Genomic DNA, 71,173 nt, shown 5'->3' with positions numbered 1-71,173 from the left:
GTGACATTCAAAAACATGACCCCATGGCACAAGGTTGTTGAGGACAAAATTCTATAATCTAAAAAAAAATGAATTTTAAAAGAAAAAAAAAAGTTGAAAAATCATTACTTGTCATCCTTGAGTTTTAATTTTAAATTTGAGCATTTGATAGTCGTTCATTTTCAATCAATCAAGCTCGAAAAACTTAATTTTTTTTGTTTTTGAATGACTTTATTTGATGAGACCTAGAAGACCGTAATGTTAGATGGCTAATGTGGTAATCCATGTGAGCCTGATAACTAGTTTTAAGATTTAAAATCTTATAATTAAAATTTGTGGAAAAAAACGTGGTGCAGGAGAGAAATTTTCTCTCCTACTGCTTATGTCATTTGCGCCACATGTCAACCGGCTATTGTGGTACAGAAAATCTGCTTAGCTCTGTTGGACTCAACTTAAATGAAAATCTACCTTATATATTGAACTTTGTTGGGTAGAGAGGAGTTGAAGCCAACGCACTAGCTATCCCAAGTAGTTATGGATCCGAGATTGAAGGACGCTGCTCAAACAGGTGATATCGATGCTATTTATACATTACTTAGGGAAAATCCCTTTGTTCTTGATTATAATGATCAGTTCCCATTTGTTGTTACTCCTTTACACATTGCTGTATCACATGGAAAGACCCGATTTGCAATGGCGTTCCTCAGGTTCAAGCCTTCATTTACTAGAAAGCTAAATGAAGATGGATTTAGCCCAATCCACTTAGCTTCAACTAATGGGAATGTAGAAATGGTGAGAAAATTCATATATATCGACCATGATCTCTATTTGTTGAAGGGTAGAGAGGGGAGAACTCCTCTTCACTGTGCAACTATAGCAGGAAAAATTGATGTTATAAAAGAATTACTCTCTACTTGCCCAGAATCTCTTGTTAAAAAAGAATCACTAGTGTTGACAGATGATGATGAGACTGCTCTTGATCTCGCCGTGAAAAACAACCAGTTAGAGGCATTTCAAGTCCTATTAGTCTGGTTGAAAGATGAATGTAAATTAGAGTTACTAAAACGCAAGGATGAGAAAGGCGATACCATCTTGCACTTAGCAACTTCCGCAAATAAGCTGCAGGTAAAGCGTAGGGTGTTGAACATTTCCCCATATATATATATAGGTCCCGTACAGCAACAAATATTTTGGCAAAACATGGGTTAGAGGTTTTGGAATGGGCTGATTTTTGGTGAGGATGATCTCTACGATGAGGAGATCATCCTCACCAAAAATCAGCCCATTCCAAAACTTCTAGCCCCAGTTTACATGTTGAAAAATCGTGGACCGTTCATTTTTTGTAAACCATTTTTTCCCATATATGGGAAATGTTCTGCAACAAACATTTTTCAAGACATGGGTTAGGGAGTTTGGAATGGGCTGATTTGTGGTGAGGATGATCTCTACGATGAGGAGATCATCATCACCAAAAATCGGCCCATTCCAAAACCTCTAACCCATGTTTTGAAAAATGTTTGCCAAAATGTTTGTTGCTGAACAGGACCCATATATATATAGGGGGTGGTTCAGCAATCCAGTTTGCCAAGTTTGGTGCCAAACATTTTTCAAAATATGGGTTATAAGCTTTGGAATGAGCTAATTTTTTGTGAGGGTGATCTCTATGATGAGGAGATCGTCCTCACCAAAAATCAGCCTATTCCAAAACTTCTAACCCCATCAAAAGTGATTTATAAAAATTGGACGGTTCACGATTCTTCAACTTGTAAACTAGGGTTAGAAGTTTCAAAATGAGCTGATTTTTTGTGAGGATGATCTCTTCACCGTAGAGATCATCCTCCCAAAAACTCAGTCTATTCCAAAACTTCTAACCCCATCAAAAGTGATTTACAAAAAATGTTTGGCACCAAACTTAGCAAACTTTAGGGCTACCGAACCGCTCCCATATAGGGGGTGGTTCAACAGCTCTAAAGTTTGCTAAGTTTGGTGCCAACATTTTTCAAAATATGGGTTATAAGCTTTGGAATGACCTAATTTTTTGTGAGGATGATCTCTATGATGAGGAGATCATCCTCACAAAAAAATCATCCTATTCCAAAACTTCTAACCCCATCAAAAGTGATTTATAAAAATTGGACGGTCCACGATTCTTCAACTTGTAAACTAGGGTTAGAACTTTCAAAATGAGCTGATTGTTGGTGAGGATGATCTCTTCACCGTAGAGATCATCCTCACAAAAAATCAACCTATTCCAAAATTTCTAACCCCATCAAAAGTGATTTACAAAAAATGTTTGGCACAATGTTTGACAAACTTAGGGCTGCTGAACTGCTCCCTATATATTTATATCCCCATAGACTGATAAAGCTCCCATTTATCCGTAGACACATAAAGCTACTCATAAAACTACAACATTTTTTTTCTTATATGGGCAAAAAGGTTCGGAATGGACTGATTTTTGTGAGGATGATCTCTATGATTAGAGATCATCCTTGCAAAAAATCTGCCCATTCCAAAACTTCTAACCCCATCAAAAGTGATTTACAAAAAATAGACGATCCAAAATTCTTCAACTTGTAAATATGGGGCTAGAAGTTTCAAAATGGGTTGATTTTTGATAAGGATGATCTCCTCACCATAGAGATCGTCCTCACAAAAAATCAGCCTATTCTGAACCTTTTTGCCCATATAAGACAAAACATGTTGTAGCTTTAGAAGTAGTTTTATGTGTATACAGATCGTGACCTATATATATATATGGGTAGCGTTCAAGGGCAAACTTTTTAGCAAACTTTTTGGCAAAACATTTTTCAAAACATGGGTTAGAGGTTTTGGAATGGGCTGATTTTTGGTGAGGATGATCTCTACGGTGAGTAGATCATCCTCACCAAAAATCAGCCAATTCCAAAACTTCTAACCCCATCAAAAACAGTTTACAAAAAATGGACGGTCCACGATTTTTCAGCTTGTAAACATGGGTTAGAAGTTTTGGAATGGGCTGTTTTTTGGTGAGGATGATCTCCTCACCATAGAGATCATCCTCACCAAAAATCAGCCCATTCCAAAACCTCTAACTCATGTTTTGAAAAATGTTTTGCCAAAAAGTTTGCTAAAAAGTTGGCCATTGAACGCCCCCCTATATATATATATATATATATATATATAACTCATATCTTTACAAATCATAAAGACCACCGGATTAAAGTCAAATCTGCGATTCAGATCGATTGTGAGTTTACAAACGTTTGTAAACAAATAAAGTTTCCAAAATTAGGGTCACCTCCCAGTAATTATATTTATATACAAGGGACATATGTAAAAACCATCATTTTTCAAAATATGGATTCGAAGTTTAGGATTAAGCTGATTTGTTGTGAGGATGATCTCTATGATCAGAAGATCATCCTCACAAAAAATCAGCCCAATTTGAAATTTCTAAATCCATCAAAAATGGTTTATGAGTTATTGGTAAAAAATTGATGGTCCACATTCTAAATAACTTGTGATGGACTTAAACGATTTAGATTATGCTAATTTTTTGTGAAGATTAGTCTTCTCATCATAGAAATCATCCTCACAAAAAAAAAAAAAAATCGGCTCAATCCTAAACTTTTAACCCAAATTTTGAAAAATAATTGTTTTTACGTACGTTTTTTACTTATATCCCTTGAACGCTCCATATATACTTAGGATCCGTCTCATATATCTACAACATGTTTTGTCTTATGCGGGCTAAAAGTTTTGGATTGAGCTGATTTTTAGTAAGGATGATCTATATGATGAGGAGATCATCGTCACCAAAAATCAAATAATTCTAAAAATTTTAAGCCCATATTTATGAGTTGAAGAATTGTGGACCATCCATTTTCGTAAACCACTTTTGAAGACGTTAAAAGTTTCATATTGAACTGATTTTTGGTGAGGGTGATTCAGATAGAGATCATCATCACCAAAAATCAGTTCAATCTGAAACTTTTAGCTCATATAGAACAAAACACGTTGTAGATATATGAGTAGATATATGTGTCCACGGATCCTGATCCATATATATTTATAAATATATAAAGGGGAGCGCTTCACAGACAATCTTAGTGGAACAACAATGGAGACAATTTGTCTGGTATGACTTAAAAATTTCAGATTGGACTGATTTTTTAAGCCCAATCTGAAACTTCTAACCCATCAAAAGTGATTAACAAAGTTGAAAAATTGTGGACCGTCAATTTGTAAATCACTTTTGATGGGGTTAGAAACATCAGATTGGGCTGATTTTTTGTGAGGATGATCTCCTCACCAGTGCAATCCAAAACTTTTAAGTCATACGTGACAAATATTGTCTCCCAACAAACTCCCCCCTAAGATTGTCGGTCAAACGCTACCCATATATAAAATACTGAATTAATTGATCTTTGCAGGTCGTGCAAGCTTTGGTAAACATCAATAATAATTTTTGCCCATTGGACATGCACATGAAGAATGCGAGTGGGTTGACAGCTTTAGCCATATCACAGCAGCAACTTCTATCAACAAGTGAATCTTGCAGCACTTGGCAAATTGAACGGATGCTTCGTAACGAAAGTCGTCATACCTCTCCAATATCAATTTTCAGGTACAAATACCGGAAAACCCTAATCAAGCGTTCGGAGGCAACAAGAAATCTTTCAAATGAAGTTCGCAATGCATTACTGGTGGTTTTCGTACTGATTGCAACATTTACATATCAAGCTGCACTCTACCCACCAGGTGGTGTTTGGCAAGATACTAAACCACCAACAATTATTAACAATAGCACCAACCCCATTAAAGAACAACACCACTTTGCCGGGCAAGTAATTCTCGACTCATACTTATACACTATCTTCATATATTTCAACTCTATCGGGTTTTGTATATCTGTTTATATAATTGCGATCCTCACCGTTGGGTCATCTGTCAAGTACAGTGTACTAGGCTTACTATTTTCTGTGATGTGTACTTATTTAGGGTCTATAATTGTTATCTTGCCAAGAGGAGAAGAAAATGTCCTCAATTTAAAAGTTATTGCTCCCCTTATTCCTCTTATCGCTTGCTATGTTTCGTTCACCATTTACATGCTTTTAACCCCTATCCTAGTAACTGATCCTAAGGTCCTATTGGATTGTCTTAATTCCCAAACAGAGATCATGTATTAATTTGCACCTCTCAACTCAACATTAATGTTATCTTTCTTATTTAAATTATACATGTGTTAGATCTTACATCAATTCAATGAATTAAGGAGTACGGATCGTTTTATTTGGCTGCTTTTCTTTTTCTTTTTTCTTCTCTTCTTTTGTGAGGGATTTACTCTTACACGGGCAGACCGATCTGTTGCAATTTTATTTCAGGTATTCCCTTACTTAATTAAGTTTGTCAATGAACAAACCTTACTTTATGAATTCTAAATTAGAAATCTTACTAAGGGTAGTTAACTTGGGCTTATCCGAACGCAATCCGATTTTATAATATCAAACTCGGGTTGAACTTGGGTTAGTGAGTTTAGGCCTGATGGTCGGTTGAGTTGAGCTCCAATTGAGGGTTCTGCTACTTGAGTTGAGCTTGTGTTTACCCTCCAACACGCCCAAGTTGCAGCCCTGATCGTTTGTACATTTCTAATGTGTGATAGCTATTTTGGTGCATGTGGCCGGTCGCAACTTGGGTTTGTTAGATCAAGTTTTGGTAAATCCAAGTCCAATCCGAACATGGTCTGGGCTTGTTAGAGATGAATCCAATAGGATTCGGATTGGTATAAGCGGATTGTGCACAATATTAAAATTGGATTCATTCTTTTGATTTTCAAAGAATTACAGTCAGCCCCAAGTGCTTATAAGAAAAACAAATCCAATAGATTTAATCCTAATCTACACAAATCCAATAATAATCTAATAAGATACCTTATATTTTAATATTTATCTCTAATCTAATCAGATCCCTTATAATACTTATCCTAAGCTTCACATGAGGAGGATTTGGTGCAACATAATGCACCTTATTACAATATGTCTAAAAGTCACCCTCACTCATATTCATGGCGATTGAAGATCAGAGCCACCTGGGCGAGACCCTTCTCTTCTTTATTATATATATATATTCTTTCCATATGGTATGTTGAATCACTTGTGAAGTCGACTTCACTTGACCGTGTCTGCTTCAACTTCACCCTAGACTCGTGTCGTGTAGTGTAGCAAGACTAACAAGTGGTCGAGTGAATTTATGAACAGTGGGGACACGTTCCATTTTGAGTTGGCTTAGCTCGCTCTTCTTGAAGCTAATCGGTCGAGCCCAATCTGATCTACGAGCACCCTTAGTCCCAATATCAGAGATTGACCCTACGTTTGCGAGCAGCACCACCTTTCGGGGAAACCGGCTTTAGTTAGCGCTCACGGTGCTCAATAGTGTTTGTTCATTCGGTAAGCTAGTCAGGGCTTGACTTGACGTTGCCCCTCTTTCTGTTTCATGCGGGGAAAAGGAGTTAGGTAATCAGCATGTGACTCTGCCAGTATCCGTATCCTTGACCTGAAGTGGGTTCCTAAGGATCATTCCGGCGTTTCATCGAAAGTATCCGTATCTGTATCCTTGACCCGAAGTGGGTTCCCAAGGATCATTCTGATGTTTCATCGAAAGTTGATACATCAGGGTGGCCAGAAGGCACATATGTTGGTCCGAAATGTCGGGTGAATAAAGCAGTTCCAGTAAGCGGAGTGTTGTATCTTAACTAATTGCCCCAGGAAGATGGGGGAGATCAAAAGCAAATCGAGGATCTGAAAGAGATTAAGTTAAGTTATAAGTATAACTTATATATTTTTTTGTCTCATCCATCCTTTATCCGTTCTTGAGAATCGTATTCTAAAGGATATGAAATAGATCGTCGCCCCTTGAATCTTTCTTAATGCCCACACACACGAGTTTGAGAAAATTTGAATCCACTTCCTTCATCTTGTCATATAGGAATTGTCTTTGCCAAATCTATGTTGCCCGAAATCCTTGTTGTTGATGAAGAATCATCGATTCCCAAATGCATGATATAGAAGAAATTATGCGATTTAAATCCATTTTTCCAATTGTATAACAAGTGTCTACACAAGAAAATGAGTATCCAAATGCATAGAAAATGAGGAACAAATATCTCTACTCAAATGGACCTTGATGGTGGTTCATGATCGATTTAAATATACTAAAATATAAAAGATTTTTTTACGAAAATATGATTGGGCTTCTATGGGCCAAGATGAACTAGATCCATCAGGATTTAGAGGTTCAAAATTAAGTGAAGAGTTTGACCATATAGATTTGAAGGCTCTTTGAGATATAAGTAGCTTGATCTCTAAGGATTCAAAAGGTTTTTTTTTTTTTTTTTCGCGGAAAAATGAACTTGGTCACTATGGATTCAGGGACTCTGGTGGATAAGGATTTGGGTGATATATACCCAAGCATATATATATATATAATATATATATATATATATATGGATGGCGTTATTAAGACCCCTATTACGACTCATATTGCGACTCACCGTTTGTCTTATATGGGCAAAAATGTTTGGAATGGGCTGATTTTTTGTGAGGATGATCTCTGTGATGAGGGGATCATCCTGGCAAAAAATCATCCATTCCAAAACTTCTAACCCCATCAAAATTGATTTACAAAAATTGGACGGTCTAAAAATTTTCAACTTGTAAACATGGGGCTAGAAGTTTCATAATGAGCTGGTTTTTGGCAAGGATGATCTTCTCACCATAGAGATCATCCTCACAAAAAATCAGCCCATTCCAAACATTTTTGCCCATATAAGACAAAATGGTGTGTCGCAATGTGAGTCGTAAGGTGAGTCTACGGAACCGACCCATATATATATAACGCCATCTTATAAATGTATATATATCTTTTTAACACAAAGTGGATGATGGGCTTAAGAACATGACAAAATGACTAGAGCTTGGGCTTTAGTAGGAGATTAGGCTGAAAGGATGTTTGGGACTTAATTATGTGTGGGATTACGCCTTGGAAGGATAATGGATTTGGGTTTGGTAGACTAATGGAGATTGAATGGGCTTTGAAAATCATCCCAACTTATGAGACTGATGAATGAGCTAACATATACAGGAGTGTATAAAGCACATATTTTTATGTGTATCTTATTGGAAGTGTCTCGATTTGCTGGTGCGTATCCAATTTAGGGTTTGGAAAAAATATCTGCTTGAGAGCTTGGGCTTGAGTAGGAGATTAGGATGAAATGGATGCGAACCCATGAGGATATTTTGGTATTTTTGGAAAAATTAATGAAATAATTATTTGGTTCCAAGTTGTTATTTCTGGAGTTCACAAGAGTTTTCCTAAGCATAATATGGTTTCTAAGGGTATTTTTGTGTTAGGAGTATATTTATACTCTGGTCAATTTTTGATAATTTCTCGTCAAACTTCTTTTAGTCTTAAAATAACGATTTCTATATTTTAGATCATATTTTTCTAACGTATTTTGGTTTCTAATGTTTTTTTGTGTGGAATATCTCATCTGATCTTTAGAAACATATTTGATGACAAATAAAAATATTTAAAACATTCATCCATTAAAACCACAACAATCGAATTGACAAATTAATTAATTAAACGAATACAAAAATGAGGGTGTCTAGAGTTATGAACCAAATCAAACTCGATTCTTCTCAAGAAGAAAAAGAGTTGGGGTCCTTGGTTGAAATCCTTTTAAAAGTTAAAATCGATGGCTAGGTTTTGAAGTTGATAGCATTAGTTTTCATCAACAAAAGTTGAAACTTGAATATGTGTTAGGGTTCTTAGATCAAGAAGAACAAAATTTAGAAGAGAAATATAGATTAAGAAGAAGAATTTATTGAGATGAGAGGGATACAAAATTTTTATTATTACTTGTTTAATAATGACATCAATCAATCTATATATAGATATATAATTAGTTTTCAACTTTGGCTACAACTCTAAACTAGAAATATCATACTTTAACTCTAAAATCTAATTATACACTTACTAAACTCATAATAAAGTAAATATAGAATCTCTATAAAATAATAATAATTCAAATTATAAAATAGAAATAAATAGTAACTAAATAAAATAAGGATCCTAACAATATGATTGTGGACGTTTATTGAGATTTGATTGGTCGTAGGCCTATGGCAACGGTAATGGAGATCTTGTTTATCGTCGTCATCTTCTTTTAATATTCCCCTCCCCCTTTGTTGGCTGAGGCGCAATGTAGTTTGGGAGGGAAGACATTGCAGCAAACCATCTATTTTATGAAATGCCCTTGACAGAACCATGTGCAACGTACAATTTTTTGTGTAAAGTTGATGCAGCAAACGATGAAGTTATGGTGACTTGGTGGGCGGGGCAGAACCAAGATTCTGCCCACGTAGGGACAACTAAGACTTCGGTTTTTTTTTTTTTTTTTTTGTGGATGATAATTTAAATAACTATTTTAGTCCTTAAGTTCTTATAAAATCTTAAACCCAAAAAATATAAATATACAAGAAGAAGAAAAAAAATGACAGAGCTTCTATTGGAACCCTAACTTCTAGTTATTCTCAACTATTTACTTATTTTCTTGGGATTTTTTTCAAAATGTGCGTAACTTATATCCAAATTCTGCTTTTGATACACTGCTCATTTTAATTCCCAAAACATGCATTTCAAGTGAATTCGTCACTTTTATAATTAATAAATTCTTTGGTATATCTACAAATTTGTAGATATCAAAAGTGACGAACTATATCTCCCTAAGCAATACATCATTACATAATCAGCTACAACTGATTTTCTCTTCACATAATAAGCCCAAGTACGTCGATCAAGCTAGCCCTAAAATAAGAAAAAGTTAATTGAAGTAGCCATTAGCAAAGGAAGTGATGACCCTATCTTTACCATTATGATGAGTGATGGTGGAGTAGAAGTGGTTCCACACCAAAATTTGGATGGCCATAAATGCCCCCATTTTTATATATAAATTTCTTATAATTAAGGCCATTTTGATTGAAAACTTAGAAAATTGTAACCACTACCCCCTTGTCCGCAAGGAGGTTGTTTAGTTTCAAAATTACAAAAGTATCTTATTTTACTATGTGATATCCAAGAATCCTTTAATTAATATTTTAAATTACAAACAAACCCTCTTGATGCGTTTGCACATGCTACCTTAGAATCGCTTCACTCTCCAATTTAACCTTCTATTGTTATGTTACGAGATCCCCTTACTTAAATGATAGTTCAGCCAAGATGGGAATGTGGAAAAGAGTCAGAAACGCTTCTCTCTTTACAAAGGTATAGTGTGGAATTTCTCTTGAGTGTGGGCATGGTGGGGGAATTCAATCACTCAACTTTAGTTCAAATCTAATCTCCCGAAGATGGATATTTACTCGATGAAAAATAATATGTACTTAATTACAAAGGTATGCCATCATAATGATGACTGTCACCAATAAATAATGACGGGCAAAATCATGGACGTACAGCGGATAAGATTCTCTAGACGTAAAGACATATTATGCTTATTTGAAATGTTATCTTTCGATGATCATTGATCATTGAGATTGAGAAGATTAAATAACTCATCTACATTGATATTATTAGAATGATCACGATGAAGTGTGATATTTCTAATTTCTCAAGAACTTTTATATGAGAAGAATGTAGAAATACTCAAATATGTCTTGTGTATCTCATACCCTCAATTGGCATTTGTACTCCCTTACCTCTATAATGATTTTCAAATTTCTTAAATGAGTCGTGATGAATCTTTTGATGCGTGGTTGATGTGGCTGGAGGACATAATCATAAATCTTTTTCTTCAGAATACACAAGAGAAAGATACACAATTTTGTGCCCTTAACACATCAGTCACGTACCAAAAATCATGCATTTGTTATTATTCTTCTTAAATATTCTTACTAGTAGTGATAGTCTTTCTGTGTACATGCAATCAGTGTGGATTCGACATGAACCCTCCAATAAACACAAAAGATCTTTATGCGATAGGATTGGGTAAGGGGCGGTGCATGATTAGGCTGATTTCAACTTAAATATTTTGAATAATTAAAATTATAAATTAAACAAGATACCAAATGAAAGAATAAATGTTCTTAATGAATCCAAACAAACCAACCACTTTGATGAATTTAATTTGGAAGTTTTCTTTGGTGATTTCATTTATAGGAAAAGAGTATTTTTTTAATGGTTAAATCTTAATGATACATATTTAATATTATTATTTTTATGAAAACAAGGGAAAATATTTTGAAAAAGTAACACTAAACAAGCTGATATTTGATATCTGAACCCACTAAGGAGACAACCAAAGGGAACAATTCACCAATCAAGCTGATTTCCATTTTTCAAAGCATTCATAGATCAGTGGGCCCAAAGAGTCCAAAAGACGAAGGAATTACGTAAACGTTAACATCTGACGTACTGAATCCTTATCATCTATACGAGTAAAAAGACATGGTTTGACGTGCATATAGGGCTGTCAACGGATAGCTATCCGATCGGATACTGCTATATCCGAATTCGAATCCGAAAAAAAAAATACTATCCGAATTCGAATTCGAATCCGATCGGATATCCCTAACAAACATTCGAATTCGAATTCGAAAAATATATCGGATATCCGATAATATTCGATCCGATCGGAGTTTGTATAGTCGAAATCCACAGATTTCATCTGAAAACTCCGGCGGGTTCAAATCGTAGAGAGAGAGAGAGAGAGAGAGAGAGAGAGAGAGAGAGAGAATATATACCTGGATGCTCGCCGACCGGAGTAGTCATGTCGGAGTTCGCATATTTGAAGTGAAACCCATCACGCCGATTGATTAGATCGGAGAGAGAGAGAGAGAGAGAGAGAGAGAGAGAGAGAGAGAGAGAATACCTAATGCTCGCCGACCCGAAAAAACCGTAGTCACGGAGTTCGATCGAAACGGAAACCCACCATTAACGTCCTCTGTTGTTTGGGTTGAAGGTGGGTTCGTTTGAGAAGATAAAGATGTGAAAACAGGTTTTGTTATATGACACGAATATATAACACCATATATTTGTAGATATAAAGTTTTGTTATAAAACAGAAATACATAATATATGTATTATTTTCGGAGCGGATATTATCGAATCGGATATCGCAATATCCGAATTCGTATCTGAAACTCATTCGAATGTAAAAATGGCATCCGAATTCGAATCCGATATCCGAAAATTTCGGATAATATCCGATTTTTCGAATTCGGATTCGGATTTCGGCTATCCATTGACACCCCTACGTGCATATCGTGACGTCACCGAAGTGTCGAACGCAGTGTCGGTGAAAGCCACTGTATCATGTTCTAAAAGTCGCTCTATGTGCACACAAAGAGATGGTTAATTGCACCCACCTCAAGCACGTTTTGGAATTTGGAGTGGAATGGAATATTTAGAAGTAAGTGGGTGCAATTAGCCTAAAGGTGTGTGCAAATAGAGCGGCCTAGACTCAGTCGTTGTCTGATACGCATTAAAGATTCGTAGGAAGTCACCATCGTTTTCCAAAAGGAAAAACTCAGTGGTGGTGAAAGATTCTATTTTGATTGGATGGGTTAAAGATTTCCGTACAACTTTGTCTTTTTATCAAAAGCTATAAATTATTGGACACAATTTTTAGAGTGATTTAAACATACCCCTCATGTTTTGACAAATATAAGGGACACCCCTTTATTTTCAAACTGATGATATATGCCTACCTTGATCTCAGTCTTCAGTAATAGATTAATGAAAATGACTAAAATGCTCTTGCTTCAATCTCTAGTAAAAAATCTTTGGCTTTTCTAACCTAAAGCAACCATCGTCAAGCTCTTTAACATTTACGATAAATTATTTTCAATGTATTATGCATTTTCTTCAATCCATCATCTTCAACCTAGCCTCTACTCATCATGGAAAATCCTATATTTTTTCTACATAAAATTTCATTATTTAGTATTTTTCTAAAATGTTTTCTTCCCAAATTAATCATTTTCAAGATCTTCAACTTCAATAGTAAATTATTTTTAATCATTTAACCTTATCTTCAATCCATCATTTTTAACCTTACTTTTCAATCCTTTGTCTAAAACCCAAGGTGTTTTTTAATCCAAATTTTCATCATTTTTTAAGTTCTTTAAAAATCAGATCTTGCCTTCAAGTTTTAAGATTGAAGTAAGTAAAAAATTAAGGTTAAATATAAGAAAAGTAAATAATCAAAAGGTTGAGAAAGGATGATTTTGAGAAGAAAAATCAAGGATTTTTTTGTTAGAGGTTTAATAAAAAGGCATTTAGGTTATTTTCAACTAGCTTAGCTGTTACACAAGATTTTTGTCAGGGTGGGCTGGAACTCATAACTCAGTTGGTTTGACACATTGCAAATCAATTTTGAAGTTGCTACTTTAAGTTTAGCTAATCCATCCAAAAAAGGAAAAATATTAGGGTAAAGGTGGGCATATCGCCAACTTGAAAACACAAGGGTATCTCAAATATTCACCAAAACAAGGAGGGGGTACTTCTAAATCACCCTAAATTTTAAATTATTTGATAGTTGACAAGCCTTAATAAGTTAGTAAGGATTTCACCCTTATTAAGGGTCCTTGGGTTCAACTTGTGGCATCCAAAAACATGATCTATGCTTCAAAGTTGTAGTGAACAAAATTTTATGAACTTGAAGAAAAAAAAATTCCAATATATATATAGGGTCAGGTTCGGCAGCCAACATTATGGAGCCAACACGTTTCTCTTATGTGGCTTAAAAGTTTTGGATTGAGCTGATTTTTGGCGAAAATGATCTCTATGGTGAGGAGATCATCCTCACCAAAAATCAACTGAATCTGAAACTTCTAAGTCCATAAAAATTAATTTAAAATTGTGAACTATCGAATTTTTATCGAAAATTTGTAAATCAGTTTTGATGAACTTAGAAATTTCAGAATAGACTGGTGTTTGGTGAGGATGATCTCCTCACCATAGAGATCATCCTCACAAAAAATCAGTTCAATCTGAAATTTTTTAGCCACACAGGACAAACATGTTGGCTCTCTAATGTTGACTGTCAAACACCACCCATATATATATATATTTCACCGTTGAATTTTAATTTTAAGTTTAGGGATTAGTTGGAAGTTTGATAGCCATCCATTTTCAAAACCTACGATCAAGCTCAAAATATATATTGAATATGGGATTTTCCATGAAATCTAGAGGGTTGCAATGTTGGGTTGCTAATGCAGTAATCCATTTGAGCAAAACAACCCTAGTAAGGCTTAAAATCGCACTAAGTTGTAAGGAAAATGTTTTTCTATTTGATATACCATTGCTTTCAAGCTGGTTATATATCCTTTTAAACACCCAATAATCCTTGATGTTTGTTTTTCCAAAAACCTCTTGGATAGAATTTTACACTCATTTTCAACTTTAAAATGAATTTTGTTGAACTTTCCAATCTTAAGAATAAGTTGATTTTCAAAAATAATAAAATTTTGGATGAAAATATCAAGGGTTTTCTACTATTAAGTTAAGTTGAAAACGATGGAATGAAGGTTAGGTTGGATCATTTAAAAATATTTTACCATAGTGGTTCAAAGGGGATATGATGATATATTTCGAGAGTTGCCATTCGCACTCCAACTTTTACTTATTACACCCCACTTTCTTAAATTATTTATGACACCTCAATTAAAGATTAAAACACACTCTTCAAACATTACAAAGATTTGGCTAAAATTATAATCTTTACATTACAAAGCATTGCAACACTCGTTCAAACAATTCTGATTATTGTTTAAAATTATGATTAGGCTCATATAAAATCCTAAACCTAAAAAATAAAAAACTAACCAAAAAAAAAAAGAGATTTTTTATTGGCACCCCAACATTTACTTGTTATCAATCATTAACTTCTTTGGTTTATTTTTAATTGGGGTGTAATAAGTAAATGTTGGAGGTGCCAATGGCAACTATTTAGATTTTTCAGTCCAAAAATGTGTTTTGGGTAGTGGTAGAAGATGAGGGCATTTAGGTAATTTTCATTAGTCTAAAAAAGAAGACTAGCTAGGGTATAGTGGGCATGTCATAAGTCTGAAAATACAGGGGGTGTCTCAAATATTCATCAAACCATGGTGGGGTATGTAAAATGAACCAAAGGTTTAAAGTTATCCAAAACAACAATACTAAAATAAAAAGTTTCTTTATTCAAAAGTTAGAAACATGGTGGAAACTTACTTCAGCTTTATTGAGAGAAACCTTAATGATGATTCTTTGTAAGTGCTTCTATTGCACACCAACTTTTGATAACGCCACCCTCAATATGTGCAAGTGATTTAACTATGAATTGGGATGGCGTTATCAAAATTTAGTGTGGTAATAGAATCTCTTCTTCTTTATTTATTTATCGGTTGGATTGGAAGAAACCATTGGTGGATGTAAAAGAAAATCAACCACGCAAACTCATCATAATTAATTAGTTATGGAGAAGAGGCTGATAGAAGCAGCTGAAGCAGGAGATATAGATGCTTTGTATTTGTTAATTAAGAAAGATCCATTTATTCTTGAAAAGGTTGATAAAATTCCATTCGTCCATACTCCTCTACACATAGCTGTATTGTTCGGAAACACCCGATTTGCCATGGAGATTTTAAGGTTGATGCCTTCATTTAGTAGAAAACTAAACCAAGATGGGTTTAGTCCAATTCACTTGGCTTCAACTAAAGGGAATGTTATAATGGTAAGAAAACTCATAGATTTTGATAGAGAACTTTGTTTTCTTAAAGGTAGAGAGTCGAGAAATCCTCTTCATTGTGCTGCTATTGCAGGAAAAGTTCATGTTATTGATGAATTATTTTCATCAAATCGTGAAAACTTAGGTCTACTTGGAGAATTAACAGTTGGTGATGAAACAGCTCTTCATCTGGCTGTGAAAAACAAACAGTTGGAAGCCTTTAATGTTATATTGGGATGGATAGAAGAGTTCAATAAGATGGCCTTATTGAAGTTGAAGGACGAAGAAGGAAATACTATCTTGCACCTGGCCACATCCACAAATCAAGATCAGGCAAGTTTTTATTTTTAATTTTGCACCATAATTATATAAGAGAATGGGTTCAACCAGACCTTATAGGCTTGGGCTTTAAAGTTTAAAATCATAATTCATAATAACTGCTAGAGATTTTTTATTTATTTTTTATTTATTTATGAAGAAGTCAATACGGAATTTTATATAATCGATCAATTTCACAACACCTAAGGTGGGTATATTCGGAAATTGGAGATCACCTTTATATGAGCGATAATTATTTCCTAACCACCATGCGTCTACCAAATATATAAGTTCTCATCTACCTTAGAAATTCTCAATTGTGGACTTATTTCTCTTTATATCGCACTTACAAGATTCACAATTACGTATTTGGTTGGTTACAGTTTTCATGGAAGTGCTTGGGGTCTTGAAGTTGTATGGTGTTTAGAGAAAAATTACTTTCCGAGAATTTTAGTTATTTGCTTAAAATATTTTGAATATTTAGTCCTAACATGTAATACACGGCATCTTCTTTGGGATTAAAAGTGGAAAAAAATAAAGTTAAGAGGTATTATTAAAAAAATTTGAGGTTAAAGATGAAATATGAAAAACAATAAAGTGAGTTGAGGAATAAAAAGAAAACATAATAAAATTAAAGGAGTGAAAAAATAAGATAATAAAGTGAGTTTCACAAAAATTATAGTGTGATGGACTATTTATCCTACTTGGATAGAAGTTTGTTCTCCCACAAAAATTGTATTTTGTTATATAGATGGGCATTTTAATAAAAAAAAATCTAATTTTATTTCTTGGAATTCTCACAAAAGCCAAAGATCTAAAAATGGGTTTAATTAGCTTCCACTTTGGGGATGTTTTTGGATCATGACTTTTGTGAGAATTCAAAAGTCCAGTGCACGCTAAAACTTTATTTTAAAGTCAAAACAGTTTTCTTGGGATAGGAAGCTAAACCCTAAACAAAGTAGAGAGAGGAGCTGGTTTAAATTCTAGTATTATTGTTTGGGCTTGGGCTTGGGCTTGGTCTTCAAGAGACAAAATCTAAAGGGACTTTCTCGATTGGGTCCATACAGGGTTTGTGGGCAGCGGCCAGGATAATTTTATCTAGGTATATATATTCTTTAATTTTGGGTAAAGTCAATCAATGTTTTTTGTTTTTTTTGTTTTTTTTTTTTTTTTTTTTGGGAGGGGGGGGAAGGAAGAAACGTTGTTTCTGTTCTAGTTTGCTAGAGATCTCTTGAACTATAACTTTGAAGAATATAATGATTAGATTTCGATTTGGTCTGTGGATGTAGGTACATTTCTGAATCAAGTAAATCCTTGTGTTCGTGTGTGATTATCTTTTTTTACTATTTTTTTTTTCACACGAGGGAGATAAATATGTACTTTTAATAATCAATTTAAATTGTTGGCCCTTGAATGTACCCACATACTCAAGCCATTAATGGTGGTATGTATGGTTTTGTATGCTGAAATCTTTGCAGGTTGTGGAAACGTTAGTTAAGATCAATAACAGTTCTTTCCCATTGGACATAAATGCGAAGAATGCAAGTGGGCTGACTGCTCTAGACATATTACAACAACTTCCAAGGGAATTGGACACTTGGGAAATTCGAAAGATGCTTCGCAGAGCCAACCTTTCCTAGGCAGCTTTATGGTTTATTATCTCTAGGTATCGTTATTAGTATAGTTTATGATGTACATATAATATGATACATAAGATACATTGAATCATACTCAGTGTATTTCATTAATAATGGCAAGTTATAATGTATTGAAGCTTGAGGTAGAGGTTTGGAAATATGTTTTGAAGGTTAGTTTGTGAAGTTGTAATGATATCTAATCATCAATAAAATATATTTCTTCAACATATATCATTTCAATCATCAAAATGGGATTACTTAGATATACCAACACTGTTGTATTTGTCTCACCATGATTTTTGAGATTTATAACCCTGGCCCATGATCTATTTTCCGATCGCTTGGACATTAAATACCATACTATTTAACCAATTTTTATTCTAGTAAATAACAAATTTCAAACTAAGTAGTGACTGTTATTTTGCAAGTAATAGGTACTATTTGCTTACCATTATTTATGTTTGAAATTCAAATTTTCAAATTAAATTTACCCTTAAGTTTGAAATATATTTTTACAAATGTATTTTTAATATTATTATTGATTTTCTTTCATAGAAATCATCCTCACAAAAAATCAACTCAATCCTAAACTTTTAACCCATGTTTTAAAAAATAATTGTTTTTACATATGTTTTTACTTATATCCTTTGAACGCTCTAAAAATATATATATAAAGGGGAGCGTTCCGCAGACAATCATAGGGGAACAACGTTGGAGACAATTTGTCCTGTATGACTTAAAAATTTCAAATTAGGCTGATTTTTTGGGAGGATGATTTCCTCTCCAATTCAATCCGGAATTCTTAAGTCATACAGGACAAATTTTTTCTCCCAACTTTCTCCCCCTAAGATTGTTTGCCGAACGCTACCCATATATAAAATTCTGAATTAATTGCAGGTCGTGGCAGATTTGGTAAACATCAATAATAATTTTTTCCCATTGAGCATGCACAGGGAGAATGCGAGTGGGTTAACAGCTTTAACCATATCACAGCAGCAACTTGTATCACAAGTGAATTGGACAACACTAGGCAAATTGAACAGATGCTTCATAAGCAATGCCGTCATACCTCTCCAATATCAATTGCTATGTACAAATACCAGAAAATCCTAACCGAGAGTTCAGTGGCAGTAAGAAAACTTCCAATCGATGTTCGCAATGCATTACTGGTGGTTTTCGTACTGATTGCAACAGTGACATATCAAGCTGCACTCTACCTCCAGGTGGTGTTTGGCAAGATACTAAACCACCAACAATTATTAACAATAGCACCAACCCCATTAAAGAACGACACCACTTTGCCGGGCAAGTAATTCTCGACTCATACTTATACACTACCTTCATATATTTAAACTCTATGGGGTTTTTTTTATATCTGTTTATATAATTGCAGTCCTCACCCTTGGGTTACCTTTCCAGTTCTATGTACCATGCTTACTATTTTCAATGATGTCTACTTATTTAGGGTCTATAATTGTTATCTTGCCCAGAGGAGAAGACAATGTCCTCCATTTAAAAGTTATTGCTCCCATTATTCCTGTTATCACTTGCTATGTTTCGTTCACCTTTTAGTTGTTTGTAACCCCTTTCCTACTAACTCATCCTAAGGTCCTAGTGTATAATTCCCAAGTAGAGATCATCTATTAATTTGCACCTCTCAACTCAACATTAATGTTATCTGTCTTATTTTAAATTTTATGTGTTAGACCTTACATCAATTCAAAGAATTAAGGAGTAAGTTAATGTTTCTTTTTCTTTCGTGAGATATTTACTTTTATCGGGGCTGACCTATCTGTTGCAATTTTATTTCAGAAATTCCCTTACTTTATTGTGTTAATGACTTTATGAATTCTAACTTAGAAATCTTACTAAGGGTAGTTATCTTGGGCTTATCCGAACTCAATCTGATTTTATAATATCAAACTCGGATTGAGCTTGTGTTAGTGAGCTTAGGCCCGATGGTCGGTTTAGTTGAGCTCCTATCTGCTACTTGAGCCTGTGTTTGTCCTCCAACCCGCCCAAGTTGCAGCCCTAATCGTTTGTTCATTTCGAATGTATGATAGCTATTTTGGTGCATGTGGCTGGTCGCAACTTGGATTTGCTAGATAAAGTTTTGGCAAATCCAAGTCCAATCCAAACATGATCTGGGGTTGTTAATTAGAGATCAATCCATTAGGATTCGGATTGGTATAAGCGGGTTGGGCACATGGACTGTGCACAATATTGAAATCGGATTTATTCTTTTGATTTTCAAAGAATTACAGTTAACCCCAGGGGCCAATATAGAAAAAAATATCCAATAGATTTGGTGTAACATTATGCACCTTATTATAATATGTCTAATAGTCACCCTCCATCATATTCCTGGCGATTGAGGATCGATACAACTCATCTACATTAATGCTATTAGGACAATCACAATGAAATTTGATATCTCTGATTTCTCAAAAACTTTTAGATGAGAAGAATGTAAAAATACTCAAATATGTCTTGTGTATCTCATACCCTCAATTGGTAGTTGTACTCCCTTACCTCTATAATGATTTTCTTATTTTTTAAATGAATCATGATGAATCTTTTGGTACGTGGTTGATATGGCAGGGACATATAATCATAGACCTTTTTCTTCAGAGTACACAGGTGAAAGATACACGATTTTGTGCCCTTATCATGTCAGTCATGTATAAAAAACCATGTATTTGTCGTTATTCTTCTTAATATTCTTACTAGCAATGATAGTCTTTCTGTATACGTGCAATCAGTGTGGATTCGACATGAACACTCCAATAAACACAAAAGATCCTTATGTGATAGGATTGGGTAAGAAGTGAGGCGTGATTAGGCTTATTTTAATTTAAATATTTGAATAATTAAAATTTTAAATTTAACCAAGATACCAAAATGAAAGAATAAATGTTGTTAATGGATCCAAACAAACCAACAACTTTGATTAATATAATTTGAAAGTTTTCTTTCATGATTTTGTTTTTTTAGGATTTCATTTATTATAGGACAAGAGTATTTTTAATGGTTAAATCTTAATGATACATATTTAATATTATTATTTTTTGAAAATAAGGGAAAATATTTTGAAAAAGTAACATTAAACAAGCTGATATTTGATTTATAAATCCACCAAGGAGACAACCCAAATGAAAAGGGACAAATTCACCAATCAAGCTGATTTCTATTTGTCAAAGCATTCATAGATCAGTGGACCCAAAATTAGGTAAGCGTTAACATCTGACGTACTGAATCCTTATCATGTATACGTAAAAAGACATGGGTTGACGTGCATATCATGACGTCACCAAGGTGTCGAACACAGTGTCGGTGCAAGTCACTTTATCATGTTCTAAAGGGTCGCTTTATGTCCACACAAAGAGATATGGCTAATTGCACCCACCTCTATCACATTTTGGAATTTAGAGTGAAATGGAATGCATAGAAGTAAGTAGGTGCAATTAGCCAAAAGTGTGTGCAAATAGAATGGCCCTAGACTCAGTCGTGGTTTGTTACGCATTAAAGATTCCTAGAAAGTCACCATCGTTTACCAAAGGAATAACTCAGTAGTGGTTCGATTCGCGTGAAAGATTCTATTTTGATTGGATGAGTTAAAGATTTCCGTACAACTTTGTCTTTTCATCAAAAGCTATAAATTATTGGGCAAAAATTTTATGGTGATTTAAGTATACCCCCACCCCCACCCCCATGTTTTGACAAATATTAGGGACACCCCTTTGTTTTCAAACCGATGATACGCCTACCTTGATCTCAGTTTTCAGTAATATACTAATGAAAATGACTAATATGCTCTTACTTCAATCTCTATTGAAAAATCTTTGGCTTTTCTAACCAACAGCAACTATCGTCAAGCTCTTTAACATTTACGGTAAATTATTTTCAATGTATTATGCATTTTCTTCAATCCATCATCTTCAACCTAGCCTTTGCTCATCATGGAAAATCTTTTTTTTTTCTACATAAAATTTCATTATTTAGTGTTTTCCTAAAATGTTTTCTTTCCAAATTAGTCATTTTCAAGATCTTCAACCTCAATCATTCAACCTTATCTTTAATCTATCATTTTCAACTTTACTTTTTAATCCTTTGTCTAAAGCCCAAGATTTTTTTTTTTTTTTTCAAATTTTCATCATTTTTTTAGTTCTCTAAAGATCGGATCTTATCTTTAGGTTTTAAGATTGAAGTAAGTTGAAAATCAAGGTTACTAAGAAAAGTAAATAATCCAAAAGTTAAGGATGGATAATTTTGAGAAGAAAAACCAAGGGTTTTTTTATTAGAGGTTTAAGACAAAGGCATTTAGGTTATTTTCAACTAGCTTAGCTATTACATGAGATTTGGGTCATGGTGAGATCGAACCCATACACCTCAGTTGATTTGACACATTGCAAAGCAATTTTGAGGTTGTTATCTTAAGTTTAGCTAACCCATCCAAAAAAGGAAAAATATTGGGATCAAGGTGGGCATATCGCCAGTTTGAAAACACAAGGGTGTCTCAAATATTCGCCAAAACAAGGAGGGGGTACTTCTAAATCACCCTAAATTATAGATTATTTGATAGTCAACAAGCCTTACTAAGTTAGTAAGGATTTCACCCTTATTAAAAATCCTTGGACTCAACTTGTGGCATCCAAAAACATGATCTGATGCTTCAGAGTTGTAGTGGACAAAATTCTATGAACTTTGAAACAAAAAATTCCAATATATATATATAGGGTCAGGTTCGATAGTCAACATTATGGAGCCAATACATTTGTCTTATGTGGCCTAAAAGTTTCGAATTGAGTTGATTTTTAATATATTCTCTATGGTGAGGAGATCATCATCACAAAAAATCAATTGAATCATAAACTTCTTAGTCCATTAAAACAGATTTAGAATTGTGAACTGTCGAATTTATACCAAAAATTTGTAAACCACTTTTGGTGGACTTAGAAATTTCAAATTAGATTGATTTTTGGTGAGGATGATATCCTCCTTATAGAGATCATTCTCACAAAAAATCAGTTCAATCCGAAATTTTTAAGCCACAGAGGACAAACGTGTTGGCTCCCTAACGTTAGTTACTGAACGCCACCCATATACATTTACCGTTGAATTTTAACTTTAAGTTTAGGAATTAGTTGGAAGTTTGGTAGCCATCCATTTTCAAAACCTACAATCAAGCTCAAAATGTATATATATGGGTGGTGTTTAGAGGCCCTAAAGAGAGCTAAACATTATGTCAAACATTTTTTCAATGTATGGTAGAGGTTTCGAAATTGGCTGATTTTTTTTTTTTTTTAGGATTATCTCTATGATGAGGAGATCATCCTCACAAAAAAAATCAGCCCATTCCGAAACTTCTAATTAACCCCATAAAAATTGATTTATAAAAATCAAACGGTCCATGATTCTTCAACTTGTAAACTAGGGTTAGAAGTTTCAGAATGAGCTGATTTTTGGTGAGGATGATCTCTTTACCATAGAGATCATCCTCACAAAAAATCAGCTCATTCTAAAACTATTAACCCCTATTTTGAAATGTTTTTGGCATAATGTTTGGCTCTCTTTAGGGCTTTCGAACGCTTTCCTATATATATTGAATATGGGTTTTTCCATGAAATCTAGAGGGTTGCAATGTTGGGTTGCTAATGTAGTAATCCATTTGAGCAAAACAACCCTATTAAGGCTTGAAATTGTACTAAGTTGTAAGGAAAATGTTTTTCTATTTGATATACCATTGCTTTCAAACTGGTTATATATCCTTTTAAACACCCAATAATCCTTGATGTTTGTTCCAAAAACCTCTTGGATAGAATTTTACACTCATTTTCAACCTTAAAATCAATCTAGTTCAACCTTCCCAATCTCAAGAATAAGTTGATTTTCAAAAACAATAAAATTTTGGATGAAAATATCAAGGGTTTTCTACCATTGAGTGAAGATGAAAATGATGGAATGAAGATAAGGTTGGATCATTTGAAAATAATTTACCATAGTGATTCAAGAGCCTATGATGATATATTTCGAGAGTTGCCATTGGCACCCCAACTTTTAGTTATTACACCCCAATTTCTTAAATTGTTTAAGACACCTCAATTAAAGATTAAAACACACTCTTCAAACATTACAAAGGTTCGACTCAAATTATAATCTCTACATAACAAAACATTGTAACACTCATTCAAAAAATTCCGGTTATTGTTTAAAATTATGATAAGGTTCATATAAAATCCTAGACCTAAAAGATAAAAAAAAAACTAGCCAGAAAAAAAAAGAGAGTCTTTATTGGCACCCCAACATTTACTTTTTCTCAACCATTAACCTCTTTGCTTCATCTTTAATTGGGGTGTAATAATAAAATGTTGGAGGTGCCAAAGGCAACTATTTAGATTTTTCAGTCCAAAAATGGGTTTTGGGTAGTGGGTGAAGATGAGGGCATTTAGATAATTTTCTTTAGTCTATAAAAGAAGACTAGCTAGGGTATGGTGGGCATGTCATCAGTCCGAAAATACAGGGGGTGTCTCAAATATTCACCAAAGCATAGTGGGGTATGTTCAAATCAACCAAAGGTGTAAAGTTATCCAAAACAACAATTCTAAAATAAAAGCTTTCTTTATTCGAAAGTTGGAAACATGATGGAAACTTTAATGATGAATTCTTTGTAAGTGCTTCTATTGCCACACCAACTTTTGCTAACGCCACCCCCAATATGTATTTGTGATTTAACTATGAATTGGGATGGCGTTGGTAATAGAATCTCTTCTTCTTTATTTATTTATAGGTTGGATTGGAAGAAACCATTGGTGGATGTAAAAGAAAATCAACAGCGCAAACTCATCATAATTAATTAGTTATGGAGAAGAGGTTGATAGAAGCAGCTGAAGCAGGAGATATAGATGCTTTGTATTTGTTAATTAAGAAAGATCCATTTATTCTTGAAAAGGTTGATAAAATTCCATTCGTCCATACTCCTCTACACATAGCTGTATTGTTCGGAAACACCCGATTTGCCATGGAGATTTTAAGGTTGATGCCTTCATTTAGTAGAAAACTAAACCAAGATGGGTTTAGTCCAATTCACTTGGCTTCAACTAAAGGGAATGTTATAATGGTAAGAAAACTCATAGATTTTGATAGAGAACTTTGTTTTCTTAAAGGTAGAGAGTCGAGAAATCCTCTTCATTGTGCTGCTATTGCAGGAAAAGTTCATGTTATTGATGAATTATTTTCATCAAATCGTGAAAACTTAGGTCTACTTGGAGAATTAACAGTTGGTGATGAAACAGCTCTTCATCTGGCTGTGAAAAACAAACAGTTGGAAGCTTTTAATGTTATATTGGGATGGATAGAAGAGTTCAATAAGATGGCCTTATTGAAGTTGAAGGACGAAGAAGGGAATACTATCTTGCACCTGGCCACATCCACAAATCAAGATCAGGCAAGTTTTTATTTTTAATTTTAATTTTGCACCACAATTATATAAGAGAATGGCTTCAACCGACCTTATAGGCTAGGGCTTTAAAATCATAATTCATAACTGCTAGAGATTTTTTTTTATATATAATTTTTTAATGAAAAATTCAATACGGAAGTTCATATAATCGATCAATTTCACAACACCTAACGTGGGTAGATTTGGAAATTGGAGATTACCTTTATATGAGCGATAATTATTTCCGAACCACTATATGTCTACCAAATATTTAAGTTCTCATCTACCTTAGAAATTCTCAATTGTGGACTTATTTCTCTTTAAATCACACTTACAAGAATCACAATTACGTATTTGGTTGGTTACAGTTTTCATGGAAGTGCTTGGGGTCTTGAAGTTGTAGGGTGTTAGGAGAAAAGCTACTTCCCGTGAGTTTTTAGTTATTTTTTAAAAATATTTTGAATATTTAATCCTAACATGTAATACACGGCATCTTTTTCGGATTAATAGCGGAAAAAAAAAAGTTGAGAGGTATTATTAAAAAAATTTGGGGTTAAAGATGAAATATGAAAAATAATAAAGTGAGTTAAGGAATAAAGAAAAAACATAATAATAATAAAATTAAAAGAGTGAAAAAATAAGATAATAAAGTGAGTTTAACAAAAATTATAGTGTGATAGACTCTTTAACCTAGTTGGATGGAAGTTTGTTCTCCGGCAAAAATTGTGTTTTGTTAGATAGAATGGCATTTTAATCCAAAAAAATCTAATTTTATTTCTTGGAATTCTCACAAAAGCCAAAGATCTAAAAATGGGTTTAATTAGCTTCGACTTATGGGATGTTTTTGGATTATGACTTTTGTGAGAATTCAAAAGTCCAGTGCACAGGTGCTGTTTGTTAAACTGAAAAAAATAAGTGCTGAATAGCATTAAGCGCTGAAACTTATAAGCGCTGAATTAAGTGCTAAAAAAGTTGTTTGTTTAGATGCTGAATCATGTTTGTTACACATTGCTGAAACTGATAAATTGTCTTTGTTACCCTTACAATCATATATTATACATTGTTTACATGTTTTAAATGCTTATTTATTATCAAACACAATAAAATATTATTATTCTTATAAATTAAAATACAATTATTTTTAAATAATAAATAATACTCAAATCTTCAATTTAGAAATAATAATTTCTATTTATAAAAGCCCACAAATTTCAAATTAAAAATAATAATGTCATACAAGTCACCAAAATTTGAAATCAACTTTAAAAATAACTTAATTTTTTATGAATAATTTTCGATGGAAATGAAGGATGTGTAATTATAAAAGCACCCTATGAATTAAAAAGGGCAACCCACACTATAGCCATTTTTTGTTTTGTTTTATATGGATTAAAATTTTTGGAATGACCAAATTTTTAGTGAGGATAATTTATATGGTCTAGAGATCATCATCCTCACAAAATCAGTTTATTTTGAACTTCTAACTCGTTAAAAATAGTTTTCAAAAAAAAAAAAAATGGACAATTTACTATTCTTGAACTTGTTTTGATACGGTTAAAAGTTTCAAGATGTGCTGATTTTTTGTGAGAATGATCTCCTCATTGTAGAGATCATCCTCACCAAAAATCAACTCATTCCAAAAATTTTAACCCATATAAGACAAAATAATTTAGTTATGGTGTGGGTTTATTAATTTGTGGGGTGTCTATATACTTATCCATGGGATATAAGAGGTAATATCCTTTTAAGAATAAGGGCATAGTTGTCCATGCTCAAAAAAACAAAGGGCATACTTGTCCGTGTTGAAAAAGTGAAGTGCTTACCGCTTCAGCACTTTTTTTCAGCATCAAAATAGTGCTGAATTTTTTTCACTATTTTCAGCAATAAGCACGAGTAAACAAACGCGCTATTTTGACAAAAGTGCTGAATTTAATTTTTTTCAGCAATAAGTACTGAAAAATAGCGCAAACAAACACCACCTAAAACTTAATTTTAAAGTCAAAACAGTTTTCTTGGATAGGAAGCTAAACCCTAAACAAAGTAGAGAGAGGAGCTGGTTTAAATTCTAGTATTATTGTTTGGGCTTGGGCTTCATGAGACAAAATCTAAAGTTACTTTACTCGATTGGGCCCATACAGGGTTTGTGGACAGCGGCCAGGATAATTTTATCTGGGTATATATATTCTTTAATTTTGGGTAAAGTCATTTGATCAATGTTTTTTGTTTTTTGTTTTTTGTTTTTTTCTTTAGGAGGGGGAAGAAATGTTTTTTCTATTCTAGTTTGCTAGAGATCTCTTGAACTCCAACTTTGAAAGAATATAATGATTAGATTTCGATCTGATCTGTGGATGTAGGAACATTTCCAAACCATGTAAATCCTTGTGGTCGTGTGTGATTATCTTTTTTTACTATTTTTTTTTCACACGAGGGAGATAAATATGTACTTTTAATAATCTATTTAAATTGTTGGGCCTTGAAGGTACCCACATACTCAAGCCATTAATGGTGGTATGTATGGTTTTGTATGTTGAAATCTTTACAGGTTGTGGAAACATTGGTTAAAATCAATAACATTTCTTTCCCATTGGACATAAATGCGAAGAATGCAAGTGGGCTGACTGCTTTAGACCTATTACAACAACTTCCAAGGGAATTGGACACTTGGGAAATTAGAAAGATGCTTCGCAGAGCCAAACTTTCCTAAGCAGCTTTAAGGTCTATTATTTCTAGATATTGTTATTAGTATAGTTTATGATGTAAATATAATATGATACATGAAATACATTGAATCATATTTGGTGTATTTCATTACTAATGGCAAGTTATAATGTATTGAAGTTTGAGGTAGAGATTAGGAAATATGTTTTGAAGGTTAGTTTGTGAAGTTGTAATGATATCTAATAACAAAACAATAAACATGATTTTTGAGATATAAGGTGTATTTCATTACTTAGATATAACAGCACTATTGTATTTGTCACACCATGGTTTTTGAGATTTATAACCCCGGCCCATGATCCATTTTCGAATCGCTTGGACATTAAATATCATACTATTTAACCAATTTTTATTATGGTAAATAACAAATTTCAAACTAAATAGTGACTGTTATTTTGCAAGTAATAGGCACTATTTGCTTACCATTATTTATGTTTGAAATTCAAACTTTCAAATTAAATTTACCCTTAAGTTTGAAATATATTTTTACAAATGTACTTTTAATATTATTGTTTTCAGGCCAGCGATAATTAACACCATTCCATTTTTATTTGAACAATAGTGTTCATAGCATGGTTTTAATTCTCATCTTACACTGAGATGACTTGTCTGATAGGTCTTGGTATCGTCCACGAACGAGATGGATAAACAAGTCAAATGTATCGAACGAGATTTGAAACCACAGAACATTTTTTTTCTCATTGTTGAATGAGACAACTCTAACATATCAGAAACTCGTCTGAGACGATTTGGTCTCGTTCACGAATGAGACAAGACGTCAAAACCAGCTTTAAAACAATAGTTGATAGTCTCTAATTCGAAATCTCCAATTTAAATCTTGAAATAGCAAAGTTCGTTATTTCAAAATATACGTTCACTTCCACTCATTTCCACTCTTACAATTTTTGAACATTACCACATTTCATCTCATTGAAGATGTTGTGGGTCACTCAATGTTTGTTGTAAATGACCAAATCATCTCAATAATATTTACTACTTTTTATATTTAATTTAGTTTTCAACAATAAATTTACTCAGCTTTCCTTAAACTTTGGATGTGGACTTCAAGGACAGAATAGTTATAGAAATCAATCGGGGGAGGACCACTAAATGGCACAAATTAAAGTTGGTGTCAAGACACAAATATTATTAAATATTAATAACTATAAAAGTAAAATATAAAACAAGGACGAAGTTTATGAAAAGTTCAAATATCTAACTAACTAGTTGGAAAATAAATCGAGTCATGTTGGAGTGACCTCAACGGGGGACATCTTGACGTGTCGTTGCGCACATGTCCGTAGATGCATTTTACTTGTATTTCGAAGAAAACAAATCTATAGGCATGTATGCGCCACCACGTCAAGATGTCCCACGTGTGTCCCCCACAGCATTAATTCAATCATTATTATGACAAATTGGGCTTAGGTGTAAAAATGCTTATTAATGAAATTGGAATACGTCATCTCCATCCTATAATTAGACGACTAAGAAAAATCAAGCATTTTTCCCTATGTTCAAAGAGGTGGTTATGTCGATCATTTTTGTTTTTTTTTTGTTTTTTTGTTTTTATTAAAATGGTCAAGGAATTGAGTACAATTTTGGAGATCCATCGAGACTTCACATTTCCATTGGTCCATGTCTATTGAAGAACATTTCAAAATTAGAAAAATATCCACATTAGGCATAGTGGGATTCCCTTCAATACACATGGACCAGTGGGAATGTTGTGTCTCCAAAATGCCTTTTAGCAACTAATCTCACTTTATATTTCTCAATAATTCTATTACAATTATACTTAATTTTCTACACCTGTCGACATCCTTAGATTTTTTTTTCATTTTGGTAATTTCACATTTCAATTATTATTTTAGTCAAGAGCCTCGTGGATTTTCTATATCTTGATTGACCATTAACTTTTTGAAAATTGTGTCTCGTTTGTTGGAAATATGGCACAAGATGGTTGAATGGGATTGGGACATATTGTTATAATTTAAGTGATTTTGCATGGGAAAAGATGGAGAATGGTAAGTGAAAAAACTCCATATCTGGACCGGAGAATGCACAACTTTGTAAGACCCAGGATTACAAAAGTTACCGAAGCGCGAACCGAATCGAACTGAACCAGTTCGTTGTACGCTTCATTGTGGGTTCGTGAAATCTAGCGAATCTGATGGATTCTGTTTTGCTTTACTTTTTTTAAATACCCCTCCACAAGTTGATAATATTCCAGATATCCCACTAAGACTTCAAACTAATAACATGTCCCTTTGACCTTGGTCTTTATTAATAGACTAGTGGAAATGACTAAATACCCTTATATTTATATTTAATATATAAATAAGAAAATGATAACTATAAAAGCACCCCACAAATTAATAAGGGCAATCCACATCATAGTCAAATTGTTTTGTCTTATACAGGTTAAAATTTTCGTAATGAATTGAAGAGATCATCCTCACAAAAAATCACCCCATTTCAAAACTTCTAATCCAATGGAGAAGGTTCCTTGAAGAATTTAAAGTGACCTCCCACTCCAAAAAAATTTCCAAGCTACTTGTAGATCACCCAATTGTACCGTATTAAAAATTCTGTATTTCCCTGAAAAGGTAAAATATAGCCACAAATGTCAATTGAGTCTCTAATCCAACCCATGCATATATTTGAGTTTACTTGGCCAAGTTTCAAAGAGTGACTCGATGATTTGGCTCAAGTGAATTTTTTAAGACCAACTCTGAGTTTTTAGGGTCAAGTCAATTCGGCTGAGTTTTCAAATTAACTCAATTAGCTCCAAAACATGGCTATAATCTACTTAAGCGCGTGCAGCCCATTTCAGAATGGCCCAACATGGACCGAAACCATTCTGACAACATGTTAAGTTGGGCCTAGACAACAAAAATTGGTTCATCAACTCTTAGGGTTCTCTAGGCTTCATGTGAGGTTTGTATTAAGTAGTCCATAGATTCACACTCTTGGATCTTATTTAGAGAAGATCATGCATCTCGTGTATGAGTCACACACGTGCCATAACTTCAACAACAACAACAACAACAACAACAAAAAACTGATACGTGTCCAATCTGATAATTTACAAGATGGGAATCCCAAGTTTAAGTTCAAAATTAGTGGCACCACATGCATCAAAATTTCTTTTGCCAACTTCCAACGAGAAACCATAAAGACAGTTGTTTACTTTTCCACGTTTCACACTTCATGTGGTTGACTAAGTGATGAGCAATAAAACTTGAGGTACCCCATCCTTCGGTTTTACTTAATAAAAATCTTGATTTTTTTTTATGATTCATTTGGACTACCAAAGAAGTTTGAGGCCAGAATCCAAAAACACCATTTTGGGTGAGTCCGACTTTGAAGGCACAACTCTTTGAAAGTGCCACGTGTAATCTAATGATGAGGGTTCCTTCAAAAAATTTTACTCAAACCAACAAAATCTGAATTCTTGTGATTGACTTACTGACCGCTCATAATTTCTAGAGCACTTTTATATAAAAAAAAAATACGAGATTTGTGAAGAAGAAAAAAAGGATCAACGATGGTTTTAGCTTTTCTTAAAATTCTCCAACACCAATTGCTATCCACCCAAGGGACTGGTTTAAATCTCAATGTGCATGAAATAACAAAACAATAGGCATAAACCAAACCATTAATCTTACACCATCACATGCTTCAAAGATGGTGGGGATGTTTACATATAACAATAAATTTTCATTTATCCTGAGTTATCAAATATACTAAATTTTAGAATTCAACAAAAAAAAAAAAAAGATTTTACAATGATCAAATATTTTTCTCTTATTTTTTTTTTTTTTGTTTTTAATTTTTTTTACACATTAAGTATGGCAAAACCATAATTGATTTTTTTTTCTTTTTTCTTTTTTCTTTTTTGGTTGTTGCTTTTGAAATGCTAGCCTCAAATGACATTAGAGCCAGAGCAACAAACATTTATTTTTATTTTTATTTTTGGCTAAACAAACTGATTAGTAGTAAGTTATTAATTAATTAATAGATAAATAAGGGTTTTAAACCTAGGTTATCAACACTCACATACTTTAACCAACTTAGCAAGGCAGCCTCCAAATATATGGCTAAGATGGGAAGATATTCCACAGATAACCTATAAAATGAATCCCTAAAGATATCAGTATTGTTCCCTGAGAAACTTATATTGTTCCTATTATCTCTGATACTCGGCCTCATTTATCTATCCTATAAAAATTTTAAAGTGTGCACACACATTCAATAATTTTGGATTCTAAGATCTACTCATGATGCGAACATAGTGGAACAAAGATAATTGAACATGAGCATTCCCATAAAATACTTATCAAAAAAAATTCCCATAAAATAACAATGCTTTATTTTAATAATTAGCATATAATTAAATCAATATAACCATATCCTTACTTTGTCCCAAACTTTCACTATTAGCAAAAGCAAATCATTTGAGGCATCAAGTCTTTCAAAGCCGTTAAGCATACATCATGGAAAAGAAACCACTTGTATTTGTTAAATTTGGTGATGAGAAGTTAACAACCCCACAAAATTATGTATGTTAAATCCTCTAAAAATAATTCTATTTTATCTTTTGAAACAAAAGGCAACGGTTTCATGGTTACTTAATTATAGCTTCTTTTTTTACAAAAATGTATTGCTTGATGATAATAAAATCCTTGTGTTTTAAACATTAAAAGAAAAGAAAATCATTTTTAAAAGATATTAAGGGGAAAAAAAAAACCTTCCAATTAATGAGGGGTAAGTTGGTGGGAATCTGGTGTGACAGTGCTTGGTAGTTCCCTACCAGACAAATATACATACTGGTGTCACATGCAGCCAAAAGCCCAAGACCTATCGATTAACAAGATTATTTAATAGAAGCTTCACCCACCAAGTGTGACATAGCAGCTTTGTTCACAAGGGAGAAGAGAACCACCCCAACATTTCAATCAAAGATGGAAGGGAAAAAAATGCAACCCAATCAAATTCAATTCACACTTCTCTTCCTTTTGCTCACCTACGCCTCTCTTGCTTACAGCACCAACGGAAGAATGCTGGTATCCTCTGACATGCCGCAGGTTCCTAGGAGTGAAACACCAACAGGTGGTAGTGGTTCTGGTCATGGTAACGACTGGGACTACAGCTGGGGATGGGGGTCAAGTCCTGAAAATGGCTGGGGGTATGGTTCAGGGTCGGGTAAGTCTCCAAATGGATATGGGAAGGGGTTCGGCTATGGGGTTGGATCAGGGTCGGGAACAGGTTCTGGATTTGGTTATGGGTTTGACAGTGGTGGTGATCATGGTGGTGGCTATGGTTCTGGAAGTGGTCCTGGCACTCCTGAAGCTGGTACAAGTGAAGGAAGCGGTGGTTCAGGCAGCCACAGCAATACTGTCCACTCGCCATCAATTTCTAGAGAAGCAAACAATGGTGATTAAACTGGTTTGGAGTCAAGATGAGTACATAAAGGTTTACTAAAACATCTATAATGTATGGGGTGGGTGTGTGTGTGTGTGTGTGTACTAAGATATAAAGATTCTAGAATAAAAAGCTCATCTTATATATAAGCTTACTGTCTCTCTCCCACCCCCTAAATGCAGTCTTTTGTCATCTTTGATGTAAAAAAAAATTAATTATATAACTGTTATTAGAAATCCCAATATATAAATGTATACTAAAATTATTATGTGTGTGTGTGTGTGAAAATAAAAGGTTCCAGTCCAAATACCTCCAATAAACAACATGAATATTTCCTAAAGGATATGTACATTCATGAAAGTGAAATTAATTCATTGAAGATGAAAACAATATTGTGGTTCAATGAACAAGTCAAAGAAAAAGTTCATTTGAGGTAATTTCAGTTTATAGAGAATGTGAGATGGAAACATCTATCAGAACTTAATAATAAAAGAAATCCAAAATAACTTAAAGCTAGGGGAGGAAAATTTTCTGAACTACAAGTGAGAGTTCTTAGCAATTCTCTATTGACAAACCTAAGATCAGAATGTTAGAATCAACAGCTATATTAGAGCATCAAATATCACAACAGGCAGAGCAATCCATGGAACAACTTCAAATAAAAATTGGCGATGAGACCCACTTGCCTGAGAAAATTCAAATTTTTTCATATGTAACCATCAGCCTCAATACAACCTGCCAGAACACTCGAGAGAACCACAATAACAATCCTTCTTCTTGATGTTGCCATCTGAATCACGAACTTGATCTAACGTATAATTGTAATGGTACGTTAGTTCCTGCAAGGGAGGGATGTTCTCAGCCGCAAAGAACGTTATGTGTGGCATTCTCTTGTCATCGTGATCGTAAAGGACATTTTGGGCATAAAGGTTAGGTGAACAACTATGATTTATGAATCTCCCAACGTTTCCACACTGTGCTGCATCAATAGTGAAGCCAACATCCTCCACAGCTTCGCATGAAGAACTTGATTGCAAGTCAGGGGGTATTAGATTTAAGAGCCCATCCCAAAGAGCACGGTCATTATAGTTATGCCCAATATCAAAGAGATACTCATCATTACCGGTCCTTTGTTCAGCTTCCTTATCCTGAAGCAACTCTCCCATGTACTCGCATATAAAACTTCCAGAGGGGATGGAAGTTAGGGATCTGACACCCCAACCCCTTGATTCAGTCTTGAAGATCTCCAATTGAAATTTCATACCATGTTGGCTAACTCTGTTATGACAAGAAGGAGGGCACTTGCAAGAAGGACCACACTCATAAACGAGGGGCTTCGCTCCCACAATAGCCCCATTATAGTTGAATGGGATCTCCCCTCCATTCTTAACAGCACATGCGCAATTCACGGAATCTGAGCATCCACCGGTGCATTTGCAACCCTTGGGAGGAATAGGGTTGTACCATGATGGATATATCGTACGGGTTATGTATCTAAATTGAGGGGGCTTTTCATCATCTATCGTGTTCACAGCACAGATGGGCATCTTCTCTTTCCCCTGAGAAATATCATCTACACAGAGACCTTCGCGTACTCTCAATTTTTTTGACTTCTTCACTTCTTTTAGTGCAAGTTCTGATTGCCCTGGAATTCTTCTCAATTCGAACTTAAAGACATTAGTACCATAACGCCCTCTTTCCTTCCAATACCTTTCAACCAAATACAACCCATCATAGGTGTAAGTTGTAACAATCCTACCCCTAGTGTCAAGAGAATCAGAACCCTTTGATTCTTTAAATCCTCGAATAACCCTAACAGGAGATCTTTCATCCATACTGTACTTGAGTGCGAGGTTTCCCCGCTCAAGCTTTTGATCTTCAGCTTTCTTATCTCCACCTGAAGGATTTCCTCCTTGACCAGAATATAACAGAACATCAGAACTGTCCATATCATCAGCATAACCTCCAGAAGCCACGATACTTGTAGCCAGAATTATACCACCTTTCTTTACGTAATCTATTCCAGCTTGAAAAGGGCGATGAAGACCAATAATAGCCAACTCCACTCTATAATGAAATTCATCACCAACCTCAACCCCGGGGACAATTCCCAAGATCTGCTTGCCAGTGTTCACCCATTTTTGTTTCTCCTTAAGTATCTTTCCGGATATTAGATCAATCCGCTTAGAACTACCCTCGACTTCCTTCGACTTTGCTTCTTCATCCTGCAAGAGCTTCCTAAAGATTGCTTGGAACAGACGTAGAGTCTCCCTGACTTTGTTACGGGTAACAACAGCTTCACTGTCATCATCTTTATCAACCGAACTGTGAAGTCTAAATGGAATCAAGTCTACATGCAAGTTTTGTGATCTTGGAACGAACTGAAAATTTCCATCTTCTTCATCATCATCATCATCATCTTCTGGATAATCATCTTCACCCCTGAGAGCCAATTGGCCCATTCCTTCATTAGCAACCTTTCTTGTAGGAGACATTTTCTTCTTTATATACTTTTCTTCCGGATTTTCTGCTTCACCCTTCCTTTTTCTGGCAGATTTAGAGTCATCATGTACCACAAGTTCATACTTCTTTCCTTTGCCTCGGGATGTTCCTTGGGAGACACCAACTGGAGATTTAAATGCCCGTTTTCCTTGCCTCCATGGGCAGTTTGGTGCAGCCATCAAAGCCTGCACAATCACCCACTCATCAGAATTCCCCAAACCAATAGATTCTTCTCCTCGAGATTGATTTATAAGACTTTTATCTTCCAACCCCCCAGAAAACTTTCTCTTTAAACTCGTGTCCTTGCCAAGCTTCACAGCTTCACTCCCCAATTTCACACCCGAACTTCCGATGTCTCCATAAACCTTTTTGCTGAAAGATGGGGACTTTAAATCTGATTCGGACGATTTACTCTCTCGAGGAGGCCTACCTTCCCGTTTCAACTTATTCTCAGAAGTTTCCTTGACATGGATGTGCTCCGTCATTTCTTTCTTAACATCCCTTTCTGATTTTGCTCGGTCTATGCCTCCAATTTCTTTGGTAATATTGCCTTGGAGTTTGTACTTGGGAGCCTCTCCATCCTGAACTTTCTCTCTTATTGTAACCATCTGCTCTGGTGTCCTGTTTTCCCCAATGGACTTCAAAATTTCTTCCTGACTAACATGTGGAGCATTTCTCCCACAACCTGGAGGAAAATCCCGGCAAGCAGAGATACTTCTCCGAGGAGGATATTTTTTACGCATGGTCCCCTCCTCAGCTTCGACAACATGAATGGGTACTTGAGGTTCAAGTATTGCCATATCTGGAAGAAGAGAATCTATTGGTGATTGCGATGGCGAACTACTACGAAACTCTTTCTCTTCGGGATGAGAAACATCTCCCAACAAACCCATGGTATCAAGTCCATCTGAATGGTTAACGGAGTCAAGTAATTCAGTCCGGTTCAAATTCATCGACAAGTCCATGTTTTCAGGGTTCAAAGTTTTCAATGGGTAGACGAATTCTTCCTTTTCAAAAACCTTTGGAGACTCCATTGCCACGGGCTCCACAATTTCGGTCGGTTTGATCACTTCTGTCTGATCCATAACCCCCAATGGCTTTGTAATCTCATTGGGCAACTCAATCTGAGTTCCGGGCTCAACTGAAATTCCCGATTGTTTAATAGGATCATATTCCACAAGTGCACCTTCTGCCCTAACTTTCAAGTTTTCATCTAAATCAACTGCGATGGCACCTTCGCTCGGTTTTTCATTAATCCGTGGAGCAAATCGTCCACAACCTTTAGGGAAATCTCGATTTGCAGAGATCTTCCGCCGCTTATACTTCACAGGAACATTCGAACTAGCATCCCTACCATCATTTTCCAACAATTGCTTTCTTGAAGACTCAGAAATATCATTATCCCCAATAACTAAAATTCCCATTTTTGCTGAATCTGAAGGGTTTACTGTATCCAGCATTTCGATTCACACAACAAAATACAACCACCGGAAATCTATTAAAAACAATAAATCAATCAATAAAAAATCTGGATTTTAAATCAATATCCAACATTAACACACAAAAAAGCCCTAATTTTCAAATTTATATAAATAAATAATCCATAAAAAGCAAATCAACAGAGATCAAAAGCACTGAACCAAACTATAAAAATAAAAATAAAAAAGTAGAAAAAAAAATTAATATCGAAACTGAAATAAAGAGAAAACCTAAACTAAGGTGATAGAAATGTTTTCGACCATGCTCGTGATGGATTTTAGTGGAGATTGTTGTTTTTGACGAAGAACAAATATGAATTTTGAAGATTGAAGCGAAGAACCAAAAAAAAACCTAAATTTAGTAAAATCTGACCTTGTCTATTGAGCCAATCCGAAATTCACTCCATTTTCGTTTCGCGGTTCTTCGTCGAACCTTTGTTTTATGCTCTGTGAGAGAGCAGAGGAGAGGAGGCGACGTGTTGTAATTTGTAAATGAGGAAAGAGTTTTTTAAAAGGGTAAATTACGCAATGACCCCACCCCTAACATTTTGATAATTGTACTTACCTCCCCTACCACTGGCTGGTTAAAATTTAGATGTTATTTTACCATTTTACTCTATTATTTTATTTTATGTCATTTTTATTAGAAAAAATAATAATTAAAAGGGAAAGGTTTTTTTTATTTGTTAATCTATATATATATATATATATGGGTCCCGTTCGGCACCCTAAGCTTTACCCTACACTTTAACAAACGTATTTTGTCCTACATGGGTTAGAAGTTTTGGAATGAGCTGATTTTTGGTGAGGAGATCATCCTCATCAAAATTCAGCCCATTCCAAAACTTCTAATCCCATAAAAAATGATTTACAAAAAATGGACGGTCCACGATTTTTTAACTTGTAAACATGGGGCTAAAAATTTCGGAATAAGCTGATTTTTGGGGAGGATGATCTTCTAATCATATATATGGAAATGTTCAACACCCTACACTTTACCTTATGCTTTATCAAACGTGTTTTGTACTACATGGGTTAGAAGTTTTGGAATGGGCTAATTTTTTGTGAGGATGATCTCTACGGTTGGAAAATCCTCCTCACCAAAAATCAGTCCATTCTAAAATTTCTAGCCACATGTTTACAAGTTGAAAAATCATAGATCGTCCATTTTTCGTAAATCATTTTTATAAGGTTAGAAGTTTTTGAATGGACTAATTTTTAATGAGGAGAGGATGATCTCCTCACCAAAAATCAGTCTATTCCAAAACTTTTAACCCATGTAGGACAAAACACGTAGGGTAAAGTATAGAGTAAAGTGTAGGGTGTTGAACCGGACCCATATATATATATATATGTATATATAAATTATCAAAAAATTAATAAATCGAAGTTCGATCGTCGATCTAAATTTAATCAGGTACCCAAAATGCCCTTCATTGAAACCATCAACCTTTGGTTTTCGAAAATAAATATATATTAAATTATATATATAATATAATAAGTTACGTTAAATTATAATTATATTAAATATGATTTATACATTAATATTATTTTATTTTATAATTATTAAAAATAAGGGAAAATTATATTATTTTCTAACAATATTACAAAAAAAAAAATTTAAACATTAAAGGGTTAAAATGGAATTATGCCCCGCCTTTGCATTCATTGAACTCATTTTTTCCACAAGCATATTTTTATTTGTAAAAAGAACAATATTTTAAAAAGGGCAAAACAATCTTTATAAAATGAATTTAACGGTTAAGTTGACGGAAGGGGATAAGTGACTGCCTCAGCTAACTATTAAAAAAAAAAAAAAAAGTAAGTGAAATTATTAAAACATTAAGGGTTTAAAATAGAATTATGCCAAATTACAAGGAGTCAAAGTGCAATTTACCCTTTTTTAAACAGGCGGAGGATACTGTCACGTTTTTCATTTGCCACGTGGATTCCAGGTGAGAATTATGATAAGAAGTTGATCCGCCAAATATTTTCAAGGGCCGCACTTACCATTTGAGGTAGGAAAATACTGTAGTGACTTCCTACGACACTGTCATTCGAGGAAAGGATCTACGGTGACGGTGGAATACACACCTCCACGAGCAATCCAAACTTTGTTGCTAGAGTAGTGATTTTCTGATTCTCCCACGTGTCATACTCAAAATACTCTCCTGATATGACATGTGTTTAAATCATAGATTTTTTTTATCTCGAGATTCACAACTGCAAATATTTATTATGATTCTTAGTGCATGCCACGCCAAGAGAGCATTTTGTGTCAGCCATGTGGGGGAATCCGATTATCACTACTCTTGTTATTATGGTCTTAGAGTAAGAGTTTTGGCCACCCCATTTGATTAAGTGGCTTACACATTTTTAATACAGATCATGTGGTCTAAATGGTTATTGTAAACTAGGTTTGAAACACCACTGACATGTTTGAGAGATTAGGATACAAAATGTTTATTTTGAAATAGATGACAATTTTTTTTTTAATTTTAAAAGGGAAAATATAAACAACAAAATTTAAAAAAAAATGCTGAAATAGAACTCAAAGAAGTAGGATTCAAGTTATTACATAACCCTGTGATCATATCCTTTCCCTGGTTAGGAAACTAAATAAGTGAAACTTTTGATATCACAAGCTACAAAATCACAAGATACATTTCAGATAATCAAGAGAGCGAGTGTTACATGAGCAAATAAGATCTTCCACTCTTTGCTGGCTCTCAGAAATTTGTGGAACCCAATAACTATTACAGCAGTTGAAGAGTGCCTTGAATCTTCCTCAACTTTCCAGTCTAAGAACTTAGCATATCTGCATCTTGTCCCCAAAAATGAGCAGCAAAAACCCAATTCTGGTCCCAATATATCTGTATTAGATAGACAAAGTGTATCACAAGCTTCCCTGGAATTGATTGAGAAGCATATCAGCTCCATCATCATTGTCTTCGTCGTCCCCATCAATTCTATCTTTATCAACCGATTTTTTAAGGTCATAATCAACTCCACCATTTATGCTAACTAGTGACATATAAGCTTCATCTTCAAGACACCCAACTTGCCTCAGGAAATCCATGAAAGCCTCCTTGTTCAGTATATCAGATTCCTCGTCACAGAGTGAAAGGAAGCTCGACACATTTGCGGGATTTGGCTTCCAATTCTTACCTCCTTCAGCTGACATGGCTTCCTTCATACAAGACAGAGCCTCAGGGATTTGCTTCTCCCTGATATGCCCTTCTGCGAGGAGCTCCCACGTGTTCGAGTTTGCTTTACCTCCCACTTCGAACACTTGTTCAAGAAAACCCTCGGCTTTCTCCAACAACCCATTTCTAACATACCATCCCATGAGAAGATTGCATATTCTAGGGTCATAGGTTGACCTAACTGAAAGCCACTCCGTGTAAATCATTTCTGCACCTTGAATATCACCTAGCCTAACCAAGGAAGCAATCATCGAGTGGTAGCCTAAATTTGGAATGCGAGGGAAGGAAGATTTGTAGGTTTTCCATATTCGGTAAACCTCCACTTTCTTGTTGATGCCACCATATAGGCTGAGGAGATAATGATAAGGGATCCGATCACGACCCGTGATTCTACTCTCAACCTTCTTCAAGCAATCTTTGGCCTTCTCAGCTTGGTCCAGCTTCATGTACATGGTAGCCATTGTGCTGTATGTAGTCCAATTGGGGTTAACAGTGGTGTCACGTTTCATCCGTTCGAGCACTTCTTCCATCTTCTCAGCAGACCCCATGGCCCCACAAGTGGTTAACCATATGTTGTAGGAGTATATATCTAGTGGTATATTCTTCTCCATCATCTCTGATACCAGCGAGATGACTTTTTCAAATTCTCTGAGTTTCATGTAGAGAGTCATCATCACATTGAAGGGAAGTGGATGCATGGCGTAACCTTTGTTTCTCATTTCTACAATGAAGGATTCTGCCTTTTCTCTCATTTTAGCTTGCACATAGGCATTTAGAAGAGCCCCATATGCACGCTTGTCCTTTAAGGTCCCTGAAAGGCTCAAGAAGTATTCTTCAGCACTAGGAATTCCACGAACTTTAGAAATCAGATCTAATTGGATTGCTGTATCACTGGAGGATAATCTAAATCTATCTCCTTGGTCACTCATCCACTCATACACCTGAGAAAATGGAGGAAGAATTAATTTCAATAAACTACCAACGTAGAACAAATCCAAAACTAATAGGAAGGCATTGACAGGTAAAAATCAGAGCACCCATAGATGTGTCTGGTGTTCTCTCCAGCAGTGTACTTTGTTTTCATTCTTTAACATAGGAGACCCTGATTGGAAAGAAATAAAGAATTTGGGGGAGAGGACTGCTGCCCTGCCACATGCAGGTGAGGCCAGACCTCTTTGTGAACAAATGAATGTATTTAAGCACAAATCAAAGTTGATTAAATGATGGTTCAAAGACAAGAAGAGCAATTGTAGAAAAATGCTAACTCTTGAAGGTCATTTCATTTAACTTGTCGAAGGTCCAAAAGAATGTAATCTATCAGAAAATAATCAGTCTGATACATAGTGATATTGGGGCTGTAACTCGTCCAAGAGGTGCTTAACAATGGCGGGGATGGATCAATGCCTGTGTCCAACATTACTGGTAGAGCAGCAACATATCAACATCCATAAGCCATGGATGTCTTAATGAGCCTAATTGCTAAGGTTGGGCTTGGTCCAATCCTGAAAATCACGGATGAAAGGCTTCCTCCCTTCTATACATCCAAAGATAATTTGGGGCTTAGACCCATAGCTCAGTTGGTTTGACACATTGCAGGTTGTGGGTTCCAGTCCAGCTTACCCATCAAAAAATTTTGGGGGAATTAAATAACCTTGCTCCTATGATGGTTTTGGGGAGGGTTTTAAAATCCAAATAACTTCTCTAATTTCCAATGATAAGCTAAAAAGTCATGAAGTTCATAACCAAAATTGTTATCTTGCATTCAAATAAAAAGCAAACAAACCGTAAAAGTTATACTTTCCAAAACTTTCTTTTATGCCAACTTTTAGAAATTGAACCAAGGGGCACATTGTTGAACTTGGTGTTGCTTCTAAAGATTATATGCTTAAGATGACACTGATGAAATCATGAAACAATGAACAATACATGCCTTGGATGTCATTCGCTAGTTGGTCCTCCCATGCTTTGATGATAAAGGGGAAAATCTTTGGAGGCTTTTACCTTTTGCAATTTGTTGGAACATGTGAAAAATGATGAATAACAGATCTTTCAAGGGAAAGGAAGTATAACATGTAGGATGAAATCCTGGCAATCAAAGCAAACATGTTCTTTTGGTCAAATGCCTATAAGGAGTTCAAGGGGAGCTTTTTTGAAGGTTTAATTCTTAAAATGGGCTCGTTGACATTAGGAAGAAGTAAGGATTTGGATTAGGGGAATAGGCCTTGAATTTCCATTTGGGATCGATAGTTTTTGTTTCACATTGTTTCCTTTGTGTTCCTTCAATCTTCTCATTTTATAGTTCTGTTCTTTTCGTTAATACAATTTTTTTTACTTGTTAAAAAGTAAGATTTAAGACAATATCTAGTCCAGCACTCCAGCTCTTTCCATAGATACATCAGGTCCAGAAATATTTTGATTTGAAACTATTCTAAAGTCTAGCTTTTTTTTTTTTTTTTTTTTTTTTTTATGAAAAGTTATTCTAAAGTCTAGCTAATGTCACCCAACAAAACAATAGTTAAAATGATAAACATCTTTACAAAAAACTTGACCAACCACTATCATTTAGGATCTCAAACTAGTTGCCAAAACTCCACAACTACCACACAGTGTCCAATTATTTCAAAAAATCTAACAAAGACCTAACTTTCATGAGGTATAAGAAATTTTATTAGGTAAATAATTACAAGTAGCTTCACTTTCTAAACCAACCAAAACCCATTAAAGGACGTAGAAGTCTACAGTCTAAATACTCTATTGGGAACCAATACTTTGGATGTTGAAAAAAATTATAATTAAAGCTCTAGAAAAATTCTACAAAAAAATGTTTAAAAATTATAAATCAAGATAATTTTTTGCCAATCATCTAGGTGGGTGGGCGACTCAATATATAGGGGGTCCAGACCCTCTATGCATAGGATATGCATGGAGATATTTCGCTTTATTACAGTAACTTTCCTGTCTGATCAGTTGAACTGAAGAAGCTCCTTGGATGCAGTCATCAAATCAATCCAAATCACTATAAGTCTAACTCAACATCAATCATGAACCACAACGTTTCTAAGAATTTATTTTCGGGATCAAAATTAAATAAATTTCTTCACCAAATCAAAACCATATATTCCCACATCAAAGACACCAATCAAATACACAAACGCAATTACGTAGCCAAACTGAAACCTATCCAAATCCCTCATCAAAATTCAAGAACCTCAATCTAATTCTAACTCATCATCAATCACGAACCACAATTTTTCTAATAATTTATATTCAGAATCACATTTAAATAAATTTCTTCACCAAATCAAAACCATATATACCCAAATTGAAGATACCAATCGAATCCACAAACGCAATTACGAAGCCAAATTGAAACCAAACCAAATCCCTCATCAAAATCCAAGAACATCGTACGAATTAAGCAGGAAATTCAAATTTACCTCAAGAGCCGGCTTGAATCTCCGAAACCTCCTCAACTCCTTGATAACGCGGCAAAGCTCCCACTTCGTGAGTTTCCTTCCCTCCTTCTCCCAAAGTTCAATAACAGTAGAAGAACCAAGGTCTGGATTCTCCATTAACGAAATCCTACGATAAAGCGAGCTCCATTTGAAAGCTGACTTCTGCTCGTAATCTACAGTGCCGTAATTATGAATCTGAGAGATCGAACAGGTAATCGAATTGTACTGGTTTCGATCGGTTCGAAGAACGATAGAACGAGAAAACCCTAACCCTAGATGGGTTTGAGAGTAAGAAGATGTTGCCGAGAGAGTGAGACGCTGCAGAGGAGAAGAAATCGAGGCTTGAAGCAGCATTGTCGGAAGGATTTTTTAGAGTGAGCGAGAGGGTTTATGGAGGGTTCAACTGTCCAAGAGATAAGTAGGGTTGTCAATCAATGGTTCGGATCGGTTCAGAATCAATCCAAGAATTAACCAATGATAGTTGGATCAGATCCGGATCCGACTCGATGACTTGCTCCAAAGTCCAAACTCGTAAGGCGGTAAGGAGGAAACTTAAACTATAGTTAACCGATAAAGCCAATAGTTACTTGAATTAATATTAGCTGGAAGGTGGCATCTGCAAATGCACATGTATCACATAAGGGCTTATTTGTAATTTAAGTTATTAATTAAAGGGATTTTGAAGATTAATAAAAAAAGATATTTGTATAATTTCAAAAATTAACCAATCAGGTCGAGTCAATGCAAATTGAGGCTTAAGGCAAAAAATCTAAATGACACCTTTTTCTTATATTTAATATATTAATATAAATAATATTAATTTACAATCCATATAATAAAAACAATAAGGATTTCTAATTTTATTTTTCTAAATTTATTCTTTTTATATTCTTGAGATGTTATGAGATTCCGCTAAAAGTTATTTATGATCTTTATTTTTCAAAAGCTTAATTAATGTCAATCTAGAGATACCATCGATCAGATACACATGAATCTTAGGAGGTGTCTATGATTGTTAGTTAGCGATTGACGAACCTAATAATCCAATCAGTTGATTTGGTTCAATATTCTCTGTAAATAATTGGCAACACTCAACATTACTTGAAATTTAGAAAGAAATGACTAATTAAGATAATACATTGAAAAATACTATAGATGAATAAAATTCCTATCAAACCAATAAAAAACTAAAATGCAAATTTTAACCTATAAGCACTAAGAAAAAATCAAACTAATTCTAAAATAAGATTAAAGAAACTTCCTTTGATGATTAAAAAACAAACTAACAAATAACAACTAAATAAAATAACTAATATAATAATAAATTGATTAAAAAAATAATGATGAAGAGAGAAAATTTAATTGAAATTATTTTTAATTATTTTAAATATTAAATTTACCTTTATACCTTTTATATATGTTCCTTGATAATCCAAACCAAATCCAATCTCTAGCTAACCTTATATATTAAATTTAACTTTATACCTCAACTTCAGTTGACCTTGCAACCAATGTGACAGTTTGCAATTTTCTTAATTTTTGACCAACATGACACTCCTTATATTTTGTTTAAATGTAAAGGTGGGGGCATTTGTGAGATCCAAATTTTTGTGTGCAATCATGTCTTAGTTGCATTATCTCATTATAGTAGGAAAGATAATGTATTGTTGATAAGGAAAGCATTGATCTCAATAAACCAAAGATATGCAAGAGAATTTTCTCCAAAAAGTCATTTCTCATTTAATCACTTTCACTAAATAATTTTTTACAATAGTTCTCATCTCCTGGTTAAGTTCTTATGTTTTGAAAGCATCGTACTCCAGATGTCCTTTGGCCATGCTTGTCTTCCATTTGCAATGTTGATTCCCTCCTATTTGTAACATTGGGAAAAAAGATTGTGATTGATGTTATCTTCTAAAGCGAGAATTGTACATTTCTCACCCCCATTCACTTTTTATTTATAAATAAATAAAAGTGTTTGTTCTACTATGATTATTATGATATTTTATGGGTTTTAATCGTGAAGTTTGTTTTCACTTCTGGCTTTAACTTTTTTTATGATTTTATTTTTGTGAGATTAAGATTGGTTTTGTTTGTATTTGATATTCTATTATTTGAATGAGGCTTTATTATTTTCCTTTTGAGCTTGATCAATATGTTTATATGAGTTTGTTGTATTTCATGATGTGGGTTATCATGGTTTTAGTTTTTTCTGGAATCAATGATTTTTTTTTTTTTGTTGGAGGATTTTCTTTTGGACTTGGAGAGGAGAATTCGCAAACTAAATTCTAGTGCCCAAAAAAACATTGGAGTTTATTTTTGGTGTTAGTGGTAACTTCAACTCTAACTCTAATTCCGTCCAACTATTACTTCCAAACACACCCTTAGTTCAATTTAAACTATTATCCTCCTAGGTTTGGTTGGTGTGGCATGATTATATATAATCGAGATGTAAGTAAAAAACACATATTTACCTGGCAAATAACGGCGAAAGAAGAATAAGAAAAAAAAAAGCGAGGACTAAGCTTTTCCTTTTATGAGGTAGAGGATTTGGTAAGATTCTTATCAAATACCAACAATCAAGCATAGGCGGATCCTTTGTAGCACATGATTCCTATAGCAATCTTGTAGCACACTTTCAAATGATGAGAGAGAGGTATTTTTTGAAAATAAAATAAAATATCTCAATCTTTTGTGATTATGACTTAATTCTGATTAAACAAAAAAAATATAATAAAAAAAAATCAAGTTACTACAGGAACTGTGTGCTACAGAGGATTTATTTCCCAATCAAACACAATCAAGACCTAACTTATTCGTATCCAACCAAAATGGAAATTTCTCGATATTATTTCCTTAATAAGTTGGTGGATCACTAATTAGACATTTGACTCTCAAGATGATTCAAATTGATCATGGCTATGCTCACCTAACAACTCAACGAGGGAGGGGGGCATTGACCGCCTACTACAACACACATACGTTTTCTTTCCAAATTTGAGTGAATATTGAAGATTTGGCAACGTTACATAAAATCTTCCATTTAATATGATATTGAATGCGAATATTACTCCTTCGGCCTATAGATACCCTAATTTTTCACTTGCCTTTTGTTTTTGTGCCTAAGTAAAAAATCTTATTGTTTTACTTAGTAGATCATGATGTTTCTAGCCTTCTTTTGTTGTTGTTGTTGTTTTTTTTTTTTTTTTAGATTTATAAATCTCAAAAAAAAAAATGAGATATTGAAAATGTTCTTGCTTAAAGTCAGCGTCGTTGGTCAGTATGGCATTTTGCATGAAGTTGATAAAGGCATTCATGGGGTTCCCTGCTAAAGATGTTAACGAGGGTTTTATTTGGGTTGTTTTGATTAGGGCTGTCAATGGATGCTTATCGGATTGGATACAACAATATCTAAATTCGAATCCGAAATTTTTATCTGATATCCGAATTCGAATTTGAATCTAACGAATATTCTAAAACTCTATCCGAATTCGAATCTGATTTTCTTATCGGATATTGAATAATATCCGGTTAGAATTCGAATAATTTGTATATAAAAAAAAACATAATTTTTCCTTATCCAACTGATTGTATTATTAAAAAAAACTTATTATGTATTATATTATTTATATAAAAAAAATTAATAAAATAAAATAATATGTATCATATATTATTTCGAATCAGATTCAAAATGTTAATATTCGAATTCGTATCCAATAGAGATTTGAATATATAAAACAATCCAAATTTGAATTTGATATTCGAAAATTTTAGATAATATTCGATTTTTCCAATTTTCAACTATCCATTGACAATCCTAGTTTTGATCGTTGTTCAATAGGCATTTCATTGAAACATTTAGGGTGACTCATGTTAATTAGACTCTCTCTCTCTCTCTCTCTCTCTCCTTCTCCTTCTCCTTGTGTTAATGTTTAAGAATTTCATGATGAATTCAACGAATCATTTTCCTTGGGATTTGATGTCTTTGTTCGCTGGGACTGTATGTCTTATGCTAAGTACTTTTCAATGTATTTGTGAGGATATCATAAGTTCATATTAAAAGTAGTGGGTAGCACATTATTGCAATGGCTGAAGATATGTCAAATTTTAAGCAGATTAATGCTGAAGTGATCTCCATGGGAGACACATGGGAACATCTTGACGTGGTGGTGCGTATATGCCCATAGATGCATTTTTTCAAGATACAAGTAAAACGCATCTATAGACATACACATGCCACCACGTTAAGGTGTCCTCCGTGTGTCTCCTGCTGAGGTCACTCCAACACGACTCTTTTAAGTAACATCACCTTATTTTAATAAGTTGTCACCAAGCATGCAAAAATGAATAAAAGTATGAATTAATGTGTTTGTTTACTCTAGCGAATTTGATTTCTTTACAACATACGAAACAAAGTCATATACAAATGAATAAATTAAAAAACTAAAAATGTCATGTAGTCATGATGATTATAAACCATTATCAACTATAGGATTCAATTATAATTTATTCTGAAAATGATTTGGAGAAGGGAATCTGTAAAACCAAAGTTTTAAGTCTCTTATATACATGGATGTGGAAGATAAATGATCCAGTGGAGGTTACCTATCTTGAATATTGATTTTTTGTCTCTTCAATTTTCATAAGAGTCGTGCTTGAGTAATAGTAAAATTGACATCGATTCTCACATTGTTGGTGTGGATGTATGCACGGAATCATAAACGCTTTTCATCGAGATACGAGTGGAAAGCATCTTTATGCACCTCCACATCAATAATGTGAGAATTGATGTCAATTTTAATGTTACTTCAGCATTCTCCTTAGTAATAAGGACTAATCTAACATGATTATGAATTCGGTTATATTAGGAAAATACCCCAAACTAGACTGAATCGAATTTTCGGATTCGATCTGGGTATGGCTAAAATCGAGACTAACCCAAAAATCTCATATTCGATCCGGATGCAAGTTCCAAATGTCTAAACTGTTGTTACTGAATACTAATTTCTTATGGCAAAGAGAGAAGAAGTTATAATAAATATTAATTTTCAAATTGAATGTAATAGAAAAATATTACCTAAAGAAGAATTGGTTGAGGGGTGCACAAAACGCTGTTCTAAAACAAAATTCGCCCTTGCTATGGTACCACAACCTGTAGGCGTTCGTTCTACAGGATTCAACTAAATTGGAACGTAACTTCGAACTCGATGATGTTGTGTGCTCTCACAACGAATAATAAATTATTGATAGTCAAAAAGATGTAATTTAGAAAGTTTAAATTTGTAAATAAAATTGGGGGCCTTTGCACAGGTTTTCGTACCAGTGGATCCAAATTCCAATTGAAACCTTGGATTTTCCTCTTGGACCTCGTGTGCACGCGTGAATCTGCTCACTACTTCTAACCACTTTAAAATCTATTCAAGAATTACAAATCAATTCTTCTCCTAGTCGATGTGGGACTAAAATTGCTCAAGACAAAAACAAATCTTAAAATAATAAAATAAAAAGTATAAAACAAACATGAGATTGAAATACCCTATGATTAATAGATTGATTTACCATATAGTTAAAACTAATTAAATATTAAAGAATTTTCAAATTCAACCTTCTAAATTCCAACATAAACCACTTGAACCACAAAATGGGTTTTAGGGGAGTCAAACCTTGGATTTGGCAAATCCCCTAAGTCTTACGAACTCACAAAGTGTTAATTTATACTAGAGTTACTATAATAGATTGGGTTTCAATTCGATTTTCGATCCTTATTCGGGTTTGGTATATTTGACGGTTGTGAGAGATGGTGTGATGAGGGCATTTAGGTCATTTTATGCTAAGTATCTGACTCAAAACCCAGGGTGCGGGTATCATCAATTTGAAAATACATGGGGATCCCCAGTGTGAGATCTCTTCAGCCGGAGATAGATAACAACTTGACGAATCAAACTCTGTTCACATGAGATGTACCATATCATTTCTTCTCCTGAGCAGTTCACATAAACTTAGAAATGGCGGGAATGTAAAGTAAATCATAAAACCTTAGCAATCGTTGAGATTGAAACCCTAGGGTTTCAATTTTCAAGCTTCATAGATTGAAACCCTAGAAATGGGGGATCCCTTCGCTTCTCTCCTCCATAAATGCAGGTACTCAGATTCTCAAAATGATCTTCTCCGTTTTTGTCAGTTTTGCGGCGAATCAGACGAGGGTTTAGCGTTTTCAAACCCCTGCGAGGAATCGTCAGTTTCCGAGGGGATTCCGGTAGCTTCCACCGGAATTATGATCTGTTCTCTGCCGGAGAGTTCGATGGACAAAGAAACTCTTCCAGAGGAGGAGTTTCAGACACCGGAGGAGCGTCTGTTGATGATAAGCTCTCAAGAACAGGGAAGAGAAGTTGATGAAGAACAAGTCGGAACGAAAATCGATGGAGTTGACGGTAATGTTGATGCGATCGATCCAGTTGAAAATGTTTCTCCTGATCTCGTTAGAACTGTTGATCTTGATAAGGATACTGATATAGTGTTTTCTGAGGAGATATCTCCGCCAGAGAAGGACTTTTTGATGCGGCGAACTGATGAAGTAAATTGTTCTGGAGATCCTTTTGGAGGAATAGGAGCTCGTGAAGATAGAGTTCTCGAATGTGAATCGAGAATTTTGAAGAGAAAATCTATTGCGGAGGAAGATTTAGGGTTTTCAGAATCCAACGGAGAGGGTTCAGGTGAGCAGTCACAAAATTCTCTTTTTTCCTTTCTGTTTTTTAAATTTGTAAAACCTTCCAAACAAGGGAATACAGATGATTATATTGAGGAATTAATCCGTGATTTATTATTAATCATTGAATATGGTTCAAATCTCAAGAATAATATCTGGGTTTTAGGAAGTTTGAAGATGATGGATTTAGGTAACAATCCCGAAAACATCATTTGTTATCGCAAATTTTTACAGCTTTTTTGAATTTATCCGAATCAAACCCTTACTGAATAATTACGGAATCTGAACTTGGTTACCATGCAGGTAAGTTTTTTATGAAAATTATTGTAATTTTGAAAAGAAAAATCGCACTTGGATGATGGTATACATGCTGCTGATTCTTGTGCAGGAGGTGGTGTGGAGCAATCAAACCAATTACTGACTGAGAAAAATCTAGGGTTTTTGAAGTTGAAGGGTGGTAGTCCCTGTAAATCTGCATCTAAGTCTCCTGAAATTTCTCAGAAGTTCTCAACACTGGCATACAAAACAAATGAAAATGTTTTTGCGAAAGATTCTACCAGAATCAATGAAGAAATTAATTTAGAAAACTCCAAGCCTAGGGACAATGGTGGAGCTCCAGAGTGTGGCAAGGAAATGGCAAAGTTGGATTCACCATTGAAATCGGTTGAAGTTGTTGTTGAAGTGAACTCAAGCAATGGAAAGATTCTAGGGTTAGATCATCCTCAAACAGATGAACATAACAGTGAAATGGGAAATCCAACTAGCAAACGTATAGAGAAGATGGAGGACCCTGGAGGATTCCGTAGACTGCCAAAATGGGTTGATGGAGTTGCGGAAAATGCAATCAGGGGTTCTGTCCCGGGTGGAATGAGAGGAGTGGGGCAAGTGAATGGTTTGGGTGTGGGTGGAAGGAGAGTAGGAGAATTGGAGGATTCAAGTCGGGATCGAAGGAGAATGAGAGAATGTGAGGGTTTGGGTCCAAGTGGAAGGAAAGATATAGAATCTTTCCCCTCTGAGAATCTGCCCGAATCCTTAACAAGTCTCATGGATATAATAAACAGCATTCGAGATGGAAGGAGAATGGGTGGATCGGATAGTTCAAATCCAAATGTAAGGAGGAGAGCAGTCGAAGCTCTGTCCTCTATGAATCCACCCCAGCCCATTATTAATCTTTTGGACGCTATAAGCAAGCTATCCAAAGAAGTTGATCCAAGTGAAGGGGATGTTGATATTCTTGAGGTAGTGGAGCAGGCTGGGGTGAAGTTCCCTCGGCCTCGTTGGTGGAGGCCTGGGGGTTACTGAAGCGAAGAAAATAACTGAAACAGTTATCCTTTTGTTGGGATTCAAATGTGGTGGGTTCTGAATATTTTTTTTGTCGAAAATCTTATGAGCATTTTGGATTCAGAATCAAGAATGAGCCTGCTTTTGGAGTTCAACTCTGTAAAGCTAGAGATTATGGTATGTAGAACAGCCGATGGGATAGCTGAAACCTTGAAAATTTATTTCGAGTTTGAAAGCCATAGATGAGGTTCAAAGTAGAAACCTTTGAAGCATGTCTGCAGAGGGGCGATTGTGGGCGACCTATAGTACTTTGTCCCGCCTTCTGGGGACCTACTCATGTTGGAGGCCTCTGCATTGATTTTGCTTCCCAGCTCACGAAATTTTAAACTACTATAATGAAGTGTAAGAATTCCATCCAAGAATATCTTCAGCTTGAAAGATGGCTGGCGAAGCTCAGAAAGAGAATTTCTTGGAGTTGGGATACCAAATTCAGCTATTGTTTTCAGGTACACAGTTTTTTTGGTAGAATTTAAAGTGCTGGTGGTATATGTATGTTGTAAAGGTCATGTTTTTTTGGCTATATATAAGATAATGGTTTACTGTGAAAGAACATAATAGATTGGAATATCTTTGTTACCTAATTTCGTTGGTTCGAATTTAGATTCAGGGTTTGTGATTCTTCACTCTAGAACGAATCTGGTCCATAGTGGTTGAGGCAGAGATAATTCGTTTCATGGTTTGCTAGTTCAGTTCACTTGTATATATGTATACTTCAAGCATGTAAGTTACAAGTACAGCTATAATTTTAAAATATTCCTAGAGTTAAACAATATCAATTACATATATAATACTTACAAAAAAAAATTTACATATATAATGATCCAACATGTATGTACACGAAGAAGTAGACATGATAAAAGATTTGCTTCTCATTATATATACATGAAGGAAGATCAAGAGGCATAATCAAATTTCTAAAAACAAACTGTTGTCTCTTCACTGTTTGGTTTGCCAAACCTAACAAAATTCAGTGGACCAGAATGATTGGGTTAAAGAATGGTTGGCCTTTGCAGGAATACTTAGATATTATAGGTTAAGGAAATGTTCTATATTTGTTAAAATCCAGAAACAGTAGAAATTGGTACTAGGCATAATTCCATTCTTGAGCTTGAAATAGTATAAAATAAGCATAATTTTTTTTAGTTTAATTTTATTCTATAACCATGGTAGTTCTCTCAAATCCCTTCATATAAACTGCAAATTGATTTGGGAGGACTATAAACTAACTTATATTGAACTAAGCTTGAGATTCGACATCTCGAACTTCATTAGACACGAGGGGTACTAACTCTCCGGCTGCTGAAGCTTCCTCATTAACAAAAAGATCATCACTTACCCGTAAGACCGCATGAACAAGAATGATAGGTATGCCAATGGCAAGTGACACGAGAAGATGAATGATGGCACGGGTGAGGATGAGCTCAACAACAGTCACCATAGCTAGCAAAGCCAAGACTAGCCGTTTGTCGATAATATTATGGAGGACTACAGAATTGGGCACCGCACGCAACAGAAGCAAATACAAGCTTGTCAGTACAGTCATCACCACCAAGAATATCAACGAGAGGCGACGTCTTGGTACAAGACTCACAAAGAGTATCACCCACAACACTAGAATGTAATATACCCCAAAATATCGCAAGTTTCTAATGATCCGCACTGCCGCAGCTTCTGGGCTTATGGGGTTGCCGAAGAATCGTAGGAACCCAAAGTAACTTCTACCCTTTCGGGTTGAGTTCATCGATGAGGGGTTAGAATCCATGTGGGAAGAATTTGATGAGGAAGATATCCTATTATGGATTGTCCCATAACCAACCATCTTTGTTCTTTGATTGAGGAAGATAGATGAAACTGGTTTGTGTCTGAAAAATAATTGGTGATGGGCTTTAAGCCCTAGACAAATATACCCTTGAAAACGGTAAAATTTTGACCCCAAGAAGCTGCAATAAGTCTTGGTCATAAGATTAATTTGAAGGGGATTTATGGTCCCTATAAAGGTAGGGACTTGTACAAGATAAGATGAGACCTCGAGTGACTTGGTCCTTATTTTCTACTTGTAAGTTTCCTCCATGTTTCATCTAAATAAAAAGGGGAAAACCAGCAGAATTGAAACATTCAAAGTATTTATTTTATTTTCTAAACTGTGTTTGTTATTCGATGATTCCTCGAAGAAAAAATAAATAAATAAAAAGAATCGTTTGACCATTTTAATTATTGGGTTGGACCTGATCAACGCCCGTGTCTTGATAATGTTATGCTACCTTACAAAAATTAACAACGGTGAATTAGACATACCCCCTCCACATTTTGGTGAATATTTCAGATACCCCTTATGACAAATACCTCCTCTTATCTAGTATAAATTAAATAATTACGATAAAATGACATAAATGCCCTTATTTTCAACATATAACGAAAACCCCTTGATTTTTATTCGTAAAATCATCGTCAAGTTCTTTGGTAAAAAAATTTACTCTACTCTCCAACCTTTAGATTTTATCTACTTCAACCTTCAGAAAAACTTCTATGGTCATCCTCAAATCCACGAGAGACTCATTTAAGTGTCTTGAAGTGCAAGGAAGAAACGTAAAAACAGTTGAGACATATGCTTTTTGGGTGAGACATGTACCTCACACATTAATTGTTTCCTATTTTTTTTTTTTTTTTTTAATTATACATTAACCGCACTTTCTAAATTTTCATCTCTTCTCATTTTCTTTTTTTATCATTTATTTTTTTTTCATCGTACAACATAATTGGAATATTTAGAAATAATTTTGAGTATATAGTAATAATAGATGCCTACAACACATGCAAAGAAAGTTCTTAAATTGATTTGATTCATAAGTAAATCTTTGTAGTATTTAATCTTATGTGGAAAAAATTATTGAAAAATAATTTTAAATTATTTCTTTAATAAATAGATAATAGTTGAAGATGCGTGGAAAGAATAAAAAACACAAAATGCCTTCAAGAAAATGTAGCTATAACTACTTGAGGCAATAGGATGGATGACCTCCCGGAAAGTCCTTGTATTACGCACTTCCCTTTTTATCGATAAAAAATTATGATAAGCAATAAATTAGAAAAAAATTATAATTAATTAAGATGATTTTGATATGTTCGACAAAGGTCATTAAAAATCCAATTAATACAAATATTCAAGTTGAAGGTCCTAGAAGAGTAAGAAGAAGACTCTTAAGAACGTGGTATGAACTCACACTCAACAAAAGACTTGGCATTGTATAGAATAGAATGGAGGAACATGATTTGTTAAGCCAACCCTCTTGTTATTGTGACAACTTTTAATTAATCAAATATAAATATTTTTTATTAGTGGAATAGACGAATGAATTAAGCCTTCTCCCATAGATTAATTGGAAATGACCTAAATACCCTTTTCTTCAACCTCTAACCCAAAACCTATGAATTTTCTACGTAAAAACATTCAATTGCAAGGTCTTCAACCTTACCATTATCTATAGTTTGCCCCTACTACAAGAAAATCCTGGTTCCACCTCTGTTTGGGGGATGTGCCTCCAATTTGACTTTCTACAAGGATATCTCCACTAAATACCAAAACCAAGCGTAAAACTTCCTGAAAATAAATTTGGAGGAAAATCAAGATTCACAAGTCCATTCCATAAAGAAAATGGTACTTCTTCTTTTAAGAAATAAAAGTACATTATAATAAAAAGTGTTTTAGGACTTTAGGGTAGGCCTCCTAATCAAGACCTTAACATCATGCCTGTCTTACCTAATCTTGCACCTCATCCAACAATTTTAAATAGGCAACAGTCACCCCAACTAGCAATTATTTTTGGCCAAATTGTATAATCTTGGATATATGTGACAGCGACAAAAAGAGTTGCTCAAAGTTATTTTCTACACCGCATCCAAAATATTGGGGTTGGCAACATGAATTGTCTTTCCTATTCAACTCTATCTAGAGCTTTATCTTCAATCAATTGCTAAATTGCAAAGCACATACAGTATTTAATTGATTCCTGATGAGCAACAGACTATGGCAGTACCAAGTGCACATGGCAACTAGTGTCTGACATATGAACCTTGGAAAATCTTTAACATTTGAAGCAGCATGAAAGATACTAAGTAAAGAAACTAACATGCGAAAAATATGTATAATTTGGGTATAGGATGCAAGACATGAAGAAGATGGTGTTTGGCAAGTAAAGCTAGAAGATTGAAAAACACCCCCAAACAAAAGTTTCGGGACGCACTAAATGATTAATACTTTATTTATCTACTTCACTAACACCAATAACAAAACATATCCCACTACCATTAAGAAAAAAAATCACCGTCACCATGTTATCCCAAAATAATTTGGATCAGTTGAACGAGTCATACTCCTCCATACAATTCTATCTAAAGCAATGTCAATTTGAGTGTTCATATGTGCTCTCATTACCTCGATTCATGTTCTCTTACTTTTTTAGAACCTCCAACTTGCATATTCTTCTAATTGGGGTTGTAAATGAACCTTGCTGCACAAAACCAAACCATCTCAATTGACTTTCCTTCTGTTTATCATCCATTCGGGCAATTACATTGTCAGGAGTACATTCATTTCTAATTTTTCTTTCTTGGTCTTTCTGCTCACCCATTGAATCATCCTTATGTCGCATATTTTGTTTCTAGAATGCGTAACATTCAAGCACTCCAAAAGGCATAGTTGGCTCTTACTATCATCTTTAAAAAAATTCCACTTAATTTTGATTGGGATGCGCTAGTCACATAGCACTCCAAAAGCACATCTCCACTTTAACCATCTAACTCTTATTTTGTGGGCAATATCCTCCTCAATCTCTCCATTCCTATGTATAATAAACCAAAGTACCAAAATGGTTGTTTCTGGGTATTTTTTGAACATCAATTTCTATTGGTTGTTACTCTCCATGAGAGCCATTACTAAGGTAGCACTCGATATATGATTCTGTTTATTTTGAAACCTCGAACTTCGAAACAGCTCTAAGGTTCTAATTTAGTATTGACTCTCTCTAGTGTCATCAACTAACATTAGGTCATTAATTAATAACTGACACTAAAAAGACCCTCTCTTAGATATGAGCACTACTTCGTCTATAACTAGAGCAGACGTATGTTTACTCAAAGCTGATCCCTAATGCAAATCAAAGGTAATTGATGCCACAGCTTTCTCATACATGTTCTTAATCAAAATAAGTTTCAACAGTGTGGGAAGAGCAACAATTCACATAAGATTAACTTCTTCTCTATCTTGCTTGACCCAAGTTTTTCGCTTAAAAGGACAAAGGAAAAAAGAAATCACCATTGGCATGGGACATGGACATATCGGAAGGAAAGCATGGATGCCAAAACTATCTTCAAATGCAGCCCCAAAAGTACATTTTCATGATCATAAAGCAGCTATAAAAGCGATATCTCAAGTTTATTTGCAAGGCAACAACTTACTTACATGTAAAAAACTCTTTCTCACCTGAGCTCTAGACATAACCACCTCTTCTGCATTTTGAGCTATATATTACAAGCTTTTGTCAGCCTATACAAAAAACCCACCACATTCATCCCTCAACAAGTTCAAAACAGGTCAGCATACTCAAGCATGTAAGAGGAAAACTATCCATCAAACAACATTTACATAAGACTCTTGCGTATTTGGCAAGAAAGGCAAGTGGACCATAGGCCCCACTTACAGGGGCCTAGAAGAAGTGAGATCTATATAAGCTCTCACGTTTCGAAAAGTCTACAAGCATCATCAGGGATGAACGAGATTTGGGTATACTACACTACTACTAGTGCTTGCCTGTTGGGAGCCGAAACTTGATGGGTATAGAAGCTCGGCCTGTGGAAAGGATCCGTTGGATGGCACATCCAACAGTAGGTCTTGATCAGATGTGTCGTCAGTGAACTGTAAACAGTCCAGCATCATGGAGCTCCTGTCGGGAGGGAAAGCAAATAGGCTTCTTGGACTGAAGCAAGAACCATCGTTGTCAATGAGGTGTTCCTTCATGTCAGAGCTAGCCTTCGAGACCAACCTTTTGGGGCTTTTCATCATGGTCTTTTGCTCTGACATATGCAAAAGATATTAGTAATGCATGGTTTTGGAAGAACATATAAACAAAGAACTTGGGCCATTATATAAGTTCTCTCGTCATTATTGAAAGGTAATTTAATAAAAATAGGTCAGAATCATACAAATAGTATGATATTAGTAAATCAAAATAAGAAAACTATAGATTTAATGTGTCAGACATGTAAAGAAAATGCACATGGTTCATATGACGCATAAACGAAAGATGTAAGAGGTGCAAAATAAATACAAACTATGAACACAACAATTTATATGAGCAGATTTCAAAATAGCTAACCTGGAAAGTTCTGGTTTTGGCCATCACGAGGTTTCTTTAAAGATGGCATGTTACTTGACCCAAGGACATTGGGTCCGATTGCAAGTCCATTCCCTCCTCTAACTTGTTTAAGTTTTATATCCTAATCCCAGTAAAACAGACAAAAGAAAAGCAATTAATCGGAAGCAGTACTGTTTTCAATTTTCAAGGAATCCAATCAAAACTAACGTCTCTCATGATGCAAGATTGAAGTTGAAGAGTGATGAGTTCAGACCTTGAGCAGGTTACGGTGTTCAACCCATTTGGATTTTGTCAAATTGGCTAATGCAAGTCTCTTCAGAGTCTTACACTCTTCGATGTCCACTCCCGAGTAAGAGAGATCAAAGACCCCTTCCGCAAGAAGTTGTTGAAAAGAAGATACATTCTCCGCAAATTGAGGACTATCAAACATGCTTTTAAGGCTACATTTGTTATCACAAGATCATGTGATCAGTAATGAAGTCACCCTCACTCGAAGAAAAAATAGAGCAGTATGATATAAATTTGACAAATAGTTAAGGGCAACATATTGTTCCATGTATAATCCCAAGTTATTATCCAATAATCACGAAATTGAACAAGACAAATGAGAATACAAACCTGTCGGGAAGTCTGGCAGTGTCCATAGAAGGTAAATACTTCATCAATATCAATTGTTCTTCACGTGTGAAATGTCCCACTAACTCCTCAAAGCTAACAACATCCTAATCCAAACATGGACTGCAATCAAGTGAGATACAAAGCAACTAAATGAAGAACATAATGTAACATCTCGGCAATCAATAACCACATGAATGACTTTCTGCATGTACCAACGAAACAAGAAGTTTAGAAGTGCAAACTTACTTTTAGATCTATGGATCTCAGTGGTGAGTTGCGATTTTGCAAAATGTGTAACTTTTCATGGTGAGACTTATCCCTGCAATGTCGAAAACAGAATAATCAACCCATTGAAGCAAAATATTCCAAACTATGCAGTACGATGGGTTGGTTCCTTGGGACCCAACTTAAGCCCCATTACCCTCTCATATTCATAATTCTCCCCCTCTCGGAGTAGTTGGATTGGTTAACATGGTACGAAAGCACTAGGTTCGTATAGGTCACGAGTTCGATTCTTTCTACCCTTATGGGTGAGGGTTGAGTGTATATTTTCCTCCACACTCGGGTGTGTCATACCCCAATTAAGCTCCGTGACCAGCTTATATTTATAGTTCTCCCCCTCTCCAACAGATCGGTCTTTCATAGTAGTTGGTTGGTTAATATGGTATCAGAGCATTAGGTTCGTATAGATCGCGGGTTCGATTCTTTCAACCCTTATGGGTGAAGGGAGCGTTGAGTGTATATTTTCCTCCACTCTCGGGTTTTTCATACCCCAATTAAGTCCTGTGACCCTCTTATATTTATAGTTCTCCCACTCTCCAACAGATCGGACTTTTGGAGTAGTTGGTTGGTTAACAAATTGTATATACTAGTAAGCTGGACAAAAAAAAAGGCTTAAATGAAAATTGACAAATATAAAATCACCTTTTTGTGAGCTCTTGTTGAGCTCCTTGTCCGATAGGCTCCTTGATTTTATGTACAGGCAGGGCCACGGAATCTGACAAAACCTCATTTAAAGTGTTTGATTTGTTCTCTATTGAAAAGGAGCTCGCTTCTGATTCCTCCTCCCGAATTGCAGAGTTTGGATGCTTGAAGAGAACGCTCCCGTGGCCTATCTCAACAAATACCATTGGCGTCTCATTTTCAAAAAGCAAATCCTCTTCCGAAGATCCAGAAAAGTAAGACTGTTGCTCATGTAAAATGGAGTATAGATCTTTCGTAAGCTTCTCGACAGGTGATGGCTTTGGACGACCCACACAGGTCCTCTTCCTTGACGGGACAAGTGAATCCCACACGATGGATTGCGCTGATCCTGAAAAAATTAATTCGATCAAACTGGGGTTGAATACATGGATCTTGCATTACATATTATAGTGGATGATTTATGTACTTCGTCATTTCAGCAATAATATATCTCATTTTGAGGCTTTAGGTGACATATATACATCATAAACCCATATTAAATTCCTCCATGAAGCTTAACGTTAAAGAAAAAACCAAATAAGGATGTGTGCAGGGTCTAACCTGTCAGTTCATTTGCATCGATGCCACCAAATTGTGCACAACTCTCAGAATAAGATATGGCTGACCCAGAACTTGATCTATTGCTTGTATCCTCCTCTATACCCCTGCGGAAGTTTTGGTCATATTCTGGGATCCCCCCTTCAACTACCACAATATCATGGGTCTGCTTTCTTTTGTGCAACTTTGCCTCTTTATTCCTAATGGATATGGTCCTCACTTTAGGAACTTTGTAATCCTCATAATCATCAGGTTCTGCACGAGCGTGTAGTGGGGTGTAGTTTAAAAGTGTTCCTTTTGTTCTCCATCTAGATCCACATGCATTGCACAACACCGGCTTTTCTGGTGGTCCGTTACGCCAAAGAGGGGTGCCTGTTACAACGAAGACACATTACAAAATATAAACATTCAAACATATAAAACATAGAAGAGCAAAGCTGAACTAAGCCGGGCTCAACCCATAGCTTAGTTGGTTTGACACATTGCCAAACAACTTTGAGGTCGTGGGTTCAAGTCCAGCTTACACCCCCTCCACACAACACCCCCCCCCCCCCCCCCCAAAAAAAAAAATAAAAGAAAAAAGAGCTGAACTAAACCTTCTTGTCTGAATCTCCAATGGGAGTCAATTCCAAATTTTGCATAATCGTGAATTGTTTATTCTACTTGAGTTCTTGATCTTTAGAGAAGTGAAAAGCTCAAGGACCAGTATATAGCTTAGCAGCAAAATTGGTAGTGTAGTGCTATAAATCTTGCAAAAAATCTCATGGTGTTGAGTGTTTCAAGTTTGAAACTTTGTATAGATAAATTATTTGAGTAAAAAGTTTGGTAATCCATGTCATTGTTGCACACAATAGTATGGGTTTCTGCACAGACCGATGCTAGCCCACTGACATCTATGCCACATTGTATGGTCCTAGTTCTGCAACAAGTGGAAATTTTGGAATTTTAAGCTTATTGACCTAGGTCTAGCAATGCTTGTTAATATGGCATTATATAAATTGGCCAGGCACGTATCATGGTTCTACGGACCAAATATCAAACAAAAATGCTATCTCAAGCACAACTCAAACCTCTCAAGCCATGAAACACAGCTACTAGTTGAGATCTTTCACAAGACCTTGTCCAAAAAGCTAACAAAATGCCAACTTGAGACAAAACCCACCATACATGTAAATATGCTTAGTGTGCTTAAATGATTACAGCTCTAGACAGTACTGTCCTTGCCATGTACCTTTACTAATGTACATTGGAGAATATAAACAACTAAACCAACTCTAATCCACCATTGAGCTCAAGAGCAAAGAGCAAGTCTTTCTAAACATGTTGCTAACCTGTAAAGAGAGAAGACCTGAATGAAGAAAGCTCTAAATAAAGGAAAGGGACAAAAGAAACAAATTGAGAAGTAGACTTTGATGGGACGAGATGTGGAAGAGGGATGGATTGGTGGAGTGTGATGAAGTAACCCCCAAAAATATTCATTTTTGACATTTTATAGATTTGGATGCAACACTTCCACATTTTCCCTCTCTCTTTTTTCTTTTAAAAGAAAAAAAAATTGACATGGAAAAGATGTATGTTTAGCACATACCAATTACTAGGTATAAGATATAGTGCATTACCTTGCCAATCATAAACCGCCTCTCATATAATAAGTAAACTATACTACATTTAAGAATCCTATCCTTTTGTGCTTCCTGAATGTGCCATTTTGTTCAACATAAGAAGCAAAGCATTTTGGAGGGCAAGATTTATCAGAATAGATGGAGAAACAAGTAAATTAAAAAGGCAGGGATAGTCAAACCCACATTTACCCTCTTAAGAAAAAGGATAATTTAGGTAGCCATGGTGATCACCTAGTGGAAGTTTACCATAATCAACAAAGAAAGAACCATCAAAATAAGCTTAGCAGAAAATTGAGGCATTTAAAATTTGGCGACCTAAATGGTTCAATTCCCATTGGAGGATAGAGTAAGTAGTGTCATTTGGGTTGAAGATACACCAATGCAAAGATGTTTTTGTCTTTTGATGGGTTAACAGAGACCCAACCCACAACCTCAAGGTTGAAGCAGAGAGCAACAATTGTGCTACAAGTTTGACTTCAACAAATTATATGTGACTACGGCGATGTGTAGGTCATCTCAATAATGTGGGAATGGTTTATTTTAATTTTCAGAAGCGATTTTGTGTCAGTTTTTAGCTGATTATCTCTACCCCCAAAGACATTTTGACTATCTTTAGTCTTTGGTTCATTCTAAGCTCAGACAATGGAGTGGAAACAGTTAGCAACCACCAGAATTGGGAGTAAGCTCTTGGTGTCGCACTTCTAATAACAATGCATTAACAAAAGATATTTTGGAATCAAAAAGAACAATTTTAGGATTCAAAGAGAATTATTCAAGTTTCAACTTCTCTAACAAGGCAATTCTAACTAGTGAACTTCACTAAAAATTGCAATCTAGGCTCCACGGTTATTATACTTCAAGAAAAGATTTGGGACAGAATTGGTCTAATGAAGTGGATGCTTAGAATTAACTTAAATGGTAGTTCATATAAATATTATCAATTCAAGCACCCCAATATGTCATCAAAGCCTAGAACACGACCTCGAATGAACATGGGACTAATTCTAACATGAATTCATCCCAAAACATCAGAGGATTTCCAACATAAGTAAACCATGAAATTTTATCTTCAAAAGCCACAACGAAAAAAATCGAACACATCTGCAGATGAGGAAACAAATCAAAAAACAGATTCTGTGATAACCCAAACCACCACAGACTACAAATTCAATTAACAATTAAACAAATAACCAGATATTCAAGAAAACATGTACCAAACAATAAGACAATAGTAATAAAAATTCATTGAATAATAAATACTTAGTGAGAAACTCAAGGATTAAACCCAACAATTTTTGTAAATAATTCTATTAACACAATAAATATTTAGAAGAAAAAGGACACATTTACACATATCCTTATTTATTTTCTAAGAAAAAAAATGTTCTTTATTAATATTCTCTTCACCATTGAAATATACTAGCATATAGGTCTGTTCCTTCATAAAAGAGTTCAATATTTTTTTTAAAGTCCAATTTACATATAATAACTAATATAAAAATATCCAAATTTTCTTGAATAACAACCCAAAAAAAAAAAAAAAAACTCACTAGTAACTCCACAGTGATAGCAAGGCCCTTGCTTTCCCATGTCTCTTTTCTCTTCTTAAACTCCAAACAAAGATTTAAGAAACAGCAAAAAAAAAAAATACAAAACCAAAAAAAAAAAAAAAATTCTAGTTTCTTCGAATTAAAAAATTAAAAAAACATGTTACAAGAAAATATTATTAGGTATGGATGGTTTTTTTTTCCTGAAAGAACCCAGATAGAATTGAAGAAGAAAACAAGAACCCAATAAACCCAGAAAAGGGTATGTGTTAGAGAGAGAGTCAAAGAAAAATTCAGAGAAAATAGTAGAATGAAAAAAGAAAAAAAAGTTGAGAGACTGAAATGGGTATTTAGCTTGGAATCTGTAAAATCAAATGGAAGAGAAAAGACCCTTCAAGGAATCTAATTAAAGGTGAGGAAGGAAGGTGAGAGAGAGAGAGAGCTTGTCTGAATGACCTTTTGTTGTTGGTGTTGTATGGTTTGTTTATAGAGTAAATGTTCAGCTTTCATTGCTTTATTTTTATCTTATTGAAATCTTTAAAAGCTTTTAATATTCAAAATCTAATTTTTTTTTAGTGGGATAGGGGCAGAGAGGGAATAATGTAATAATAATGACTCTGGACTTTTTTTTTTTTTTTTCTTTAAATTTCGGAATCCAAAATAGAGAAAAAAATAGATAAAAAATAGAAATAATAAAAGCAAAAAAGAACAAAACTACAAATCAAGTTTGTTTCTTCTTCTTCTTTTCCAGAATAACAAGAATATTTTCTTTTGTGATTGAGATAAATTCTCAACTTGTTATATTATTTTTTTAATACAATAATAAATATAAATAAATAAATGTTAGTGTGGTGTGGCAACATTGAGACTTATGGTAGCTTGATCACATCTTAAGATCATTGACTTAGGCCATTTTTTTTTTCTTACGATCATCTATTAGATAAACAATAACAACAACAAAACCTTATACCAAAGTCTTTGGCCCAATTAAACAAATCTTATTTTGTCCAAAATCACATCTTCATCTCACTCTTTTTCAATGTGTCCTGAAATTAATTTGATCCAACTCTCATTTATAACCATTGTTTAATTGTTAAGTAATTCTAATTCATTCATTCAAATGTTCTTTGATCATAAAAACTCGAAAGATCCATGAAGTCTTTGGTCCAGATTGATATTTTAGTGGGTTTCAAGTGCACCATACCAAAAATTCCTATTTGATGTAATTATATATCATCGTAAATTTACATTATTATTATTTTATTTTTTTACAGACTTGAATGATTGATCGTCTCTTCCAACTCACTACAAATTCCTGTTGGGTACCTCCATCCAGTTCGTGAATCATTGCAAAATTTTGCAAGTCTCTATACTATCCATTTCACATAATTTTACCATCCAAAAAAACAAAAAATACTGCAAAAGATCACAAAATTTTGTGTTTGGTTATAAGATGGAAGTCCTGCAAATGTGTATGGGCAATTTCTTAAGAATTTATAGGGAACAAAGGGCATGCGAGGCAAGCATACACAAATATTTGCAAATTTGTATTTTTCATTTTAGTAAGAAAACTTAGGCAATTATACTCGGATGGTGGGCCCCCAATAAAACTTAAATAAGCTTGGCTTTAATGGACTTCTTCTCTCTTTCTCCATTGACTTAGATAAACTTCAGAATAATGATAATTCCAGGCCATTTTTATTTATTTATTTATTTTTACTTTCAAGCCCCTACTAAACCTTTTTTGTTTATTTTATTTTGAAACCCGGCATAATTCAAAATAAATTGTTGTTACACTCACTTACTATTTTTTTAATTTCTGAATTTTAAACTATTTTATCTGATAAAAAATATGTTCATTTAATGTTCCAACAATTTTGATATCTGGAAATGTAAACATATGTCCTGAGAATATCATTTTCTTAAAGTTTTAATAAAGTGGCCGTCTTTACTAATGGAAGAAAAAACCCGATGTCCGGTCCAACCAATGCCGTTCTTTTGGTTTTCACTTCAAATGGTCATAATCAGGAAAAATGTCAAAAATGCCCTCTTCCAACTTACCAAACACCTACCATATCCCTGGTTGGTTTTCACCGTCACCCCAACTCACCTTTTATAGTATTGTAAATTTATAATATATATTAAAGTTGTGTTTGGATCGAGAGAAATGGAGAGAAGAGAAAAGAATTAGAGAGAAGATGGGAGCAAAAATGGAGAGAAGATAAGAGAAATCCTCTTAAAATATTTTATAATTTCAACTCTGCCCCTAAATCTCTTTTAAGATATTTTAAAATTTTAAAGTTGTCCCAAATTCTCTCCTATCAATCCAAACATGGTAGAGAAAATTTGAGTTTCTCTTCTCTCCATTTCTCTCAATCGAAACATATTCTTAGAAAACTAAATATTTATGAATCATCAACTGGATGATTTAGATTGATAGAAATGTGTATACATGAATATAAGGGACCATCTTTTAGAATAATAATATCAATTCAAATAAGCTTTATGAGTGTTTGGTTCTTGTAAAAGTGTACTTAAAAAGTCCATGCATCGATTGGCTAGGTGACCACCATATTTTAGCGAGGACATATCTTAGTATCAGTTGCGTGTTGATTGAATGGTCCACCATCAAGATTGATGATGGTGCAACACATGTGATTTATGGTGTACTATAAGTATTGTCTCCAACACATATCTCCTATTATTTGTCGAAATTCTTGTTATTTTTTTTTTCCAAAAAACAAGATAGTCTTTCTATATATATATATATATATATATAAAAGCATGTTTAATATTTTTGTACGTAGACATGGAAAATTTTTGTTTTCTATTTCAAAGAATTTTTCACTTTAAAGAAACATAATTTAACTTCATAAAGTAAAATTACTCTTATCATCATCTTGTATTTCTATTTTACTTTGGTTTAATTAGTACATGTCAAATTGTCAATCATGCTCTTTACAATCCTGAAATACCGAAGATACTGAAAATGAAAATGAATCGTAAGTAGCCGTTCAACTTCATCTTGAGTTATTTTGAGTCAAGGCATGTCTTCTAATATCTTGTTATTACAACAATTTAACATGTTGTTAACCTTCACTATAAATGCTAAAACAATCAATATTCCTTTATTTTATGTCAATGTTTGGATTATTTCAATATCTGAATTTACTCGAATTTATTGTCTTTCCTAATATTACATACATGAACATATCATTCGTGATTTACATAATTTAAGTCCATAAAGTGAGATCATACCATAATTTATTTCACTGATGATGTAAATCTTTTTTATTCGCAAATCTATTTTTAATGAGCTCAGTAACTTGGCGTTGGCCAGATTTGAATTCAGATCTCTGCTATTGTCACTAAAAAATTTTCCCAGCTAAACTAACTTACACTTACAAGATGTAAATCTTTGTTTATCAATATTGTAGTAAAGTAATTGTCTTTTAATTTCAAATAAATAAAAGAGTTTAATAATGAGGTGATTCATTCTGAATGAATATTTTCTTCCAACAAAATTATATATCTTTCAATTCATGATTCAATTTACAGGAAAAACACATCCATTTTCAAAGCTCTTGCCAGTATTTTTTTGTAAAAATAATTTCACATATATTAAAAAAAATATTTTATAATTAATAATGAGATAATAAAAATAATATAATTTTTTTTTTTAATAACTATCTTGTTTTATGTTTTATTAGTTTAAAGAAAGTGTTATTTACCTATAAAACCAATTAAGAAGAGTAAGGTCATCATTTTAAATCATGTGAATCACACGTGTCCTTCCTACGGAAGTTACCTAATCCAAGGGTAATTTAGTCATTTAAATTTGATTTTTTGTAGTTTCTGGCTTTTTCGTCATAATATACATTCACTTAGTTTTTGTGCACGAGAAAAGAAATAAAAAAAAAAGTTTTTTTTTTTAAAGAAAGGGATAAGTTTTGTCTATTTTGCTATTTAAGAAATATAAGGGGGTAATTATGTAATTTAATTCTTCAAGAAAATCAGGCACGTTGCCGGCGATAATTGGGTATCTTCGTTTCAAGTCACCCAATGCGCACATAAAAAAATGTTCCTGATTTTGCGGAAAGAGTCTTCGATTACTAAGTGAAATGACGAATATACCCTCACCATTTGTTTATTATCCCAAAGCTGCCACCCTCCTTTTCTTTCTTTTACTTTTATAGGCAACCTAGATTGACCGGTACCCGTGACTCTAATGATCTTTGAGAACTTTAAGTCCTAATCCATGTGGAACGCATGGCTCACCCCCAAAGCTTGATTGGACTCAAAAAAAAAATTGACATGTGGCGGATTATAATTGGCCCATATTCAAAAGATGACATTTGGAGAATTATAATTGGCTTATAGTCCACTGTGAATGGGTTAACAAAGGCTTTAGAGATTTGGGATTTATTAATGACAACAAAGTCTTATTCCAGATTTGGAACAATCTTGTCCCTCTAATCTTAGTAGTGGGAGGAAAATTATTTTTCTACCCTTTGAGAAATTTTATTTTTTCTAAAACTTCATTTTTTTCTAGGAAAAATGCATAATCATACACTTTTAATTCACATTTTTTAAAAGAAATCATTTTCCACCGAACCCCACTGTGAATGTTGTTGAGCGACTCTATTTCAATGCAGTGTGAATGCGATTTGAACAAAAATGAATTTATCCAAAAATACAATAACAAAGTCTTGACACAAAGATATGGAGTCTAATAAATGAAACCAATTCTTTCATTCTTAGGGGGTGAGAGGAAAAAAAATCTAAGACAAAAATTATTTTCCCAGAAAAAAGATTTTGTACAAAATGTATAATCTTAGACTTGCAAATCATATTTTCTACAAAAATTCATTTTCCACCGCACAAAGACCCAAAAGAATCCAAACATTTGTATGATTGCAAAGGAAATATTTTCTAAGAAAATCAATTTTTTTTTGGAAAAAATGATAATGAGAAGATGCATTATATTTTAGAGAATGTGGGAGAATAAATTAGGATTTTTTTTCTTTATCATGATGGGAAAATCAATTTTTAGAGGAGCAACTCAAAGAAAAAAAAAATCAAGCCAAAATGAAAAAAGTACTTTCCTGAGAAAAAAAAAAAGGAGAAATTTCTTTTGGGTAAATTCTCAAATAATTTCAAATATATTGATATTTTCAAAATATTGTTAATGTTGATAATTTGATAGTTATGTCAACACAAATAACATTTTTGATATTTTTAAAAACTTCGATAATTATTTGAGAATTTACCAAAGGTTTTTTTTTTTTTTTTTACGAAGCACACTTAATAACCACATTTTCCTGTTCCCTCCCAAAATAAAAATAATAAAAAATTATATAAACTTTGTCACATAATCTTTCAAATCCTAATAGAAAGTCACGACGAGATAAGTCATTTATGAGATATTCGAGGAAAACACACTTGAAAGACCAAAGTTATATTATTTGAAATAATCAAATAAAATAAATGGTTTATGGAGTGCTTGGTTGTATCGAAACCAACACAAATCATGGTTACTTTTCAACAATCATGATTTGGTTAGATTAATTTTAATATAATTAAATTTTACAAAGTAAACCTTCCCATCAAAGTTTAATCTCTATCCAACTCTAATGTGCCACGTCAGTTGAGTGGACCCCATGATGACATTTTATTGCATCATGACTCATGCCAATTCAACCACCCATGAGTGGGTCTTTAGGGAATTTTCTTAGGGAGGCAGATAAGGTGTGTGGTCATGGCTACACCAAATTAAATGCTAGTGAGACTTGGTAAGATCTCTTGACCATTTGTTTTTATATTTATTTAAAATTACTTAGACATGTTAGGAGCTCTTTATTAAATCAACTATAATGTTTGGACCAAATCAGTCATTAACTCTACTCAGTTTGAAAGTCTAAGTTTTTCATGTCGAGTCGACTCGGTCAGTTGTAACTCAACTTGGTAAATCATAAAATATTAATTATAATTATAAAAAAAATTATATATTTAACCAAAAATATTCATAAAAAATGAGGAAAAAAAATCAATTTAAAATTTAAGGGTGAAGTTGACTCGTAAGCAACTATTGATCTTGTATGTAGCTCGAGTCTACTCGAAATCTCAAAGGGTGGAATTGACCTAAGTGAGTTTGATTAAGTAGGTTTGATTCAGATGATGTTATGGGTTCTTTTTTATTTTCTTTTTTGGTGTGGTGGAGGTGGGCAGCATGAAGTCATGTGGTCTTTTATTAATATATAAAAAACAAAAACAAAAAATAGATAGGTTATATTGCTACACCCACCCAATATTTTGTTATTACTTGCCAAATATTATGATATTAAATGTGGTATTTGGAGTGTGGATAACCAATCTAGTTTTTATTAATTGCACCCCATTTCCATTTCTTGTTATCTTTGAAGGATTTATAGAGTGGGAGAGGAAGAAATCAAAGGTTGGATTGTTAATTGGTTGAATTAGATTCGAAATCTGATACCTAATTGTCTTAAAAATATGAGTCCATATCAAGGATTTGGGTTCTGATTAGGATCTAATCCAATAATGTGTTTGAAATACATAAATATTATATATTTCTATTTTATTTGGATGCATGACGTGCATTATATTTTACATATACTTTTATTAAAGTTACGAATAGGGTTGGATTAGGATCAATAAGTCAATATTGAATTTTCGGATCCAAATCTGATAAATTACTTATCAAATCGATACCAATTTAGCACCAATTAATCTGATCGAAACCCGATCCAGATCTCTGTTTTGGTGTTTCTTTAAAAGCAACTAATTTGGTTGATATTGTCATTTTCAAAAAAGAAAAAAATTATATTCTGTATTGAATTTAGTCTCAAAAACAATTAAATTTTTTTTAAAGCTTGGGTTAGTGATTGTAATTACAATTGATGTCTAAGTCTCATAACATTTCTCATTTTTTCTTATAATAATAGAAAAGATGGAAACATCACTTTTAGTTTTGGGACTTTTTCTAAGGTGGACAACACTTGTAAAAGAAAGCCAATTTAGGAGACTTTCTCCATCTCTTTCCCCCACCCTTCACATGTGATCATCAATCCCCAATGGTTCTCCATTCCAATTATATCTTCTTTTTCTTCTCTTCTTTTTCATCTTTTACCCAGTCTCTCTTTCACGAGTCCATTTTCTTTGGACACGTAACACAATTTTAAAATTTTTTTATAAATTTTTTAAATTAAATGTAATTTTCTCATTCATACCAAGTCTCGCGAACCCATGACATAAATTGTGTGACCTGTGCCCTAACAAGGCTCGACTCGACCTATAATCCTTGTATGAAATTGGTTTTTTAATTTTAATTTTGTTTTTTCAATGATGGGTAAGTTCGAATATGTGCCGATGACTTCAAAGTTACGACACAAAACACCGTCCAATCACATTACAACAATGACCCCACTAAGAGTGGTTAATAGAGAGGGACTTGTTACAACATTAAGAAAAAAAAATTGGTTAATCGTGTTACTAACCTTGAAGTTATAATAAATAAC

The 71,173-nt window shown here is 34.2% G+C and overlaps 8 protein-coding genes and 1 pseudogene across 13 annotated transcripts; 5 read left to right on the top strand and 4 right to left on the bottom strand.

Annotated features, from left to right (window-relative positions):
• Nucleotides 1-368: 368 nt before the first annotated feature.
• LOC147408139 (ankyrin repeat-containing protein BDA1-like) lies at nt 369-6,226 on the top strand. The gene is made up of 2 exons (XM_086437027.1): nt 369-1,104; nt 4,395-6,226. Exons 1-2 carry the CDS (start codon nt 514-516, stop codon nt 5,148-5,150), a joined length of 1,347 nt encoding a protein of 448 aa, XP_086293153.1. The 5' UTR covers nt 369-513; the 3' UTR covers nt 5,151-6,226.
• A 9,243-nt stretch (nt 6,227-15,469) lies between these two features.
• On the top strand, nt 15,470-19,347 carry LOC147408138 (ankyrin repeat-containing protein BDA1-like; annotated as a pseudogene). The gene is made up of 3 exons (XR_015175725.1): nt 15,470-16,063; nt 17,527-17,685; nt 18,639-19,347. The product of XR_015175725.1 is annotated as an ankyrin repeat-containing protein BDA1-like (transcript).
• Nucleotides 19,348-24,344: 4,997 nt separating this feature from the next.
• LOC147408137 (ankyrin repeat-containing protein BDA1-like) lies at nt 24,345-28,064 on the top strand. The gene is made up of 2 exons (XM_086437026.1): nt 24,345-25,129; nt 27,666-28,064. Exons 1-2 carry the CDS (start codon nt 24,545-24,547, stop codon nt 27,825-27,827), a joined length of 747 nt encoding a protein of 248 aa, XP_086293152.1. The 5' UTR covers nt 24,345-24,544; the 3' UTR covers nt 27,828-28,064.
• A 4,095-nt stretch (nt 28,065-32,159) lies between these two features.
• LOC147408135 (uncharacterized) lies at nt 32,160-37,763 on the bottom strand. 2 transcript variants are annotated; one of them, XM_086437017.1, is made up of 3 exons: nt 37,622-37,763; nt 33,955-37,265; nt 32,160-33,262 (listed from the first exon to the last, which is right to left on the bottom strand). In XM_086437017.1, the coding sequence occupies exon 2, from the start codon at nt 37,228-37,230 to the stop codon at nt 33,994-33,996; it is 3,237 nt and encodes a 1,078-aa protein (XP_086293143.1). In that variant the 5' UTR covers nt 37,231-37,265; nt 37,622-37,763; the 3' UTR covers nt 32,160-33,262; nt 33,955-33,993. The 2 variants fall into 2 exon arrangements, with proteins under 2 accessions (XP_086293143.1, XP_086293144.1); XM_086437018.1 differs by having other exon boundaries at nt 33,955-37,217; nt 37,622-37,727.
• On the top strand, nt 32,809-33,417 carry LOC147408136 (uncharacterized). The gene has a single exon (XM_086437025.1). It carries the CDS (start codon nt 32,809-32,811, stop codon nt 33,286-33,288), a length of 480 nt encoding a protein of 159 aa, XP_086293151.1. The 3' UTR covers nt 33,289-33,417.
• Nucleotides 37,764-39,773: 2,010 nt separating the features above from the next.
• LOC147408134 (Tetratricopeptide repeat (TPR)-like superfamily protein) lies at nt 39,774-44,303 on the bottom strand. Its single transcript, XM_086437019.1, has 2 exons — nt 43,892-44,303; nt 39,774-41,395 (listed from the first exon to the last, which is right to left on the bottom strand). Exons 1-2 carry the CDS (start codon nt 44,261-44,263, stop codon nt 40,145-40,147), a joined length of 1,623 nt encoding a protein of 540 aa, XP_086293145.1. The 5' UTR covers nt 44,264-44,303; the 3' UTR covers nt 39,774-40,144.
• Nucleotides 44,304-49,860: 5,557 nt separating this feature from the next.
• Nucleotides 49,861-53,558, top strand: LOC147408133 (uncharacterized). Of its 2 annotated transcripts, XM_086437024.1 has the most exons (3): nt 49,861-50,340; nt 50,452-50,622; nt 51,004-53,558. In XM_086437024.1, exons 1-3 carry the CDS (start codon nt 50,013-50,015, stop codon nt 51,915-51,917), a joined length of 1,413 nt encoding a protein of 470 aa, XP_086293150.1. In that variant the 5' UTR covers nt 49,861-50,012; the 3' UTR covers nt 51,918-53,558. The 2 variants fall into 2 exon arrangements, with proteins under 2 accessions (XP_086293150.1, XP_086293149.1); XM_086437023.1 differs by having other exon boundaries at nt 49,862-50,622.
• On the bottom strand, nt 53,194-53,775 carry LOC147408132 (PRA1 family protein F3-like). Its single transcript, XM_086432657.1, has one exon. The coding sequence runs from the start codon at nt 53,773-53,775 to the stop codon at nt 53,194-53,196; it is 582 nt and encodes a 193-aa protein (XP_086288783.1).
• Nucleotides 53,776-57,359: 3,584 nt separating this feature from the next.
• On the bottom strand, nt 57,360-64,085 carry LOC147408131 (GATA transcription factor 26-like). Of its 3 annotated transcripts, XM_086437022.1 has the most exons (9): nt 63,639-64,085; nt 61,698-61,797; nt 60,470-60,838; nt 59,870-60,257; nt 59,192-59,264; nt 58,946-59,049; nt 58,581-58,767; nt 58,328-58,448; nt 57,360-58,025 (listed from the first exon to the last, which is right to left on the bottom strand). In XM_086437022.1, exons 2-9 carry the CDS (start codon nt 61,711-61,713, stop codon nt 57,715-57,717), a joined length of 1,569 nt encoding a protein of 522 aa, XP_086293148.1. In that variant the 5' UTR covers nt 61,714-61,797; nt 63,639-64,085; the 3' UTR covers nt 57,360-57,714. The 3 variants fall into 3 exon arrangements, with proteins under 3 accessions (XP_086293148.1, XP_086293146.1, XP_086293147.1); XM_086437020.1 differs by lacking the exon at nt 61,698-61,797; XM_086437021.1 differs by lacking the exon at nt 63,639-64,085 and having other exon boundaries at nt 61,698-63,551.
• Between the last annotated feature and the right edge of the window lie 7,088 nt (nt 64,086-71,173).

This window comes from Akebia trifoliata, chromosome 3, assembly GCF_017979445.1.
Source record: "Akebia trifoliata isolate Shusen 1 chromosome 3, ASM1797944v1, whole genome shotgun sequence".
NCBI lineage: Eukaryota > Viridiplantae > Streptophyta > Magnoliopsida > Ranunculales > Lardizabalaceae > Akebia > Akebia trifoliata.
The sequence above is the reverse complement of the archived record's forward strand: the minus strand, read 5'-3'. Positions and strand labels throughout refer to the sequence as shown.

What these genes read in the sequence shown, in the direction of transcription:
- LOC147408139 (XM_086437027.1), top strand. Translation starts at nt 514, where the DNA reads ATGGATCCGAGATTGAAGGACGCTGCTCAAACAGGTGATATCGATGCT. An exon ending in CTTCCGCAAATAAGCTGCAG is followed by an intron (nt 1,105 to 4,394) that starts GTAAAGCGTAGG and finishes TGATCTTTGCAG; the next exon opens with GTCGTGCAAGCTTTGGTAAA.
- LOC147408137 (XM_086437026.1), top strand. Translation starts at nt 24,545, where the DNA reads ATGGAGAAGAGGTTGATAGAAGCAGCTGAAGCAGGAGATATAGATGCT. An exon ending in CATCCACAAATCAAGATCAG is followed by an intron (nt 25,130 to 27,665) that starts GCAAGTTTTTAT and finishes AAATCTTTACAG; the next exon opens with GTTGTGGAAACATTGGTTAA.
- LOC147408136 (XM_086437025.1), top strand. Translation starts at nt 32,809, where the DNA reads ATGGAAGGGAAAAAAATGCAACCCAATCAAATTCAATTCACACTTCTC.
- LOC147408135 (XM_086437017.1), bottom strand. Translation starts at nt 37,230, where the DNA reads ATGCTGGATACAGTAAACCCTTCAGATTCAGCAAAAATGGGAATTTTA.
- LOC147408134 (XM_086437019.1), bottom strand. Translation starts at nt 44,263, where the DNA reads ATGCTGCTTCAAGCCTCGATTTCTTCTCCTCTGCAGCGTCTCACTCTC. An exon ending in GATTCAAGCCGGCTCTTGAG is followed by an intron (nt 41,396 to 43,891) that starts GTAAATTTGAAT and finishes CCATTTTCTCAG; the next exon opens with GTGTATGAGTGGATGAGTGA.
- LOC147408133 (XM_086437023.1), top strand. Translation starts at nt 50,013, where the DNA reads ATGGGGGATCCCTTCGCTTCTCTCCTCCATAAATGCAGGTACTCAGAT. An exon ending in ATCCAACGGAGAGGGTTCAG is followed by an intron (nt 50,623 to 51,003) that starts GTGAGCAGTCAC and finishes ATTCTTGTGCAG; the next exon opens with GAGGTGGTGTGGAGCAATCA.
- LOC147408132 (XM_086432657.1), bottom strand. Translation starts at nt 53,775, where the DNA reads ATGGTTGGTTATGGGACAATCCATAATAGGATATCTTCCTCATCAAAT.
- LOC147408131 (XM_086437020.1), bottom strand. Translation starts at nt 63,678, where the DNA reads ATGGGAAAGCAAGGGCCTTGCTATCACTGTGGAGTTACTA. An exon ending in CAACAAGAGCTCACAAAAAG is followed by an intron (nt 59,265 to 59,869) that starts GTGATTTTATAT and finishes TCGACATTGCAG; the next exon opens with GGATAAGTCTCACCATGAAA. An exon ending in TGAGATCCATAGATCTAAAA is followed by an intron (nt 59,050 to 59,191) that starts GTAAGTTTGCAC and finishes TGTTTGGATTAG; the next exon opens with GATGTTGTTAGCTTTGAGGA.